The 62,101-nt window shown below is 39.4% G+C and overlaps 4 protein-coding genes across 4 annotated transcripts; 2 read left to right on the top strand and 2 right to left on the bottom strand.

Annotated features, from left to right (window-relative positions):
• The first annotated feature begins 5,820 nt into the window (after positions 1 to 5,820).
• LOC143259569 (uncharacterized) lies at positions 5,821 to 6,504 on the top strand. Its single transcript, XM_076522492.1, has 3 exons — positions 5,821 to 6,060; positions 6,142 to 6,219; positions 6,312 to 6,504. Exons 1-3 carry the CDS (start codon positions 5,821 to 5,823, stop codon positions 6,483 to 6,485), a joined length of 492 nt encoding a protein of 163 aa, XP_076378607.1. The 3' UTR covers positions 6,486 to 6,504.
• Positions 6,505 to 33,607: 27,103 nt separating this feature from the next.
• LOC143259568 (uncharacterized) lies at positions 33,608 to 40,566 on the bottom strand. The gene is made up of 4 exons (XM_076522491.1): positions 40,057 to 40,566; positions 39,460 to 39,703; positions 39,301 to 39,378; positions 33,608 to 39,208 (listed from the first exon to the last, which is right to left on the bottom strand). Exons 2-4 carry the CDS (start codon positions 39,697 to 39,699, stop codon positions 38,990 to 38,992), a joined length of 537 nt encoding a protein of 178 aa, XP_076378606.1. The 5' UTR covers positions 39,700 to 39,703; positions 40,057 to 40,566; the 3' UTR covers positions 33,608 to 38,989.
• Positions 40,567 to 40,731: 165 nt separating this feature from the next.
• Positions 40,732 to 45,055, top strand: LOC143259551 (uncharacterized). Its single transcript, XM_076522445.1, has 4 exons — positions 40,732 to 40,868; positions 41,973 to 42,792; positions 44,813 to 44,894; positions 44,976 to 45,055. The coding sequence occupies exons 1-4, from the start codon at positions 40,732 to 40,734 to the stop codon at positions 45,053 to 45,055; spliced, it is 1,119 nt and encodes a 372-aa protein (XP_076378560.1).
• An 8,342-nt stretch (positions 45,056 to 53,397) lies between these two features.
• LOC143259570 (RNA polymerase-associated protein CTR9 homolog) lies at positions 53,398 to 54,059 on the bottom strand. The gene is made up of 2 exons (XM_076522493.1): positions 53,880 to 54,059; positions 53,398 to 53,802 (listed from the first exon to the last, which is right to left on the bottom strand). Exons 1-2 carry the CDS (start codon positions 54,057 to 54,059, stop codon positions 53,671 to 53,673), a joined length of 312 nt encoding a protein of 103 aa, XP_076378608.1. The 3' UTR covers positions 53,398 to 53,670.
• Between the last annotated feature and the right edge of the window lie 8,042 nt (positions 54,060 to 62,101).

Raw genomic sequence — 62,101 nt, forward strand, 5'->3', positions numbered from 1 at the left:
CTTTTTAATCTAAGCATACATTATAATAATAATGACATTCATAAACGTATTTTTTTAAAGTGGATTTATTACTGAATGTTAGGTCTCCAAGGTCATTCAAGATTCGTGATCGTTCAAATTCTTCCTTTGTAGATATTGGTAATTTATATGCATGCTGAAAATTTCATCGAAATCGGTTAATGCAAAGTCAAATTACAAGCGTCAAAAGATTTCAAAAACTGCAGATTTCTCACACTTATTGGTTGAAAATGTTAAAATATATATGTATGTCCGTTACTGTATACAGTTGGTAACGAAAATATTGGGACACCTTTTAAAACGATGGACACGTAGAAAGATACAAAATTATTCAACTGGTAAGTGAAAATTACAATTGATAATTTATGGCATTAGCAATAATTCTCAATCTCTGTTTATATCATAATTGCAGTAACTTGATACAAACGTAACCGATGCTGAAAAGTAGTGGCTGCTGGATGTTGCCCATCGACCAATGCAGGACATAAACATAAGCTAACCATTGACCTTTATCGAATTCAGAATAATATCATATAGCACCTTTTTGCTTTCTGAAGAAAAAAATATGGCCTTCCATTTACGGAAATTAGATTGACATTTAGATCTCGTGTACTACTACACAGAAACATTTTACTTTACTGTAATGTAGAAACATTTTTTTAATAACTATAATTCCTACGGAGATATCCTGCTGTATTCACTTAAACAAGACACCATGTAGAAATACAAGAGACTCGTTTCGATTCGAACTTTTCGACCGTTCATTTCTGTATCGTACGTTTAAATATTGACGAATACGTATCGACTTACGCTCTGTTCGTAATGGAAGGGTAACCGGTGTCACATCCTGTGAACGGAAGCGTTTCAGGGGTTATGTGCTGGTTTCAGTTAGGTTGATAGGTGACGGTAGGCGAGAGATTTCAGCGAACCGTTGCGTTGGAGATCGATTAGGCAGTGTCAGATAACAAAATATCGCCATGAGCTACAAGGACACATTATTTTAATTACTCATGCAGAAGATAAGCTCTTTGATGTAATCAACAAAGGCTGGTCTTCCCTGTCAGTAACAATGATTCTTTATTCTAAAAATTTGTAAATTTTCAAGTAAATAAAAAATGTGGATAGAGTGTGTTGCGTGAAAATAGTAAAATATTTCAGTCTACATTATGGTATTTCAAGCGAAAGAGATCTTTTTGCTGGTGAACTATAAATTGTATTTTCTTCATTATACTCTACAATGTTAATATTTTTTTAGCGAATTGTTTTAAGCACAGTAAAATAATACAAGTTCCATTTTCCTTAAAAACCTTGAATCCAAAAATCTAAATAGAGATGTTACAAATTATTTATTTTATTAAAACCCTCGTAAGATAAAATCTGATTAGAAAATATTTCATACAAAAGTTTATTCTTCATTTGCGTAGAATAAAAATCCGTTAATAAGAATATAGGTTTCCAATTATGCATTACGCTTAACGAACGTGAAGATAAAATGTACCAGCTGCTTTGAATTTCATTCGAATATTTTACGCGATTTTCAAGAATGAATTGCGTAAAGATAGGAGGCAATTTAAAAAGTGCAACCTAAGGTTAAATAAGATATTCATCCTAAAATCCTTCCATTCTCAACGAGAGAATCTAAAATTTCGAAAAATGTACGAAATAAAGTTTTTATACTGTATCAATTTTGCAGGAATAAATCTATAAAATTGGAGAATTTAAAGTAAGGTGGTAGAAAGTATACAAGGTGGAGGATTTGACTGATCTGTGGAAAACCACGCGACAGTCCTCGGCCACTTACCCGGCAATATATATATATTTTGTCTGCGATCCAGGAAACCAAATACTATTGGGGCCTCGAGTGCCTGGTCGTGTGTACATCGTCAGTCGAAGGCGCGACCCAATCGCCGCTCGCACTCAACATAATTTACGACAAACGCACAACTGTTTCTTTCTCTTAGTACGACATTGACAGTATGCATCGTTAGTCCGTCGACCGGATTTATGGCCATAAAAAACGAATTACGGTTTTCCCAAATTCATGCGACTGTCCACCGTGGGTCCTATCGGCAGACCAGACCACCCGCGGGCCACGTGAAAATATTGGAAATGCGGTCTAATTATCATAATACAAAATATTTAATTTTATTGATTAAAACTACTGAAAATTTAAATATTCTAATTTTAAATTAGTATTAAAATAAATTTATCCAGTTAAGTTAAATTATATTACAACAAAGTAATAAAATTGTTATGAAATACAAATCATTTAATTTTACTGATTAATATTAATAAAAATTTAAATCTTCAATTATCATAAATCTAAACTTAATTCTTTACACGACTTTAATACTTTATACGACAATGAACCATTATTTATTTCAATTATTATTGAATACCCTAAACTAACCAATTCAATTTGATGTAGGATAAATGAATAAATATATTTAAAAGTATGAAATAATAATGTCCGTAAAAAAGAAAAGAAAAAAAAAAGATTCCAATAAAAAATGTAACAACTAACGATGCCAAAGTTAGGATTTTCTTCCAACATAAACTCATCAATTCATTATTAATAACTATTATGATACATAACAGAAATATTAAATTAACTCTTTTACTTTCGAGATAATTAAAAACACTAACTTTATTTTAATTAACCCTGATACAAAAAGTACGAAAAAATCACTTTTACTTATACTAATATTACTTTCTTCTTCTACAACACACGCACACACATTTTAAAATCATGTAATTCCCTTTTTCAAATGTATTAAATTAAGAAATCAATAATATTTATAATTTGTGCAAATAATATAATTTTCCTCATTCAGAATCCTTTCAATGTAAATGAAACACTTATTGTTAAACTAAAATTTTAATGAAAACATTGTCCCATACTTTTACAACGTTACGACTTATTCCATTTATAATGAAAGTGACGGGCAATTTGTACGGTTCACATAAATTTATTCAACCCAGATAATTATTAAAATTTACCATCGAGATAACTGCAGCCCCTAAAAATTCTTAAAATTGACGAACAACAGCAGTTCAACCGTTGGTGCTGGCGCACTGAATTTACCATTATTTAATTTAAATTTCTTATTCAAACTTTCATGTAATATTAAATATTAATCTCTACTTTTCACTCGTATAAAAACTATTTAAATTTTTAGATGAATTCATAAATTGTATGCATGAAAAATATTTTGCAGCCAATTTTTTAGCCGCAATTAAAATAACATATATATTCTCACTCCAACAAAGCAAATTAATTCGTAATTAACAGTTCAATATAATTCAATCAAATAAACCTAAATAAAATAAATTATATTATTACAATCATAGTACTAATTAACTATATAACCCAATTATTTATTTCTAAGAAAATCACCCCGTAACTGTATATTAGAAATCAAATTCAATTATTCAATTAGATAATTTCATATCTCTCGAACCGAAATCAAAATAAAAATTATATTCAACTCTATTATAAATTAATCCCACATTAGTAATCAACATAAAATTCATCTGAAATAAGTCTAAGCTCTAATATATAATATTATGTTTTTTAAATAATAGATACGTACAATAAATTTTGATTGAGCTTAGATTTGTGCTACATCATTACTGAACTCCAATGGCGCATTAATATTATTTTACTTCGTGATAGTCAGAGATAACCACAGCTTGCAACCGGGTTGAAATTTTGCGCAGCTAGGTTTTTGATGACCGGTGGACCGTATTGCTATGCAACAAATCGTTGCTACTTGTATTGTCATCGTTATCATTTGCAAGTGTTCAATTAAAATGGAAAGATTGAACGGCTTACTCCAGGTTATGATTCGAAATGGTTGCAACGGCACAGTGACTGGCTCACATTATTTAATTAATAATATCAATCTATTTAGATCGAACGGTATAGTACTCATTTGAAAAACCTGTAAGAACAATTTTGGCCATCTTGAATCGGCTACGCTCTTTGCAGAAGATTGAAGAGACAACGTTTGTTGCAAACAAATGCAGAATACGTATTGAAATAATATCTGCAGTGGGCCCTCACCGTGGGAGGGAATGAATTGTAGGACGCGGAAATTGTAACCTTCCCATCTGCGTGCCGTACGCGGCCGGGTCTCAAGGACCGCTCGTAAAAGCAACGAGTTCCAGATCCTCGGCCTCCTAATTTCTTTCTTTAGGGACACACGAAGGCAATCAGCTTTCTTTACGAAAATAATCCTAAAATTTCCTTTCGACCCCATCTGTTCGTCAAACAATACGAACAACCGTCCATACAACCGGGAAAGCATTTGTACGTGACGAAGATCCCAAAAAAAGGAAGGGATATCTCGATGTCAGTGTTTACGATGCTACAGAAATTTACGTGAAATATAAATGACGTATAAATGACACTAAAATCAGCTGCTTCGACCCGTTGATTTTGTTTTGCAACTTCATTCTAATGATTGAGTATGGACTACAGCATATGTCAATATCAAAAAAATCCGAGAAATGGAAGTACAAAAGCGAGAAAGCGAAAAAATGTATTTCCAGCAGTAATGAGAACTTTTGCTCTTACCATATCGAAACATATTACCGAAATCGTAGTAAAGAAACAAAATGCTCACTTACCTCTCCTTCATAATTTTTCTTTTGCTGTATCTTGGTGTGGTCAAGGTCAGTTTTTTCGATGCACCCCCCTTCATACGTCTAAGCAATTGGGAAGAAACCACATCCTCCCAATTCATTGAATTCACAACCTTTGGCATCGTTTCGCTACACTTTTGAAATTGTTAAATTTATCTGTTTCTATTGTTTACAATGAAATGCAGTAGAATAATGACGAATAGAGTAGAATATAAAAGTAGAGTCAAAAAGAGTAGAATTGAATAAAATAAAATAGAATGAAGTAGAATGAAATAGAATGAAATAGAAAAAATCTAAAACTATAAGAAATAAAAATCGCGCGCTTTTCACTCCTAGACCGTATCACTTGGAGAACAAATCACGACTGAACGCGACGTTAAAACGCAGAGAACAGCTGAATGGGAGTCACGTTACGATACTACTAATACATGTAGCTTTATCGTCTACGAAAGTGTAAACAAATCATTTTCGAACTGCAAACAGCGGTAGCGGGAAATTCGAAATAGGGAAAGCAACCGTTGTGTGGGATCATGATTTGGACCGGGGTATGCTTGCGATGCTACCATTGGACATTGCCATTGGCAGACAACCAATGATACTATTTGAACCATTGGCAGACAACCAATGATACTATTTGAACTATTGGCGCATCATGTAGTCCCATTTTGAAAATCCCCCCACCACAAACACGGCTCCGAGACCGACACTGGGCCTAACTTCGAACTGCGAAGGGTCGCAGTTTCATTCAACGTTGAACTCTTGGAGGAGTAAGGAACCAAGAAATAAGTACATACATAGTAAGTACATACTAATATATAAACTATGTATGTGGCATTAGAATTTCAAAGTTTTCAAACGTTTGCGTACCACGAGCCACTTTCGCGCTCTTCAGATTTTGGGTTGAGAAAAGCCAGGGCATATACATGTAGTATATTTTTCGTTGAATATAAGTTAAAATATTAGTTATGTAATCGAAGGAGCGCGATCGCGCTCTTTGGCGTTTTTCGATCCTGTTTTTTTAGAACCATCTGGTATGCAAACGATTCAATTGATTTTATTTCGAATTTATAACGCGATAAAATTTAGTATTGTGGAAATTTGTTCTAGTAATCGTGTAGCAATTTATTTTAATAATATTATTTTTTTTGCAGAAATATGGAACGAGAAGTCGAACAAAAAATGCAGGAAATGCAGTTAGAAGAAGCAAACGCATCCGCCGGATCAGCAGCGGCGAACACCGCCGCAGCATCAACGGCGACCTCAGCAGCGGCGAACACCGCCGCAGCATCAACGGCGACCTCAGCAGCGACGGACACCTCCGCCGCGAACGAGTCGCTGGACTCAATATTAGCGCGGCAGCGAGAAATCGCTGCCGCGTACGAGTCCGGGAGGGCTGTAAGTATATGCAATATATGTGTAAGAAACAGAATGTATATTTATAATATATATACTTCTAATTCTGCTGTTATGTTACAGTCACAATGGAGGAATATCCTTGGGCAGCTGGCCAGAGGGCTGGCGAGGCCTAACCTGCCAAATCTGGTGGCAGCAAATGTAAGTAAATGAAACATACTTTTACATATAATATAATATAATATTATGTATAATGACAAATAATAATAATAATATATACTTATATGTTGCAGAGAGAGCTGAAGAAGCTACTGAAGAAGACTATGTATGGCCCCCAGAAGAGGGGGGAAAAAAGGAAAGGGAGAGGAGGACGAGGAGGACGAGGAGGACGAGGAGGACGAGGAGGACGAGGAGGACGAGGAGGACGAGGAGGGGGGAGCTCTAAATATATAATAAATTTTTATTAAAAGGATCGTTTTCACCATATCTGCTGTTTATCTTATTTACGAATTACTCCATCGCCATCACTTTTTTCCTGATTTCCTATAACACTGTCCGACAAAATCAAATTTTTTTTCTGGGTTCCTATGGTCACTATGAAATTCTTGTAGAGCTTCACTCCCTGTAGAAGAATCCGAAAACCGAATTGTTCCATCACCCTCAGTTTTTTAAAGAAATGAACTTTTGTAAAAACCCAAAATTTTCGATACAAATGAGGTATTGCATGAAAAGTACACACGTGGGATATTTCGTACATATACCTTCTTTCATATAAAAGTAATAATAAAACTTTTAAGGAAAAGATTTAATATCATATTCATTTAAGAAATAATCCAAGTCATAATTCTAATAGATGTTATAAAATATAAAATATATAAAATTCTGATTCGTCTGGTACTGCTACTGAGAGACACATTCGTTCTTCAGGCCACCTGTGCCGCTGTAGGAAGCGTACGCTTTTGATGTTTCTGTTCCTGTGTGAAGCAAGGTGACATTCCGACGTCTCCGACGCCTAATCTAATCGCACCGGATATGCTCTTATAAACACTTACATGTATAAAAACGCGCGGACCTCCGAATAAAGCAGTCATTGACCAGTTCGATTCTAACTAAGCCACACCTTGTTCATGTCATTAAAAATCTTCATTATTCGCTCCGTGTTCTAAGCGTTACTTTGGTATTTTCTACGGAAATACTTAATTACTTTCGTTCAGACAAGATCTTTTGTGAACTGTTGATGTAATAATTCTAAATTTCGCGATTATTTGAATTTATAACCTTCTTCATACTATAAAGAGTAGTATGAAGAGTATAAAGAAGCATACGTCATTTCTTCAAGACCTGATACGATCCCGTGACACCTGCATGAACAGTTGGAATCTTTGCCGAGTGCCGAGTGATACAACTTAAAATCTCTGGCTTTATTTTGTTTCAATAATGAAAAGACAAATGAGAGAGTTAGTTCTTAGTGAGTCATATGGCAGTGAAAAAAAGACCTGTTACGATATTCACACAAATTCGGATAGCAGCGATGAGGAAGAGATCGGATTGCCCAGAAGGAGAAACATAAATAAAATTGCATCGTCAGATCGTTTACGAGAATTGGTCTTGGAAGAAGAAAGAAATGTTGATGATACTGAGGAAGCTACAATTCAACATAGTGAATGGAATGAACATATTGGAAAAGGTAAATTGTATGATATGGTATGATTAGCGATGTTGAATTGGTAAATAAAATAATACGAAATAATAATTTATGCAAAGGAAAACAACTTTACCCTCGGACAAAAATTAATCTATAGTTTACTTAGGATTGAGATTCCAAAATGCTCACTTACCTCTCCTTCATAATTTTTCTTTTGCTGTATCTTGGTGTGGTCAAGGTCAGTTTTTTCGATGCACCCCCCTTCATACATCTAAGCAATTGGGAAGAAACCACATCCTCCCAATTCATTGAATTCACAACCTTTGGCATCGTTTCGCTACGCTTTTGAAATTGTTAAATTTATCTGTTTCTATTGTTTACAATGAAATGCAGTAGAATAATGCCGAATAGAGTAGAATATAAAAGTAGAATCAAAAAGAATAGAATTGAATAAAATAAAATAGAATGAAGTAGAATGAAATAGAATGAAATAGAAAAAATCTAAAACTATAAGAAATAATAATCGCGCGCTTTGCACTCCTAGACCGTATCACTTGGAGAACAAATCACGACTGAACGCGACGTAAAAACGCAGATAACAGCTGAATGCGAGTCACGTTACGATACTACTAATACATGTAGCCTCATCGTCTAAGAAAGTATAAACAAATCATTTTCGAACTGCAAACAGTGGTAGCGGGAAATTCGAAATAGGGAAAGGAACCGTTGTGTGGGATCATGATTTGGACCAGGGTATGCTTGCGATGCTACCATTGGACATTGCCATTGGCAAACAACCAATGATATTATTTGAACCATTGGCAGACAACCAATGACATTATTTGAACCATTGGCCTATCATGTAGTCCCATTTTGAAAATCCCCCCACCACAAACACGGCTCCGAGACCGACACTGGGCCTAACTTCGAGCTGCGAAGGGTCGCAGCTTCATTCAACGCTGAACTCTTGGAGGAGTAAGAAACCACGAAGAAATTGCAAGTAAGTACATACTAATATATAAACTATGTATGTGGCATTAGAATTTCAAAGTTTTGAAACGTTTGCGTACCACGAGCCACTTTCGCGCTCTTCAGATTTTGGGTTGAGAAAAGCCAGGGCATATACATATAGTATATTTTTCGTTAAATATAAGTTAAAATATTAGTTATGTAATCGAAGGAGCGCGATCGCGCTCTTTGGCGTTTTTCGATCCTGTTTTTTTAGAACCATCTGGTATGCAAACGATTCAATTAATTTTATTTCGGATTTATAACGCGATAAAATTTAGTATTGTGGAAATTTGTTCTAGTAATTGTGTAGCAATTTATTTTAATAATATTATTTTTTTTGCAGAGATATGGAACGAGAAGTTCAAGAAAATATGAAGGTCATGCAGTTAGAAGAAGGCGACGCATCCGCCGCAGCATCAAGGGTGCCTGCAGCAGCGGCGAACACCGCCGCAGCATCGACAGCGGCTGCAGCAGCGGCGGACACCTCCGCCGAATCGACAGCGCCTGCAGCAGCGGCGGACACCTCCGCCGCAAACGAGTCGCTGGACTCTATACTAACGCGGCAGAGGGAGATCGCTGCCGCATACGAGTCCGGGAGGGCTGTAAGTATATGCAATACAACAGAATGTATATTTATAATATATATACTTCTAATTCTGCTGTTATGTTACAGTCCCAATGGAGGAACATACTAGGTCAATTGGCCAGACGGGTAGCCAGCCCTAACCTGGCAAATCTGGTGGCGGCCAATGTAAGTAAATGAAAAATACTTTTATATATAATATAATATAGTAATATGTATAGTAACAAATTGTAATAATAATATATACTTATACGTTACAGAGAGAGCTGAAGAAGCTCCTGAAGAAAACCATGTATGGCCCCCAGAAGAGGGGGGAAAAAAGAAAAGGGAGAGGAGGAAGAGGAGGAAGAGGAGGAAGAGGTGGAAGAGGAGGAAGAGGAGGGAGTGGAGGCAGAGGAGGGAGAGGAGGCAGAGGAGGGAGAGGAGGGAGAGGAGGGGGGGAGGGGGGAAATGTAAATACATAGTAAATTTTTATTAAAATCGTTTTTATCATTTGTGTTCATTTTATTTACCAATTGCTCCATCGCCATCACTTTTTTCCTGATTTCCTATAATTATTCATCCTTACGTTTTTATTATTCTTAGTTTATTATAATACAATGAATCATTCCATAAAAATTATAAGTACATGTCATTAAATTATTATTATTATAAAAAAATCCATTATTATTTTAATATATATTATTATATATATTAAAATTTTTTCCTACTTCACCTACCCGATTACTCGACGAGCGTTCTTGCTGCAACTGCCGCGCCGCTCACGACTGCCCCGCACGCCACCTTCCCCTGGTCTAGTAACCTAGCGCGCGGCAGAACGGGCTCATGAAGCAGGAATCAGTTTCATGAAACTCAGTTTGTGAAACGGTTTTGACGTCATGGCAACATTGCGGCGAGGAATGAAATGTGGCAACCATGTTTAGTCGTCTTTTGATTCAAAATATTTTGGATGGAAGTGTAAAACTATGTAATTTGTCGATCTGTATTATCGACTGTAAGTAACTATAGTTACCGGCAAGCTCGCTGTGGTGCATCTTTTGGTTGGAAGAGAACTGTGACGCTAGTAGTGAAGAATGTCGGAAGCTCGAGATGGTGTTTCCGATACACTATTCACATCAAGTAACCGTGTGTCTTAATTAACTAAGTAATCTACTGAAAATACACTCCACTGCCTTTGTACATGCCTTATCTCGGGGTCTTCGGATGCGAATTTTCGATTCGAGCTCTATATCTCTCGATATTTACGAAAAACTGTTAGCGGCGGCCATCTTGTGTCGTCTTTTTCGTGAATTGTCACCACTCTGGCCGAATATTGCAAATATCTCCGCAATAACTGCAAAACGGATATTTCTACATCCGAAGCACCCCAGTTTAGTCTTTTGGGAATCTAAATTTTCCACTTACGAACTGCACATTTCGATATTAAAGCGTCAGATTTACTTGATAGAAACCTCTAAAACTAATATACGTATATGGCTTTTCTTCTATGTATGTGTGGGTCGTCATAGTGTGCAGTAACCCACAACCTTAAGCTGATTCTCTGAGAACAGGGATCGATGGCGCTTCGGTAATAAGGAGACAGTTGGTTTCGCCTAACTTGTAGCGTACTTTATTTCACCTTATGAGTACGTCTATACGCGTGGGAGGCTGATCTTAGACTGAGGGAGAGACTAGTGGTTTACGTAGCAACGTCTAGTAATTAAATTGTAGGTGGCGCTGTGGGCCGCTTGTACGGGCGTACGCCACACTATCCTAGCGGGCGCTTGCCTTAGACGTTGGGATATCGGTAGGAACGTTGTATATACATATACAAATTGAGGCGGATCGGTCACTTGCAGGGAGAGGAGCCATCTGTTGGCGGGTCTGGAGGTAGCCGCCACAATGTCAATAATCTTTTTTACAGGTGAAGGCGTAGAGGACATAGAATTTGTTTTTCATTGTAGTTCATATGTCGTGAACTTAAATGACCTTCATTTGTAGGTCATTGTACTCGCCTTGAAAGGCTTTATCAGAATGTAAATAAAAAATTGGGTCATCCCATTTAAAAAACAAGTTTGACCTTCGTATGTTCTCTATGCCTTCATCTATAAAAAAAATTGTTGACATCCTATAATGTGTCCCTCAAAATCAAACAACTTTTTTTTACACCTTTTTTCTATTGTCAAAAACAAGCGAATTATTCAGGTATCTCGTTTCAAGTGCTCCACCCTGTAGAATAGGAAAGTAATGGAAATTGTCTGGAAACGAATGATACTGCAAAAAATTTTCCAACACATTTTGGAAAAAAGCAGGATACAACGGGAACGCGTAATAAGAAGGAAGGTGTTTAAAAAATTCATTTCAGCCAAACAATTAAAATCTGAGTTGTGTTTCTAAACAGGAGACACAAACACGCTTGGTGAAAACGGAATATACCAACTAAACGTTTCCACCTAAACGTCTCCGTCAATAGTGATGTTACAAAAACTGGTCTTATTTATCAATTTTTCTTAAAATTCGCAAGGACATAGATGTTAATTTGGATATAATGCATATATATTTTCCATTGCATCGGGTAGCTCACGTTAAAATGTCTATTGTTTTGACCTTGAAATAACCTTTGACTTCAAACATTAAAATGAAACGTAAAAATATCGAATCTAATTATAAAATCATTAATTAAATCGAGGTATCTATTAACAGGCTATTTACCCAATTAACTACCGTTATTTATTCTAATAATCCTTTTAAATTCGAAGATTAACGGTTGAAATTTTTTTTTTAAATTATGTAAAAGCGACAATAATTTCGTCCATCATCCAAGAATTGATTTGATTTTATATAACAATTTCCTTCGAGGTTATTATTTGAATTAAAAACTATCGAAATTCTTTTAGGTAGAACTCAGTTATTAAATAACCTTTATTAATTGCCAGCAATTGATAAATATTAACAGGGATCTGATAAATAAAGAACAACATACTAACTCATACTAATTCGATACCAAACGAGTTTTTAATGCATTTTTTCAGACCCTGTTTTAGGAGCCTTGCGTATACAGAGTGTCCTATTTAAATTGACACACAGCACAGCATGTATAGTTACATGTTTTCGGAGTGCAAATTATCTACAGTAAGTAATTTTCTTTTGCCTAAGGGACATATAAAAGTCAACTTTGTTTTTTCTTTAAATGGAATTGTATATATTTTAGTAAACCATTCGATGGAGCTTGATTTTCTTCATAAAAATATTAAATTATTACTTAATCCAAAGAATCATTAACTATTTCAGGATGAATATTGAATACGACATCAGTTAAAACATATTGTTTGATTGTGTACGTGCCAAAATGTCAGGATGTATTGTTCATTTTTCTCATTATTTCAATTTTTAATACATAACCAAATCCTTTGGAGACAATGTTCTTAGTATTTTAAGGAATCCTACTTCCTTAAGGGCGAATTTTCATCTAAGAAACCATTTGTTAAGAAACCATCAGTTTCTGAACAGCGATGGTTTCATGTATCAATGTTGATAATTTCCTATCAGTGATAGTTTCCTAGCAAGATTCAAATTAAAATACAGTAGAGCCTCCCTCATCTGAACGCTTACTTTTATAATATCTTGATACCAAAACATTTTATTATCTAAAAATTTAATTCCAGTTGTCTACTAGGTGATAATGTATCCAAATAATACAATGATTAGATTAGTAGATAATAGAACGTTTGGATACCAGAATATTGTTAAAATAAATGTTCAGATAAGCAGGTCTCTATTGTAAATTCTTCCTAATTGACACTCAAAGTGTGCACAAAAATGGACAATTTAGGAAGATGATATACGATGATTCGAGCCTTTTTATAGTTGTTAACAATTGTTGTTAAAAAAGTTGTTAAAAAGGAGCCGCAAGGCTCGAGTAATCGTATCATCTCTTCCCAAATTGTTCAGTTTTGGGTACAATTTGAATATCAATTAGGGAGAATTTACTGTATTGATCTTCTGTCGTAAAGGCTTACGGAACGCGGACGCGTTAACGAGGACGCGGAACCTCGTCAGCAGACAACTGGTGGTGCCGAGCTGAATACCGCAGCTCATCCGTCGAGGCCCCCAACAACTTAAGGGTAAGAGAGAACAAGGAAGGAAGGATCGGGTAAGGATAGGAAGGGAAGGAGCCTCTGGCCAGCTTTAGCCATTAACCACTGCCCCCTCGATGGACCTACCCACTACCGGTCCGAGGTATCCCGGGCCAGATGGCCGGGACCTCGTGGGCAAGCCAGTACCCGAGGTACCAGTATTTAGAAGGCCGACTGGTAGGACCTGTTCGTAGCAACGCTACTACCATGTTTGGAGACACCGCATCTCCAGCACTGGTCGGCTAGCGCTTCGGGGTCGTGTAGTCGCTACTCTACAACGCCTAGCACTAAGGAATCAGCAGAATAGGACCCGGCAAGCCGTATCCTACCCGCCTTTCTACCTGTGTTCAGCGCCCTGCGCCTATATCGGATTACATTAAGTCTTGAGTGATTTAACGTGCGGCACCTGCCCAAAGGCTTATCCACACGGCCCCCATGGGCGCGGAATTGAGATACGCTCAATAAGCGCGCTCCCACATGCCAAGCCATGCAGGAGCTACCAGTTACTACGAGGACGCGGACTCTCGTCAGCAGACAACTGGTGGTGCCGAGCCCTTTCTATGCTCTACCGGCTCAGCAGGTCGGTTCCCGAGCTGAATACCGCAGCTCACCCGTCGAGGCCCCTAACAATTTATGGGGGGGGGGGCAGACCGAGGAAGGAGTGAAGAGGTAAGGAGAGGAAGGGAAGGAGCCTCTGGCCAACTTTAGCCGTTTACCACTGCCCCCTCGATGGACCTACTCACTGCCGGCCCGAGGTATCCCGGGCCAGATGGCCGGGACCTCGTGGGCACGCCGACACCCGAGGTACCAGTATTTAGAAGGCCGACTGGTAGGACCTGTCGTAGCAAAGCTACTACCATGTTTGGAGACACCGCATCTCCAGCACTGGTCGGCTAGCGCTTCGGGATCGTGTAGTCGCTACTCTACAACGCCTAGCACTTAGGAATCAGCAGAATAGGACCCGGCAAGCCGTATCCTACCCGCCTTTCTGCCTGTGTTCAGCGCCCTGCGCCATATATCGGATTACAGTAAATTATCTCCAATTGTCCCACAGCTAGTAATTTGGAAAGAGAAAGTATGATTATCCGTCCCTCGCGGCTCGTTTTTATAGTCACCGATTGTCAACAATTGTAAAAACGAGCCACGAGGCTCGAATAATCGTATCTTCACTTCCCAAATTGTCGATTTTTGTTTGCAAGCTAAGGGACAATTGGAGAGAATTTACTGTACATACGGACTGTTATAAATGTTTTGATATACATTGATAGATCATAATTTATGTTGATTCACGTTCAGTAGACACTGCAGATGATACCAATCATGATACCAAGCCTAGATTTAGCTGCAGTAGTTTGCAGTTACTTCTGTGGAACAATGTTTTGTTACAAATATTTTTCCTCCCACTTCTGTTAAAATTGCCTTCGAGCAGAATATAATTTTTCACTGATCGACTAAATCATTCTCTTTTGCATATAAAAATACATGTAAAAAATTTAATAAACACATCAAGATACATACAGTTAAACAGTTAATCAATAACTATTAAATAACACAAATAAATATTTACACGAACAAATATTTATCAAAATAAATTATGCGATTTGAAATTATGAATTATATTGCATTGTAAAAATGACAATACCGAATTTATTTAAATTATGCGCGATATTTATAGAAATAGATGTATGAAGAAAGAAATTCGTTAAATCAATTATAATGAGTTCATTTTTGTGATTTTATTAACATAAAAATATCTAAAACCGGTCGTTTAATTATAAATATACTTGCTGATCTTTGTGGAAAATAAAAATTATCTAAGTTGGTTGCAAGATACATAAGTCAAATTCTTTTAATGTTTTCACAGGTTTAGATTCGATTTATTAATTTTTGTCATAAATCAATGGAATCCGGAATCTAGTACAAAGTATATTTACTTTATTATATATTTTTATATATAATACTATGCAGGGTGATCCGCCTAAATATCTTCTCTAATATTAATGTTACAAAGAATGTTTTGTATTGAATTTTGCCGTTATTAAGAAATAAATATGATGCAGAAAGATTTCATTTTTTCAAGGTCATTTCCTCGGAATTTTTGAGGTCATCAATATTAATTCGCATACAAGTGCATATTTCTTTATTGCATCGTGTAGCTGATGTCAAAATACATTCAGACATGTATAATGTCTTGACCTTGAAATGACCTTTGACTACGAACATGAAAATGAAACGTTAAATTATTGTCTGTCTGTATCCCAAGATTTAGAGGCCAATGCAATAGCATTTAATACCACGTGATGCAATAAAGGATATGCACTTGTATGCAAATCAACATCGACGACCTTGAAAATTCCGACACAAATGTTCTTGGAAAGAAACTACTCTTGATACTAGTCAAATTGCATACAAAACATTTTTTGTGACATTTTTGGGGGAGATATATAGGTGAACCATCCTGTATAATAAGTTACAAAGTATATATTTTGATAAATTCTGGACCAGAAGGTAGAACAATTGATATGGTTTTATATTATTGGTTTATATTATAGTTTATATTATGGTTTTATATTATTTGTATGGTTTTTATTTTATTATAGCACTGAGATATCCGAAATATTGAAAGTATTTCGAGTATGAATATCCAAAATCGCGATGGAATTCAGAGGAAATGAACGATTCGAGTGAATAGAAATAATTTTCTCACGAATTTTGACATTATTAACCGTGAATTCTTATCCATTAATATGTACAGAGATACTATAATTGCAATGGCCAAAACAATAAAAAATGGAAAAGTATAATTATTAAACTTTTGCTTGATACGACTTCGGTTACTAATTAATGATTACAAATTACTAGGATTTGTTTGGTTACTAATTAACCATTTTAAACGACGAAAACTTTTTTTTATTGATTACGAACAACCATTATCGACAATCAGAATTTTACTTCATCGTTTTCGTCAATTACAATTGTTATTTGTTGTATCTCGTCATCGATATTTGTTGTTTATAACAAGAAAAAATTTTCGTCATTTATAACGGTAATTGGTAACCAAACAAATTAGAGTCATTTATAATCACTAATTAATAACCTCAACACGTAAAAGTTCATGTTTTCAAATTGTTGCATTCTTTTATATTTTTCCATAAAATTTAACGACGGGTACTCTTTATGCGAATAAAAATCAACTTCCTATCTATGTTTACATTTTCTCCATAAAATTTCTAGCAATAGAATGAATCTGAATGTAGTTGAATTAGTGTTCAAAATCTCCAAGAGGTTTAAAGATGTCAGATGGTGTATTATCCACTATCATAAGCAGCTTCGTTTGCATGCTGTCTTGCAAGCGATATATTAAACGCGGGTTAACGAGTTGTTGGCTCTGTTGCGTCTAGCCTCTGTTGTCTTTGGAGAGCGGCAGCGTATCAATCTTTATTGTCAGATAATAAATATCGCGGAGACGGTGTTTCGGAAAGATTGATCGCAGGAATGAATTGGCCGGAATGCGACTCCCATATTCCGTTCAGTTTATTCGCGTGAACGAGCATCTAATAATCCTTTCAGCATGTAAAGTTGCTTAACTAACACCCCTCTTTCATTTCCACAGCTCAGTCTGTCCTTTGATATCAAGAGGGCACAATAGGAAAAAATTAACAAGGTCGGACAATAAATAATTAACACTGTAAATTCTTGTCTTGAAGCCTAAGCTGAGATGAGACAAGTTTTAATGGCGATTCTCAGACTGGGTTTGCGTATGTATTTGTGGCATGTGCAAAATTTTCAGTTGAAAGAAACTACAGGGTGTTTCAAAAGTTACTCAAAATCGGGAGAAATGAGGGGTTCTTTGTATTCTGCATATTGATGTATAAGATGTACATTATTGTTTTTATTTCTTATCTTTCATTTTCATTCCTGTTTGATTATATTTTGTATAAAAACAAGAATTATTTCAATGTAAAATGCAGTAAAAAATTTAAACAAATTTATTTAGGATGGTGCTGCGTAGAAATGCTGAATCGATTTCTGGACTGCTGTTTACCAAAGTTCATTGTTGTTTTCCGGAACGTGCGTTAAATGTTGCGGTGACTTACTGCTCTTCCCAAAAAGAAACTACCATTGCCCTCTTTTTTGTGAACATTATTACGTCTGTGGAGAGATTAATGGCCGTCAAAATCCTGAGGAAGTAAAAGGGATCGTATTTGTACACTCCGCCCCAAAACCATTGACAAACGTAGCATATCGACAACATCGATATCGCGAAAAATTATTTGGCTACACCTAATATCAAAAATATGCAAAATCTAAATATTTATATCGTTATTTTTATGATCGCAGTTACGATTTTTCACTTTTCAAACGCGTTGATCTTGCGCAGTTTTTATTTACGTACATATTTTTATATTACGTACAATTTTTATTACAGTATGTGCTTGACCGAAGAAAATTTAATTATCAACATTGAAAGCTGCTTAATCCATTGAAAATGTAAAGAGTTGCCGATAACGTTTGAAATTAATAATATCGATATTTATAATTGAAGAATTCAAAATCTGAAACATTTTTCAGTACCATCAGCTGTTTACAAGATATGTGACTGGATCGATTTAAATGGTTCATCCTGTGTAGGAATCGGAGACGGATCAAGTAATAGCGAGAAAGTTATCCATCTGCTTGCGAGCGTCTGAGGTAGCCGCCACACCGCTGCGTTGCAAGCGTCATCTATCGGAAGTTAATAGCAATTCCTAGTCAACTTTTGGCAGCGTCGATTAACGTTAAACGCTTGTACGAATTTTGTATTTCACGTCAAAAAGATTTGAGTCTCTTAGCTACAACTCAAATTGCAAAGAATTTCTTGTTTTTTATTTAAACATATGAAATTTAATATCAGTAAAACTAATTCAATCTTAAAAACAATATTACCCGAACACTTTTGATTCTCTGTTATTTCGAATATATTAATCCTATTAGAACCCAGGACTAATAAATAGGTACTGATAGGACCTGGTAGGTCCCAATAGATTTTAGTAGGTTCTAGCAAGTCCTAATAGGTGCCAGTGGCATAGTGGCGTAGTGGCCAGTGCCAGTGATCCAGGGAGGCCCAGTGTATTCTAGTAGGTCCTAGTGGACCCCAACAGGTTATAGTTGGTCCTAGCAGGTCTGAACTTATCTGGAGTTTTCAGTACGTCCTGGTAGGTCCAAGTAAATCTCAGTGTATTCCAAGTATACCCTAGCAGTTTCTCGCAGGTCCTGGTAAATCTTAGTAGGTCTTAGTAGATCTTAATGGATTCCAGAAGGTCCTAGCGGGGGTACAGATTGATCCCGGTAGGTCCTCAATAGGTCTCAATAGGTTTCAATAGGTCTCAGCACGTTCCAGTAGGTCCCAATGGGTCCCGGTAGTAAGGTAAGTAAGGTCCCAGTAAAAAAGGTAGATATTTTCTTAAACAAATCATATCAGAAATAATAACTATATTTATCTCGATCCCTGGTTTTGGAAGCAGAATGAATCGTACCCGTGTCTCATCCTTATGCACGCTTCTCGAATCTGTTCGTCACGCTCAGAAAATATGGATACCCTTTCATTTTGGTAAACTACAGTCATAAACTAAGAAACATTTGTACATTAGCTACTCAGGGGGACGGATTATGCTTGGAGGGAAATATATGAGGGTCAGTGTCCCACAGGTGATCTTCAGCTTCCGAATGATGCCACTAAACAACATCTGTGGGGTGCGCCGAACGGAAGTAAATCTGATATTACGAGGCTGAACCGGCATAATGCGATACCCGATACTGATAACGTTCACATATTTTTCACCTGACAGACCGCTTCTCTCTTTCTCCGCGAACTGACTTCTCATGCTGGCTACCCAACCAGCAACTTTAATGCTCCGTTGAAAAGAAATAAGTTCAGTATACTCGATCAATTTGTTCGGGATCAATTTTACAGTGCGGCGTACAGTCAGCCACGAAACTCTCATCATTAGTACAGTTTCCGAAATTTGTGAAAATTGTAAAATTGTAAAAACCCAATTGTAAAAATTTCGAAAGCGAATATCATAGAATTTCGAGGCCAAATTTTTAATTAATACTCGATGAATTCTGAAAAAAGTTATGTTTTGCAGGGAAATAATCCTTGGAATTTTGTAACGTTTTCTCAATATATATTTATGATCCTCCCGTTTAAAATTCGAATATCGTGCACACGACTTCTGCGATCGTTTTTCAATAAAAAAAGAATGCGGATGTCCTCTTGAAAATATGCATCGCTGGTGCGTATGTAATATTTGTCCCATATAAGGGCGGAATGGTATACGGAATTTTGGTCTGTTACGTAGCATGTTCGAAAAGTATTTCCTTTGAAATAGTTTCCTTCCACGGGAATCTTGTGTAGTACACGCAGTGGGTCCTTGTAGTACGTAATAGATCGCCTCTCAGCTCAGCTCTAATCAAATTTTAGAAACAAATATACAATAATTTAATAACGAGCAAAAATTGTTTTGAAATAGAGTTTGTTTCGTTTGCATTTTTAATAAAGATAAATTTTAATATTTGCATTCTTTTATATTTCAATATATATAAATTGTCTGAATATAATTTATATATATTGAAATCTAAAAGAATGCAAATATTAAAATTTATCTTTAAAATTGAAATGTGCAAACTTATATAACACTGCTACAAACGTTTACAAAATAATCTCTAAAAATAGAGATTAATAATGAATCTCATTAGGTATATCACAAGTATATAATAATAATATTATAACAGTATACATTATAGTAATAATGATAATACAATAATATATATTATTGTAATAATCATATTATAATAATACTATTATTATAATGTAATTATTATGATATAATTAGTGCTCCATAAGATAAATTCAATTATATTAAACCTAACTAATAATTATTTTATAAAAACAAATGAGTTTTCTTTTAAAAATTGCTAGAATTTTATTGCTACACTAAATACAAAACTAGGGTACACACAGTTACACACATGTCCGCATTTTCAACAAAAATGACACAAAATCTCACGGAAGCATTTTCAGTGTCTACATATACTTGTAGCATAAAAATAGACCATTCTGATTTATGCAACAGTTCTTATTCCGATCGAATTATTGTCGACAATTCAACATTAAACAGAATTTATTTCATATACGAAAATTAACGAAAATATATTTAATATCGATCAAATAAAACATAAATAAAATTTGTTAAAATGCGAAATTGTTAAATAAACATTGTCGAAAATATTTTTAACATCGATCTGATAAAGCGTAACAACAGGACGCAAAATTTGTTAAACTTTCATGTTGCTAAATAAGTCTTAATTAAGGTTTTCAAAGCTTAGTAGAAAACAAAAGAAAAAGGTATAATAAGAACAATGAATTGTTAAGGGATGAGTGAACACGGAAGACATTGGAAGCCAGTATCCCGTAAATTCATTGGCGATTGATATAACAGAGAGACAATGTAAAGTTAAACAGTTTAGCGACAAAAGTTTAAGTTCGTACTTTCCGGTGAATTAAGTTTTCTGCCTTTTAAGAAGTGCTCGTGGTCGTAATTAAAAATACTGCTGTGACGCGACGTCCTCCGCCTATAACGCTAAACACTGGCTGTCACTTATAGCAATTTGTAATTCGATTTAAAGTTACCGCGCTGGCCATCGTGACAAGTTCAGTAACATCAGACATTTTATTGTAAGCTGAGCGTTCTGTAAGTTAATGAATTTATCTTTAATTGCAACAAACGTTTATTAAATAATATAAAATTCTGTGGCGGCTACCTCCAGATCTGCCTGCAGAGGGCTCCTCTTCCCGCTAGTAGCCGATCCGCCTCGATCTATATACAGGGTGTTCCACAATTATTTTAACATCCGAAAATGAGGGGTAGCTGAGGTCATTTGAAGTAACTTTTTCCTTTGCGAAAATGCAATCTGGGGCTTTGTTTACGAGTTATTAACGAAAAACACTGGCCAATGAGAGGTGACGGTGCGAGGGAGAGGGTCCGCGAGAGAGTCCGCAGCACGAGGCTTTGACAGAAGGTCGGGACGGACTCGAGCCGCGTTCGAAGTATTGAACAAGTCACGAAGCGAGAACTCTCCGGATTTTTTTTACTACATAACAGTGATATTTTTAAGAAAAACGCTGATCACCTTTACTTTAGAACGTCTGAAGAATATTTACTAACTTTTCGGACCCGAAATAATATGAAGTTTAACCGTGACAGCCGTTTTAATTTTCTGGTGTGCATGGCACCTCGTGTGTACCATATGAAATTTTTATGCAAGGTGTACAGTGAAGATTAACGAATGATTTGCAAAGCTGATTTAATAATAAATAAGGGACGTAAAGGATTTGTTTATTAGAGAGATATGAAAAATATGATCAGTAAGAAACTCACCCATTTAGTTGAAGATGCATTTGCTGGCTGAAGTTCACGATGTCGAAGGGCACTGACCTTGTACAACGTACAGCTGATCTTTCACTGCACTGTTACCAAACACTGATCACTTAATTAATCACTGATAATCCGAAACATTTGTGGATATTACGAAAGGTGACTGAGACGCGTTTGCAGATAATTGTTTATACGACACGTTCGCGGATAATCGTTTATTCGACGCGTTCGTTCGGCAGTCGACGTTTCACTGCCAAAAAATAGAGACCTCGACCGTGGGCCCTTGTCGTTCGTCTTTCGGCCGTCCGAGGAAATAACACCCGATACCATTTTCTTCGAAGCGCAAGGTACCGTCAAATGAAATAAACAAGATATGCCGAGACGTAAACTGTGTCCGACCCGCTGTCACCGACGGTACCCTGCGCTCTTAGAACGTAATTAATGGCCGTGCGAAGAAAATGGTATCGAGTGTCATTTCCTCGGACGGCCGAACGACGATCAACAAGGGCCCACAGTCAAGACCTGAATTTTTCGGCAGTGAAACGTCGACTTCCAAACGAACGTGTCGAATAAACGATTATCCGCGAACGAGTCTCAGTGATCTTTCTTAAATATCCACAAGTGATTCGGATTATCAGAGATTAAATAACTGATCAGTGTTTGGTGACAGTGCAGTGTAAGTGAATTTCGCAAATAACCATACCAGAGGTTCCACCGACAGTATCCCTCGAATGTTGCGGTCATCGACCTGGGATCAGCTGTCCGTTGTACGAGGTCAGTACGTACGAGTCAGCAAATGCATCCTCAACTAAATGGATGAGTTTCTTATCGATAATATTTTTCATATTTCTCTAAAAAACAAATCCTTTACGTACTTTAACGCGATTATTTATTATTAAATCAGCTTTGCGAATCATTCGTTGAATTCTGTTCGTACACGGAATTATTTAAATTAAAATATCATTTACGAACTTTGTTAATCTTTACTGTACACCTTGCATAAAAATTTCATATGGTACACATAAGGAGTCATGCACACTAGAAAATTAAAACGGCTGTCACGGTTAAACTACATATTATTTCGAGTCTGAAAAATTAGTGAATATTCTTCAGACGTTCTAAAGTAAAGGTGATCAGCGTTTTTCTTAAAAATATCACTGTTATGTAGTAAAAAAAATCCGGAAAGTTCTCGCTTCGTGACTTGTTCAATACTTCGCGGCTCGAGTCCGTCCCGACCTTCTGTCAAAGCCTCGTGCTGCGGACTCTCTCGCGGACCCTCTCTCTCGCACCGTCACCTCTCATTGGCCAGTGTTTTTCGTTAATAACTCGTAAACAATGCCGAGGATTACATTCTCGCTAAGGAAAAAGTTACGTCAAATGACCTGAGGAACCCCTCATTTTACGGAAGTAACATAACTTTGGGACACCTTGTATAAGGCGTACCGAAAATCGTTATACAACACGATAGGGAATGATTCTAATAGGTCAAGTAATAAATAACTTTCAATCTATTGTTTTTGCTTTCACTAAATTGATAACGGCTCGATATAAATAAAATTAAAAGCACATAAAATAAATAAAGAAAATGATAAAAAAACGAAAGTTAATTATGACTCGATCTAATACAAGTAAAAATAAGTCGAAGAATAGAGTAACATTTTTTTCACTTAAGAGTCCGTTTTCGAAAAATATTAGGTTGAGAAAGATAATAGGCGCGAATCAAGTGGCACGTCTGGCCATAACATACCTATTCTACTTCCCCTCATACTTCAAGCCACGCGAACTAGACGCATCTTCCCATTCGGTTTTCTTGAAAACAAAGCCTTAAATGAAAAATGTGTTATTCTTTTTTCAACCTTCTTTCAAATGTTGTAAGTGTTTAGTTATAATTCTGTATTTGTACATTTATTTAAATAAACATAGGAGACATACACTAAATAAGCATACTAATAAAAGTAATTATTGGAACACACAACATTAGAGAATCATGTATTGCAACTATGTTTCTGTGAATATTATGAAAATGAAAAAAAACATTTTCAATAGAGAAATACATTTTATAAATGTAATATAATAAACAATTTTTCACCCACTCTGTGTAGATCTGTATTATTATCTAATATTCAATCACGCATTAATTAATTTGAGGAAATTCAACAGCATTGAATCAATATTTATATTTAAAAAAATAATTATATATTCTCCAAGGTTGTATTGCACGACAATGTTGCAAAATAAGACGTGCAACAATAATTATTTTAAGTCTGTTACTATATCAGGTTTCTAAAATTAAAAACACTGTAAATGTATCTAAACTGTAATTTTACTATAACTTTAAATGAAATACATTCATTTTACAAACATTACTGTATACATATTCTTCATAGAGAAGATCAAGTTTTGAACTTTTTCTAGACGAGTAATGTAAATAAATTACCATATTTCTTCTTCTAATTGATACTGTTTATTATAGTATTTATTCAATATAAATTATAAGAAATTGTTACAATCAAACCACTTTGATTGTAATCTATTTCAAATGCAAACAAATAAATACATTATTTCTCATAATTACCATCTACACAACATTGTAGAATATAAATTGCATAAATGATATTTTTATGGTTAATTCGTCTTGATTGTAAACTATAGGACGATGTGATCGATTTATCTTTTTTACTTTGATTTATCTGTAGACAGATAATTTATCTTACAGAAATGATAAAATAGTTTCATTAACTAATTTCATTTGCAGTTTCTAAAACATATCAGCACATGAATAGAAAAAGAAAAATTCTATTAAAAAATTTCAATAATACTGTTCACCTCGAAAAAAATGATCCAAACCTCGAAATCAGTTATACAATTAATCTCGCAATACAGTAAGCGATCTCTCGATCTAAAATTATGCAGGAACCATGCAGATTTCATGGACACCCCGTGCATAGGAAGTGGTATACATCGTGCAGGCGTCGCATGATCCAATTCCAGTAATTTAAATAATTCGGCACGCCACCGATTGCTTCACGAATATCCGCGGGCCGATGCGATGGACGTGCTAAATTACTTAATTGTACGCTCCGTGTTCTTTTTCTTAGAATCATCCTAGAAAAGTTGGTCGATATCGCGAGGAAGTGACGGGCCGCTTCCTCGCCGAAATTCGTGGACTAATTTCGCTGGAAACGAGGTGTGGCGAACCGACTTCCTGGAACGGTTTCCAAGGTCGCCCGCCGCACGATTTCTTCGTCCGATCGGATCGAACAAGCCATGAAGCCCGATAACGCTTGGCAATTTGAAATTTTATGCGCCGCCGTTTCGTGTCGCGCTCTCTGCACTTACGAAGAGAGATGTCCCCAGGTGTGACACTCACTTTTTGACGAGATCTTGTACAGTGGTAGAGCTCGTAAAAATGAATCCAATGATACCCGGTTTTAAGCGCAGGCTGCTTATAGTTTTTGAGATATTTAATGTTAAAGTTGTCTGCCACAAAGCCAGAAAGACAAGCCATTGCGCCGCATCGCGTTCAGGCATGTCAGAGAAGAGCTCGCAAGTGGTGGGGGAATCGTAGAGAAGGAAACATTAGGAATGGGAGTAGGTTCTTCTCCTTCACTCCATCACTCGTGAGCACTTCTCTGACATCCTCGCCACCCCACTCCGCCGCACGGCGTACAGTGGGTCGAACCGAAGATTCTAGTGATTTGTTGTTGTATGTAACTAAAACACATACTAGTGTACTTAGTACTTACATACTAGTACGAACTATATTACAGATTGTTACGGTTTAAAGATATCGGCGTTACGTTACTTTGAGGTTAGAGCTATCGAAGATGATCTCTTAGTGTTCGAATCGGTATTACAAAACGCTTCTTTATCTATAAATCAATAGATATTGAAAATTTTAGATTATTCCTGATAACCATGAAATATATAAGTAAACGAAACGAACTAGTAACCTAAAAAATAATATTCAGGACTTTTCTTCTTCAAATTGAATAACAGGTATTGTGTGCGACCGCACGCATCATACATAATTCTTAAAACAATAATAAACTCGTTGAAGGAGCTGTTTAGGACAGGATATGTTTATACTATGATACCGATCCAGTCTTAGGTTATCCGCTTTCGGTTCCGCATTCAGTGGAAACATTGCAATCAGAGAGTTCAGAGACTGCATAGCACGACATTTCAAGGCAATTTTGATGTACTATCTAAAACTTTAAATTTTATATTATCTTCTGTTCCATTCATTTTAAGTCTTATTATATATTTATTATATTGAGTGTGTATTATATGTATAGGATGATTCGCTAAAGCTGTTATAAAGTAGTATGTATCTTCGTTATCTCGTTAACGATACTCAGTAATGCTAAAGAAATAGATTGTATGGTTCGAAGGAACACAAGTTGCAGTGAAAATAATTCCTTTTTGAAGGTCATATTTTTCGGGATTAGGTGATATACCTGGTACAAATGAAGATATTTTTCATAGATTATTATTAACATTCGATCCACGTACATCAAGCCTTAGAATAAAATCATGTTCTAAAAAAACTATGTCACTGGATTCTGATTCTGCAAATACGATACGTAAATAGATCACCTAATGTTATCATTGTAAGTTATCAAGTCTATATCAACCTATACTTACTTAACAGTAGAAGGGTAATGAAAACCTATTCATGAAAATGTTAAGATTACTTCCAGTTTTCAGAATAATAAAATTGTAAATGTCATCAAAAATTCTACATATAATATTATTTGACACACTCATTTTTTTGCATGCCTAATTTGAAAAATTACATGTTTTTTCAACTTGCGATCTAAATTATCTGGAAAATCATAAACTAAGGTATGAAACAAAAATTTTTTCAAACAATTAAGTTTAAAACATAAAAAAGAAATAATTAAGTATATTTAAATCGTGTGTTTTTTTTTTAATTATATGGTTCCAACCGCATCTCGATATCTTTTACATTTCAGAAGTTATACGAAGAAGTCGTTAAAATTTTCGATCCGGTTCACTGTGCGGCGCTGCGAAATCCAGTTTATCTTTCTGACTTTGTTATTAACAACCTTCGACATTAAGGGAGGATTCTAATGTGAATCGTACCTCCTGTTCCCATATTGTTCACTTTTGTGTACAAGTTGTGGGTCAATTAAGGAGAATTTACTGCGTTACTTAGGTGGTAGTTAAATTGTTAACTGAACAAGAAAGCGAAAAATGCGTAAAATACGAGGCTTTACTTCTCGTAATCGTAATAACGATGTTTTGTAGACTTTGTTTATCACATTCTTTTACCTATGCATTCTATGGATAATTGATGTCCGAGTCTCAAGAAACGGTAGCGTGTCTCGAGAAAATTAACCGCATGAATGAACAATGCGATACTTTTTACGAAATTGTTGGCCCGGTCTACACTAAAATTGCAACCAGCTTCGTCGAGCCCGCGCATTCGTTTTGTTACATCAATAATTGAGTTTCCAACGGAGTTCGCATGTGTGGCACTGCGCTTTCAAAAGCACGCTTCGAGCTGCTGCAATGCTCCGAAATCGTTCATAATTTCCATTATACCGGATATATTATGTGCAGCAGAACTCCAGAGCTCTATTATCCGAATTTTCCAATATTGGACCGTCTTGTCATCCATGCATAACGACGCGTGCTTTTTCAGCTTTCTGATGAGAGCTACAATTACATTCAGACGGAGCAGACAGTGAAATCGCTGGTGGATGAAGCTTTTTCTGGTATTAATTCTGCAGAAAGGAGATACATCACGCACTTTATCATCCATTTAACGCTTGCTGCTATCATGTGCTGCTATCATGTGCTGCTATCACACTGAGCATTATCAAATAAAAGACAAATATGGAGATATTCGGAGAATTTAATCAAAATATTCCAGGAATTTATTTGAAATATGTGTCGAATAAAATTTTATTCGAAGAATTTATTCGAAATGTTTTTTGAATGAAATTTTATTTGATAAATTTATTCGAAATAGTTCTTGAATAAAATTTTATTCGAAGAATTTATTCGAAATGTTTTTCGAATTAAAATTTATTTGATAAATTTATTCGAAATATTTCTTGAATAAAATTTGATTCGATGAATTAATTCGAAATATTTCTTGAATAAAATTTTATTCGGAGAATTTATTCGAAATATTTCTCGAATAAAATTTTATTCGAAGAATTTACTCAAAAAGTATTTCGAATAACTCGAATAAATTCTTCGCACAATGCTCGACTCTGGTTGAAAGTAACATATTGACATTATCGACAGTTTTTAATCTACCAGCTCTTTGCCATTACAAGTATTCATGTTCGTCATAAATGCATAAAATCCGTAGTCTCGTGATAAGTTAGCGTTTCCAATATCCACGGAAAAAGTAATTTTCCGATCCACTTGTTGATCGCTCTTTTGAAAATCGTGCCACCAATTATCTTCGTGTGCGCTCAACCAACAACAGTTCGTTTCCCAGCGTGAACAGATTAATTAGTTCTCGTTGCTCGCGGAAAGATCGAAGCGAATGAAAGCGTTCGAGCGATATGGTTCTTGTTGTTATGACGCGAACTCCGACAATGCGTCTGTTATTTGTGAACCGGTGAAAAAACCGAGCCGCCGGAAAGCGTTATCGATCAACGCGTTCCGTTCCTGTGATTGCCGCGCAGCAAAGCGCGATAGGCTTCAGAGATTCCAATATCGTCTGAAAAGAATTCGCTTTGAGCTGGCGCACGATATTGAGGAGTCGCACGGATGTGCTGAGTACTTTGTAGGAGCGTGTTCATGCCACTATCGCGTTGATCTCTTCAGTTGTTCCGTATTTATCTCCGAATCATTACGATTTTCTGCTAATGACCCTTTTCATTTGTTCACCTGTCAAATCACGATTTATTTCGCTGCTTCCTGGTCTACAATAATTTCCTCAATAGGGTAATGCCCAGTTAAATTTATATGAAATCCGTACGCTTAAATTTACACGACTCAGGCCAAAGTTGCGCTAATTCAATTTTATTGTAACTCAGTTTCGCAATATAATTACATTGCATTTCAATTATATAGTATTTCACACAGCTACGTTGTAATTCAATTACATAATTCAAACCTTTTAGTTAAATCAATTACACTTTATTTTAATTATGAGCGTAATTGAAATACACACACACAATGTAATTGAATTCCAATTTAATTGAAATACAGTGTAATTGATATACAATGTAAACGAAATACAATGTAATTTAAATGCAATATTATTGATATATAATGCAACTGAAATGCAGTGTAATTGATGTACAATGAAATTGAAATACAATTCTTCAAATTACACTCCAGAATTTTGAAGAACTGTGATACATTTGTATGTTCTTCTATCGTATACCCAATTTTTGTCTCTTCTGTGTATTTTATTCTCTTATTATTTTTTATTCATTTACTATTTTATAATTCGTAATTTTAATTTAGTTTCATCGTAATTCTTAATCTTAATTCAATTCCATCGTAATTCGTAATTAATGTAACTGAATTACTTAGTAGTTTGTAATTGTATTCCTATTGAATTGCGAATCACATTTAATTGCACGGAGATCTGAATTACAAATTACAGTGGGTTTGAATTATAATGTAATTGAATCACTTTGTAATTAAAATTCTGTGAGTAATTCAATTGTAAAATCTTCACAACTCTGACGCACGTTTCTATAGACAAGGGTAAAGATTCTATAGACAAGGGTTTCTATAGTTTCTATAGACAAGGGTCACGTGTGAGATCCTTCTCAGCTATCTTGAATTAATTCTTAGGCAATCTACGGGGTGAGTCGAAAGATACACAACTCGTACACCTTAAATAACTTTTAAACTATGTATTTTTTGAAAAATTGTTAAATATATGGATTTCAAGTTTTCAAGACCAACTAATTTTCGTGATCCACTCTGCATAATAAGCTCTTTATTAAACATAGTCCGATTTACATCGTGTTTGGACTCATTTTAATCGGTAAAATTTCAACTATCGATTGACGCTACTATTAAAGAAGTAGGACGAAAGTGAGTGGAAATGCAATTGTCTTATTTGTGTGTTTACATTTTGTTTAGTCGTGCATACGATATACAACGGCCCACAAAAGTGTTCTTACACCTTTTAAAACGCAATAACTTGTTTAAAACTAAACTAAATGACTTGAATTTGTTTAGATGATGGAGGGACTAGACGATGATTAAAATGTTTTCTTAAATTTTATTACTTGGAATGACAAATAAAATAAAAAACTCTCGTGTATTACATACTTGTCTTCTTGTTCTTTTTTCGCTCACAAAAACGCTTTTTACTTTGATTCACATAACCTCAGCAGTAGGTCATGCTTTTAACTTAATTAAATGTTTGCATATTTAATATGACTTTATTAAATTCTTGATTGAAAAGGTATCATAAACGCCGCCAAATACGACGATTATATCTTTTATAAGATTATAAACATATAAGCATGTTTAACAAAATTTTAGACGAATTTTAGCTCCATCAAACTCTCAACTACGAGAACTTCTTTAATTTTTAACAGTGTACATGTAATTTAAGCTAAATGTACAGTAATCTATTGATTTTAGTAATTTTGTTAATCCTCATTGTTAAGCTCAATCGATTTAACGCTCCATTCACAACCGAGTTTTACAACTGTCGAATAACTATACCGCATAAAATAAAAATATCTTTCCGGAAACGTAGACCGCGATGAAGCGATTGATATCGTCTTATGCGCAACTATAAACATGCAGATACACAACTGCCATTCATCCAATAAATCATGTTTCGTCACAAGACAGTAATTTCTTCGCTTTCTGCTTCGACAGAAACAATTATACGGTTCCAACTTGCATAGTAGTGTTCTGCGAACTCTCCCGAACAAAGTGGTATTGTTCGATGTTACATTGCAACTACGGAGACATGCTTGAATCATAATTAAAGCGAAAAGGGCACTAAAAATGCGTCAATTTTTTACAATGCTCTTCAATTTATTTCCAGAAATAAATACAATATACAGTGGTGTGAAGAATTATAGACTCAAAATAACTTCTACATTTTTTTGCGATATTTACGCTATTTATTCGATTTTCAATATTTTTCTTATTTTAGGTTACATTTTCAGAGTTCACACATATTTTTCCATATTTCAAAGTGTTTTATTTTAATAAATAACGAGAAAGATATTTTACTAATTATATAAATGAAATGAAAAATCAATTACAGCAACAACAAATGGCCATTTTCAAGAAATCTGTGGATTGATAATAGAACCACTGTATAACTTTTAATGTGAACAGTGTGTGGTACTATACTGGGGTCACGTGTGACCTTAACATTGTATATTTATTTAATTAATGAATGTTTTTTCTGTAATACAGTAATTTCTCTCTAATTCGCGCTCAGATTGCGCACAAAAATGGACAATTTGGGAAGAGGAGGTACGATTATTCGAGACTTGCGGCTCATTTTTATAGTTGTTGACAATCGGTAACTATAAAAAGGAGCCGCAAGGCTCGACTAATCGTCGAATAATCCCAAATTGTTCATTTTTGTGCGCAGCCTGAGCGCGAATTAGGGAGAAATTACTGTACTTCTACTGTAAATTGAAATATATCTACAAATTTGCTGCATTTTAAATATTCTCTTCAGTTTAACGGTCATTAAAGAATATGATTAAACCACATAATCTCGTTCAGGAGAATCCTCGGAATACAGCTATGCAAATTGGAACTCTGATGTGTCCTACTTTCTTCCGGAAACCATAATTCTTACCGCATAAGTACACTGTATTTTGTCCCATAAGATTTGAATGGACGTAAATCCCAGCTCTGCAGATTAATAGCCATAGTAAAGAGTTTATGTTGACTGAGTTTCGCACGGAGTTTACGATGATAGGGAATTTATGTTTATAGTAAGGTGCATACCGTGTTTAAAAATATTTGATTTCCAAAGTCATATCGATCATAAAATTTGTGTTGTTATAACAGCAATGAGTAATCTGTCGATTTTTGTGCAAAATAAGAATTGCTTGTGTCAATTGAAAAAAATAGAAGCTAAATAGAACGTTCTTTCTTTAACATTAGATTTACGGAGCACAAAAAACAGCTGTTTTATATTAGTTTATAAAGGTAACAATAAGATATTTACTCTGATTTTTAACAAGTGCTATTGTAACATTTGCCGTAGTGTTAATAATTTTAATGGATTAAAAATGCTTCTCGCTGACATTTCAAAATTCTTTTAATATTTTTACTACTTCAAATTTCAACTACTCAATTTTGCCATAAATGCATAAAATCCATAGTCTAGTAATGAGCATCCCGTCGATTAAATTAGGTTAGATAACAACAATTAATAATAATGGGACGATGAAATATAAAACAGTAACAATTATTTAACCATCCGTGGCTCGGCGTAACATTGGTGTCACATATCAATTTATTATGTTTTTAAGTTAATTTAATTTTTAATCCGAATGTTTAGATAATATTTTGTTCCGTTGTTTCTTCTTTGTAATCGTTAATTTGTTTCCGATTTATTCATAAATATCGATGTTTTCTGATTTCGAGTTACTTATAATTATATTATAGATTAAGTCCGAGAGAGTTCGCCCAGCGGAAGAGGCCAGTCAGTGAAACAAAAACGCCATATGGCGTTGTGCTAAAAGTCGGAAAACACTTTAATAAATTGATTGTTGATCACGTATTGCAATTGTCGCAAAACTGTATCCTTGCAAATTGCGTTTAATGCTTTAGGCGGATCTGAAAGTTTTATCACTAATATATATTCTTAGTAGTAATTGACACATAAGTAAATTTATTTACACCATTTTAATTTTTCTCAAGGGATATACTACTATGTAACTACTGTGTAACCTCAATAGTACGCATGTATTCATTTCTACTTTATATTAAAAATGCGGACGATCTCTCCCGTAATCTTGGCATAGGCCGACCAAACTAATCCGGGAGAGTTCGAACACATTAATTGTTTCGTCCTTCAATGGAATTTTTATTCTTCTATCTGGTTTTCTTCAAAATGCGAATTTGTTTTCTTTTTAAGTTGGAAATAGCTTAATTTTCAAAGAATTCCGTTTGGCTTAGCAAGACAATGCCCGTATTTCCACAAACAATTGCGACTGGTCATGGTCAAAGAACACGGTAAGCAACTTGCAAACATTATAAATAGTTCAGAGAACATTAAGACAAAGAAGAACAAGGGAACTATAAAGAAACATAGGAATGTTTCAATTAAAAGGGGAGAAGAATGTAAAGAAACGTAGAAAACAATTGGAACAATCATTCGACTCGAGCAGAGATAATCCAGTTTTACAAGAAAGTGACATGTCATTAAAAGAATAGAACCAAAATGAACGCGTAAGGACTGTTAAGGACTTTATATGCAGAAAGGACTATTTCGAAATCACAAAAAGTGACGAGGCTTAAATGTGTGAGGTGTAGTAGTCATTGGTATCGCGTAAGATGCTCCAAATATAAGAAGTTTTGTGATTTATGTGGATATATAGATAATAAGAATTACTTCCTTTATTTATAATACTTTTTATAAGCTACAGTCTTTATTATTTTTCGAGGTTGCTTTCACCCGGTGATGTGGGTGAGATTTTCCGCTTATAGTATTTTTGTTTTTTGCTTGGAGATGGTAGTGTATATTTTAATTCGACGCAAAATATTGTTTAAATATATGTTAAATTATAAATATAAATTAAATAAGTAAAACGGTTATGCAATTGATTAGTATATTAAACTTCATGGGAAAAATAAAAATAGATACTTATAACAGTTTTTAATTTAACTGTTTATTTTTATTAAATATCTTGTTAGCATATTCTTATCAAATATTCTTAATAGCATATTCTTATCAAATATTCTTATAGATTATTCTTAACAGTATATTTTTATCAAATATTTTTAATAGTATAATCTTATTATTGTAAAATCTTCTTAGCACATATTCTTTGAAAATGTTCTTCTAAAACATCCTTAACAGCACATATTTTTTATTAAATAATCTTAGAAGTATATTCTTACTAAATAAATATTCTTTCCACTATCACAACTGAACGAGAGTATTAGATTGAATCTAGACAATTTTTGATCTCACTTTTATAATCTGTGTCAATACAAAATATTTAATAATTAACATTCACCGAATTCGTATTCTCAATTATTATTAGACTTAACAGTTGCTTTTACGTTCAACAGTTCCCAACGTCATTTTCAGTGGAAATTTAGATGGAAATTTAGAAAACTATTCACCTACAACATAATTGCATAAAATTCGCGGTTTATAAATATTTTGTGATACACATTAGGAGACGGTTAAGACTTTGATGAAACTACAGAAACTTGTAAAGCAACCGAAAATAATAGATCAGTATTTTTGTGAACCGCAACTCGAGCATAACTGATAGAACCACCCAAAAAAGTTCCAGACTCAAAGCGCTACCTCGCAAGCGGTTTAGAGACAAACCAAAATATTTACATGCGTATATGTCGCTAGAAAAATACGTAGCTATTATTTTTGGCTGTTCTACGAGCTGGGAATGTTTTATTCGAATTGCACTCTGACAGTTCGTGTACATTCTTGTTGGTGAAAAAGCGATTCAGTTCCAATCATTTCTACACATTTGGCAATTTTACTTTAAAACCACATGTTAGTACCGCAAATTTCACGCAGTCGGCTCAACAAAATGCCTGCCTTTTTGCTACTTGAATCCACTTCTTTTACGTCAAATTAACATAACTAAATTTATTAAAAAAGCCAGGTAGGCATTTTGTTGATCCGATTGCGTGAAATTTGTGGGACTAGCATGGGGTTTTAAAGTAAAATTGCCAAATGTGTAGAAATGACTGAAACTGAATCGCTTTTTCATTTCTTTTTTTAAAGCTGTATGTTTATGCGTACAACTTTTGTTGGAAGTTTGCAACAATTCTGTATAATATGTGATTGAAAGTGTAACATTCTTGTTTTCATTGTTTTAGCATTTTAATTATGTACATCGAATTGTTAGAGTTGATCGCACGCAATGTATCGAAGACAAGAGGAGTGGTGCAAAGTGATAAGAAAATGAAGAAATTCATAAATTCGTGTATTGTGACAGAAAAATCGCAGCAAAATGTAGTTGATTCCAAAGACATGTCGACGATCTATCTGTCCGCGATCCAATATGAATTTAATTTATGTAAGTTATGATTTAAGCGATAGCAGCTGCGAGATAAGAATAAAACTGTATGTTGCAAATCACTGTATCTAATGGAAATAAGACAATAATATAGAAATCGTCATTTATTATATGAAAACACAGTATAAGATATTGTATTAATCTTTTGCTACTTTTCTTTCTAATTATGCTACATTTATTAAGTGCTTTTGCATAGTTTTATTCAATTTTTTCAATTCGATTTTTTAAATGACTCTGATCTTGATTCATTTCTTCTTTTACAATTACTATACTTGCGAACATCTTTCTTTTATGAGAAATTTTTTAAATGAAGTGAATTTTGCTTTCCCGCTAAACATGTGATGTTCTTTTTATTCAGTAAAATCATACGAACAATATTAGTATGTTAATATAATGTATGTTATACAGTATGTTAATATATTAATATAATGTCTCAGACTTCTCAGTTATTAAGGATAGTCTTTATTTGAACTTCTTGCGTTTTATGTACTTTCTTCCTTTGAAAATTGTCTGAATAATTCGACTTCTCGTCTACTATATAGGATGTCCCAAAAATGTCTCGTAATCCGGAAATAGGGGGTTCCTCAGGTCATTTGAGGTAACATTTTCCTTAGCGAAAATGAAATCCGCGGCATTATTTGCGGGTTATTAACGAAAAACAGCGACCAATGAGAGTCGGGCTCGGCTGGCACCTGGCGGTCCGACCAACGAGCGACCGAAGCCCAGTTCCGCTCATTGGCTCGCCCGTCTCGCGCTAGCTGATCCTGCCTCTCATTGGTCACTGTTTCTCGTTAATGACTCGTAAACAAAGCCGCGGATTGCTGAGGATTCGCTAAGAAAAATTTACTTCAAGTGACCTTAGGAACCCCCACTTTTTTAATTGCGAGACATTTTTAAGACACCCTGTATACAGTACATTCTCTTCAATTGTCCTTCAGCATATAAACAAAAATGGACAATTTGGGAAGAGCAGGCTTAAATAATTATATCTGCTCTTCCCAAATTGTTCATTTCTGTTTACAATCTGAGGGACAATTGGAGAGAATTTACTGTAAGAACGTTAGGAGAAACCTAGAACGTCCATCGATGAAAACGAGTATTGTTTAAAGAGGCTCTGTGGCCGAAACCGTATGGAGCGTCAAGAGGTTATTGTCGTTGTTTCTGTTAATTTATAATTTTTATATTTTAATAACGGTATTTTTGTTGTTACCCATGTTGTCCCATGTGCTTGGGACCCGTGAAACCGGCTAGGGTATGGGCCTGTCACCCGCTCCATGTTGAAGGGAGTTTTCCGGTCGCCCCAAGGCACATGGTCCACACTCTTGGCCATCGGCAGTATTGCCCGCCATAAACACTGGACCCCAGGCCCATAGCGCGCCGCGGATCGCGGAAGACGGTACGTCTTGGGACAACGGGCAATTTGGGGAATGGTTTGCAGATGTCGGGAAGTTCCCGGGCCCATGCGCGGCCTCGAACTCCCGTGCAAGGATGCGATAATGCCCCTTCTTAGGGGGCCGGGATTTCGCACACTATGACGACCCACACATAGAAGAAAAGCCATATACGTATATTAGTTTTAGAGGTTTCTATCAAGTAAATCTGACGCTTTAATATCGAAATGTGCAGTTCGTAAGTGGAAAATTTAGATTCCCAAAAGACTAAACTGGGGTTCTTCGGATGTAGAAATATCCGTTTTGCAGTTATTGCGGAGATATTTGCAATATTCGGCCAGAGTGGTGACAATTCACGAAAAAGACGACACAAGATGGCCGCCGCTAACAGTTTTTCGTAAATATCGAGAGATATAGAGCTCGAATCGAAAATTCGCATCCGAAGACCCCGAGATAAGGCATGTACAAAGGCAGTGGAGTGTATTTTCAGTAGATTACTTAGTTAATTAAGACACACGATTACTTGATGTGAATTGTGTATCGGAAACACCACCTCGAGCTTCCGACATTCTTCACTACTAGCGTCACAGTTCTCTTCCAAGCAAAAGATGCACCACAGCGAGCTTGCCGGTAACTATAGTTACTTACAGTCGATAATACAGATCGACAAATTACATAGTTTTACACTTCCACCCAAAATATTTTGAATCAAAAGACGACTAAACATGGTTGCCACATTTCATTCCTCGCCGCAATGTTGCCATGTCGTTAAAACCGTTTCACAAACTGAGTTTCATGAAACTGATTCCTGCTTCATGAGCCCGTTCTGCCGCGCGCCACGTTACTAGACCAGGGGAAAGTGGCGTGCGGGGAAGTCGTGAGCGGCGCGGCAGTTGCAGCAAGAACGCTCGTCGAATACTGTAAATATCTCAACAATAATAAAGAAATGTACATTTCTACAACCGAAGCCCCCCAGCTTAGACTTTTCTGAATCGAAATATCCCACTCCCGAACTGCTCACTCGAATATTGGCACGTCCATCTTACTTGATACGAACAGTTGTCACGAAGATATTCTGCCGCGCGCTGGGCGATAGTACTGGGATCACTAATGGTCAGAGCACGATGTGTTCTAACGACACCGGCGATGGTATATGGCGGTATCTTTGATATACAGGTTACGTCACCGTCGGTGCGAGCTGACGGAACCGGCGGAAACGTAATCTGATATTTTGGAATCTCAATCCTAAGTAAACTATAGATTAATTTTTGTCCGAGGGTAAAGTTGTTTTCCTTTGCATAAATTATTATTTCGTATTATTTTATTTACCAATTCAACATCGCTAATCATACCATATCATACAATTTACCTTTTCCAATATGTTCATTCCATTCACTATGTTGAATTGTAGCTTCCTCAGTATCATCAACATTTCTTTCTTCTTCCAAGACCAATTCTCGTAAACGATCTGACGATGCAATTTTATTTATGTTTCTCCTTCTGGGCAATCCGATCTCTTCCTCATCGCTGCTATCCGAATTTGTGTGAATATCGTAACAGGTCTTTTTTTCACTGCCATATGACTCACTAAGAACTAACTCTCTCATTTGTCTTTTCATTATTGAAACAAAATAAAGCCAGAGATTTTAAGTTGTATCACTCGGCACTCGGCAAAGATTCCAACTGTTCATGCAGGTGTCACGGGATCGTATCAGGTCTTGAAGAAATGACGTATGCTTCTTTATACTCTTCATACTACTCTTTATAGTATGAAGAAGGTTATAAATTCAAATAATCGCGAAATTTAGAATTATTACATCAACAGTTCACAAAAGATCTTGTCTGAACGAAAGTAATTAAGTATTTCCGTAGAAAATACCAAAGTAACGCTTAGAACACGGAGCGAATAATGAAGATTTTTAATGACATGAACAAGGTGTGGCTTAGTTAGAATCGAACTGGTCAATGACTGCTTTATTCGGAGGTCCGCGCGTTTTTATACATGTAAGTGTTTATAAGAGCATATCCGGTGCGATTAGATTAGGCGTCGGAGACGTCGGAATGTCACCTTGCTTCACACAGGAACAGAAACATCAAAAGCGTACGCTTCCTACAGCGGCACAGGTGGCCTGAAGAACGAATGTGTCTCTCAGTAGCAGTACCAGACGAATCAGAATTTTATATATTTTATATTTTATAACATCTATTAGAATTATGACTTGGATTATTTCTTAAATGAATATGATATTAAATCTTTTCCTTAAAAGTTTTATTATTACTTTTATATGAAAGAAGGTATATGTACGAAATATCCCACGTGTGTACTTTTCATGCAATACCTCATTTGTATCGAAAATTTTGGGTTTTTACAAAAGTTCATTTCTTTAAAAAACTGAGGGTGATGGAACAATTCGGTTTTCGGATTCTTCTACAGGGAGTGAAGCTCTACAAGAATTTCATAGTGACCATAGGAACCCAGAAAAAAAATTTGATTTTGTCGGACAGTGTTATAGGAAATCAGGAAAAAAGTGATGGCGATGGAGTAATTCGTAAATAAGATAAACAGCAGATATGGTGAAAACGATCCTTTTAATAAAAATTTATTATATATTTAGAGCTCTCCCCTCCTCGTCCTCCTCGTCCTCCTCGTCCTCCTCGTCCTCCTCGTCCTCCTCGTCCTCCTCGTCCTCCTCGTCCTCTTCGTCCTCCTCTTCCTCCTCTTCCTCCTTTTCCTCCTCTCCCTTTCCTTTTTTCCCCCCTCTTCTGGGGGCCATACATAGTCTTCTTCAGTAGCTTCTTCAGCTCTCTCTGCAACATATAAGTATATATTATTATTATTATTTGTCATTATACATAATATTATATTATATTATATGTAAAAGTATGTTTCATTTACTTACATTTGCTGCCACCAGATTTGGCAGGTTAGGCCTCGCCAGCCCTCTGGCCAGCTGCCCAAGGATATTCCTCCATTGTGACTGTAACATAACAGCAGAATTAGAAGTATATATATTATAAATATACATTCTGTTTCTTACACATATATTGCATATACTTACAGCCCTCCCGGACTCGTACGCGGCAGCGATTTCTCGCTGCCGCGCTAATATTGAGTCCAGCGACTCGTTCGCGGCGGAGGTGTCCGTCGCTGCTGAGGTCGCCGTTGATGCTGCGGCGGTGTTCGCCGCTGCTGAGGTCGCCGTTGATGCTGCGGCGGTATTCGCCGCTGCTGATCCGGCAGATGCGTTTGCTTCTTCTAACTGCATTTCCTGCATTTTTTGTTCGACTTCTCGTTCCATATTTCTGCAAAAAAATAATATTATTAAAATAAATTGCTACACGATTACTAGAACAAATTTCCACAATACTAAATTTTATCGCGTTATAAATTCGAAATAAAATCAATTGAATCGTTTGCATACCAGATGGTTCTAAAAAAACAGGATCGAAAAACGCCAAAGAGCGCGATCGCGCTCCTTCGATTACATAACTAATATTTTAACTTATATTCAACGAAAAATATACTACATGTATATGCCCTGGCTTTTCTCAACCCAAAATCTGAAGAGCGCGAAAGTGGCTCGTGGTACGCAAACGTTTCAAAACTTTGAAATTCTAATGCCACATACATAGTTTATATATTAGTATGTACTTACTATGTATGTACTTATTTCTTGGTTCCTTACTCCTCCAAGAGTTCAACGTTGAATGAAACTGCGACCCTTCGCAGTTCGAAGTTAGGCCCAGTGTCGGTCTCGGAGCCGTTTTTGTGGTTGGGGGATTTTCAAAATGGGACTACATGATGCGCCAATGGTTCAAATAGTATCATTGGTTGTCTGCCAATGGTTCAAATAGTATCATTGGTTGTCTGCCAATGGCAATGTCCAATGGTAGCATCGCAAGCATACCCCGGTCCAAATCATGATCCCACACAACGGTTGCTTTCCCTATTTCGAATTTCCCGCTACCGCTGTTTGCAGTTCGAAAATGATTTGTTTACACTTTCGTAGACGATAAAGCTACATGTATTAGTAGTATCGTAACGTGACTCCCATTCAGCTGTTCTCTGCGTTTTAACGTCGCGTTCAGTCGTGATTTGTTCTCCAAGTGATACGGTCTAGGAGTGCAAAGCGCGCGATTTTTATTTCTTATAGTTTTAGATTTTTTCTATTTCATTCTATTTCATTCTACTTCATTCTATTTTATTTTATTCAATTCTACTCTTTTTGACTCTACTTTTATATTCTACTCTATTCGTCATTATTCTACTGCATTTCATTGTAAACAATAGAAACAGATAAATTTAACAATTTCAAAAGTGTAGCGAAACGATGCCAAAGGTTGTGAATTCAATGAATTGGGAGGATGTGGTTTCTTCCCAATTGCTTAGACGTATGAAGGGGGGTGCATCGAAAAAACTGACCTTGACCACACCAAGATACAGCAAAAGAAAAATTATGAAGGAGAGGTAAGTGAGCATTTTGTTTCGTTACTACGATTTCGGTAATATGTTTCGATATGGTAAGAGCAAAAGTTCTCATTACTGCTGGAAATACATTTTTTCGCTTTCTCGCTTTTGTACTTCCATTTCTCGGATTTTTTTGATATTGACATATGCTGTAGTCCATATTCAATCATTAGAATGAAGTTGCAAAACAAAATCAACGGGTCGAAGCAGCTGATTTTAGTGTCATTTATACGTCATTTATATTTCACGTAAATTTCTGTATCATCGAAAGCACTGACATCGAGATATCCATTCCTTTATGGTCACGTCCGTGTCGTAAACCCGGTCGCAAAGACTCCACGTAAACCTTGATAGCATTCGACTAACACGATTAACTATGTAATGTCTATCTTTTCCTTTTTCCTGTTTTTTGGCTCATCGTAAACAAGCCGTAAACCTTGACAGCCATAAGGTCCCATAAACCCGGAATTTCCGAAGGGTCAGCCGACGCCCGCATGAACCAGGGTCGCATAGACTCCACGACCCAGCGACTAGCGTTCCTACCCCCTGTAATATTAAAAATTAATCTCTACTTTTCACTCATATAAAAACTATTTAAATTTTTAGATGAATTCATAAATTGTATGTACGACAAATATTTTGTAGCCAATTTTTTAGCCGCAATTAAAATAATATATATATATTCTCACTCCAACAAAGCAAATTAATTCATAATTAACAGTTCAATATAATTCAATCAAATAAACCTAAATAAAATAAATTATATTATTACAATCGTAGTACTAATTAACTATAACCCAATTATTTACTTCTAAGAAAATTACCCCGTAACTGTATATTAGAAATCAAATTCAATTATTCAATTAGATAATTTCATATCTCTCGAACCGAAATCAAAATAAAAATTATATTCAACTCTATTATAAATTAATCCCACATTATAGAATTGTAATGAAAACATTGTCCAGGTTATGATTCGAAATGGTTGCAACGGCACAGTGACTGGCTCACATTATTTAATTAATAATATCAATCTATTTAGATCGAACGGTATAGTACTCATTTGAAAACCTTTATTTTTGTTTGTATATTTTGCATTTATAGAACTCAACAAGCTGCAGCGGCAAGGAAGATGCGCACCGAGAAGATCGAAGCAGCGGAGGTAAGTCAAGAAATGCCCCATTTCATCATCGAGCCAGGAACGCAAGAGCAATCATGTGCACAGCCAATCATCGATGAAGGATTAACCATAACGGACTTCCGGTTCGTGGTGGAGCAGGTACTACTGATAGGGTACCACTCGGCAACGTTCGAATGCACCACGCAACATTTGCAAGTGATCGGGATGAAGCGCTCGGGATTCATAGCAACGATAACTCTGAAGTGCAAGATGTGCCAATATGAAGCGGAAGTGCACAGTCAAACGGCAGACAACAAAACAATGGACTTGCATTATACTGCGGCCCTCGCTACAATCACTTCTGGAGGTGGTTACGCAAAGATGGAAGAAATGTTTGCAACAATGAACATTCCATACATATCAAGGATGGAATATCGAAGACGTCATGACGACATTGTTGCAGATTTGTTAAGTCTTGCTGAAGCAGAAATGCTAGCAGCGGCAGAAGAGGAGAAACAATTAGCCGTCCGAAGAGGCGACGTTTCAGTTTCCGGTATCCCTTTCATCCCCGTCGTGGCTGACGGCAGCTGGATGAAGAGATCGTACCATACTGGAAGGTATGACTCCTTGTCCGGTATTGGTGCAATAGCGGGATACCACACAAAAAAAGTGTTATTTGCAGGTGTGAAAAATAAAGTGTGTTTGATTTGCCGCAACGCTTCGAAGAGGAAGGAAAGCCCCAGAGAACATAGGTGCTTCAAGAACTGGGGACGAAATGAGACGTCCAAGAGAATGGAGAGTGCTGCAATTGCTGAGGGTTTCCAGACCAGCATACAAAAAAGAGGTCTGATATATAATATCTTGATCGTCGATGGCGACAGCAGCGTGTATAAAAGGATTTTGGATTGTGATCCATACAAGGCAGAGATGGTTCGTGTTAAAAAGATTGAGTGCACGAACCATTTATTGCGCAATTTTTGCAACAAAATTAAAGATGTTGTAAAGAAGACTCCACCTGGAATTTATCGAAAAGCCGTAGAAAATAATATTCGTAGACTGCGCACAGATGTCGTGAAGGCTGCAGATTACAGATCGAAGGAAAATCTTCCGACCCAACAAAAAATAAAAAATTTGCAAACGGACATACTAAATATTCCTAGCCACGTTTTCGGAGAGCACAAGGAGTGTCGAAGACTAGGATATTTCTGCGACCGCCCAGCAAATACAGGAGAAGACAACTTGGTACCGCATCTCAAGCAAATCGGCATATATGACCGGATGCATGTTCCGTCCATTGATGGCTCATGCTGAAAGTTTATTACATAATACTACAAACAATCCAGTTGAGAGCCTCAATGCAATCATTGCAAAATATACCGGTGGGAAAAGGATAAATTGGGGCCAGAGAGGGTCATATTCTGCGAGATGTGCAGCTGCTGTTGTACAGCACAACACGCAAAAACTGATATCGAAGCTAATAGAGGGCAAGGGTGCGAGGCCGCCGAAATTGATAGAAGAATTAGAAGAAAGAAGGAAAGGTAGTAATGAAAAAGCAAAGGAAAGGAACAGAAATTCTCCGAAGAAGGTGAGAAACCCGTTTTGTTCAACAACGGACCCGGATTATGGAGTTAGCGCAGAGAAACCGGATATGGAGCAACATCTATTGAACTTTGAAAAAGAAAGGCACATGGAGATGCTGCAGGATTGGCAGACGAATCGAAAGAAAATAGAGAGGGATACCTTGGAACAAAATACAAGCCACGAGTGGCATACATACCGATCCAAATTACTTACAGCGTCGAACTTTGGCAAAGTGTGTCGGCGAAGGAAAACAACCAACTGTGGAAATTTGGTAAAATCACTGCTGTATCCAAACATATTGAAGCTGCCTGCCATTGAATATGGTCGGCAGTGTGAGAATATTGCCCGCGAACAACTTGCGAAGGAGGAAGATGTGGAAATCCGCAAATGCGGTCTCTTCATTGATGCAGAGATACCATTTTTGGGGGCAACTCCGGACGGCATAATTGACGACGACGGTATCGTGGTTATTAAATGCCCGAAGACGGCAGAAAAGTTCTCGCCAGAAGAAGCGATAAAAAATATTCAACCAGTACGAAGAATATTTGAAGATGATGCAGGTACTGCATTACGCAGAACCCATCACTATTTTTACCAAGTGCAGGGACAACTGCACATAACAGGTCGACAATATTGTCTGTTTTGTTTGTGGACACTAAAGGGTATGAAAACCATAAAAGTAAGCAAAGACGACACATTTTGGCATAATGAAATGAAATCGAAATTGTCGCGATTCTACGTCCATTGTATGTTGCCCGAAATATTGGACAGCCGCTACATTAGGAACATGAGCATCCGAGAGGCCACAGAAACGGAGTACGAAAAACCAATTGTGATTAGCACAAAACTAATTAAAAAACCTCAAGCGAACCCACGCAATGTCGGGTCGCACACTTAGCGTGCGCCTTCGCTGATTATTTCAGCGAAGGAATTTTCAAAAAGATCTTAGCTCGCGAGTCATTAGATTCGCTCGAGCGTACCCACGCAATGTCGGGTTGCACACTTAGTGTGCGAATTTTTCCTTGCATGTTGCAGATGATGTTCACGCGGATCGGCAGTGAGGTGTGCTTGCGATGCTACCATTGACAGCGCCAATGCGGTTGAGGGAACAACCGACAATGTTCTGGCCAGAAGGAAAGAAATCGCTCTGGCATTGGGAAAACTGTAGGTATATGCAATATATATGTACGATGAAATGCTTATTCATAATGTATGTACTTCTAATTCTACGTCTATGTTACAGGCGAGTATGAAGACAGTTCTGGCTAAATTGGCTCGGGGGATGACAAAACCCTCGAGGGTGGATTTAGTTGCTGCCAACATAAGTAAATGTAAAATAATAAATGAAAAATACTTTCGGCGTATAATAATGAATTATAATAGTAATAGATACTTTCACGTTACAGAGAGAACTGAAAAAAAAGAGGAGAAAAATATGGCCCCCGAAAAAGGGGAAACCGAAATGAGCATGAGGGAGAAGGACTAAGAGGACGAGGAGGACGAGGAGGACGACGGGGACGAGGAAGACGAGGAGGACGATGAGGAGGAGGAGGACGACGAGGACGAGGAGAACGAGGAGGACGATGAGGACGATATATTCCAACAGGTCACCATTGGCAGATATGCTGACCAAGCCACTTCCAAGACAGAAGTTCATCCAAATGAGAGTTGAAATGGCCGTACAATAATATAATTTTTTTTTTTTTGTACAATTATTATAAGAAGTAAATGGTCTGGTCAGGTTTTTCTGGGTTTCCCTTGACCCTCAGCAACAAATGTTGGACCATATTGTATTTCCCCAGAAGAGAGAAGGTATATCATATCTAGTTAATAAATATAAGAATATTAGACATACATATTTTTTGTTACATATAAATCAAGTATTTCTTTCTTGTTTAATTTTTGAGGGGGCGTGTTGAAATTTTAGCCTCGAACAAAAATTAATCTATAGTTTACTTAGTAAGATATCTTCAGTTGATATCGGTTTACATTTCGCCGGCTCCGTCAGCGGGCAGCGACGGTGACGTAATCTGTATATATTAGATGCCGCGATACATCATCGCCGGTACCTTTTGATGTACATCGTGCCCTGACCGTCACGTATACACCACAGACTTACGAAAACTGCAGTGCGGGAAATTTGAAACCTAATGGACAAAAACTAACAGATAGTGAACAATCATTAACAAAATTGTTTAAACAATTTTTAACAACAATTGACAATTTTTCGGACTTTTTAATAATAAATAAATTTTTTTTTTTTTTTTTGGGGGGGGAAAAAAAAAGAAATCAAAGATATACGAAAGTTCCGCGACCAAGTGGTGCGCCGCGTGACCTCGTCACGCGGGTGCAAAAATGGACCTCGAAATGGACACCGACTGGAAGGCCGTCCAATCCCGAGAAGCAAGGAAGCTGGGCAGCAAGCTCAAGCGGAAGGCCTCTGAGGATGATGAGAGGGACAGACCAAGGGAAAACAAGCGACTCAACAATGCGGACCCCGACACCACAGCACCATCCCCCCTGCTGCTCCTCCTAACATTCAGCCAGGAGCTCGCCGAGAGCCTTCCTGAAGAAGATGCCAAGCACTTCAAAGGGCTAATCAAAAAGGCCTACACCTATACAGAGAACCTGATCGCAGAGAACAACTCCCTGAGGACCAAAGCCCGCGAACGCGACACGATCGAGGGAAGACTCGACAGCCTCGCAAAAATCGTGGGGAACGTGGTAAACACTCTGGGGAGAACTGCCAATCAAGCACAAACAGCTCCACCACCCACCACCTACGTCAGCGCCACTAAGTCAACGCCAAAAAACCACAGGGCAACAATAATACCAAACAGATTTGTGGCCACTATCTACCCTACGGAAAATACCCCGACCTCCAGCAGCGATAACACTAAGGCAGCCATTGTCAACTCAATTGCCCCGGCAAAGGAGAACATAAAAATACGCAACCTCCGCAAAATCAACAATAACGGAATATTAATCGAAACGGAAACAAAGGAAGACCTCGATAAGATCCTGCAGAACAAAGCATTGCCCAAAGTTGGCCTGAAGGCGGACCTCCCGCAGAAGAAGAGACCGCGCATAATAGTGTATGGAGGGCCCAATACCGTCGAAGAAAGTGCTATACTCAGTGCCCTCAAAAATCAGAATCTCGAACACTTGACAGAAGAGGACTTCCAGAAGAAAATAAAAATCCTCTACAAAACAGGCGACAGGTCCAAGGACACCACCAACTGGGTCCTGGAAACATCACCCGATATCAGAGAAATTCTTTTCGCCGTCGGACGCATGTTCATTGGATGGCACTCCTGCGCGATTCGTGACTACAACATAGTCAGCAGGTGTTACAAATGCCAGGCCTTTGGCCACATATCCAAGCATTGCAGGGCTACAATCGAGACGTGCGGACACTGCGCTAGCGATGGACACTCCTTCGACAAATGCCCCAACAAAAGCAGCCACCCCACTTGCATCAATTGCAAAAGGGTGAACAGAACCTGCGACCACTCATCCAGAAGCAAGGACTGCCCTGCATACCGGTACGCCATGGAGGTTAACTCAAGTAGGATCGATTATGGTAAGTAAGCCATCAACGAATTCCAACACAGGAACCGTAGGGAGCAACACTCTGCAACCTAGGAAAAGCCGTGTCTCCAATATTAGAATAGGCCAAATCAATGCTAATAATAACAGGACGGTTATGGACGAGCTGAGGTCGATAGCCTCAAACAAAAGGTTGGACATCTTAGCTCTCCAGGAGCCGTACATGCAACAGAATTCCAGATCCCTAAACACGATGGGCATCACTGCACAAGTGGTGACCGACACGAAAAAATTTTCAGACGTACAATCCAAAAATCTCATAAAAACCGCGATAGTAGTAAACAACCCGGAGTTCACCACGCTGAAGATCGAGCACCTCTGTAACACGCACTTTGCTTGTGCGGAAATAACAGCTGGTGACCTCGGGTTCTATGTGGTGAGCTCCTATTTCCAGTGCTCAGATTCCATCTCACAATACATTGACCACCTTGATAGAATATTGTCCAGCCTCCGAGGGAAAAGTGTCCTAGTCCTCGCAGACATAAACGCGAAATCCACCCTCTGGCACAACCTTGACACCGACAATAGAGGCGAAGCTGTCGAAGATCTCATCTCACAGCACAACCTCTTCATAGCCAATCAATTATCTAGCGCATGGTCCTTTGATAACACCAGAGGAAAGTCCAACATAGACATAACCCTGGTGGCCGGCCCGCTGGCAAACAGGGTCCACAATTGGGACATACACGACAAGGTGACCATGAGCGACCATAATCTAATTACGTTTCAAATTGAACACTCAGACGAGAGAGATCTCGGGCTTCCCACCAACCGGTTTAATCTAAAGCGGGCAAACTGGAAGAAGTTCGAGAACACCCTCACCTCTGAGCTCACACAAAATTCAAATATCAGTAACACGCAAGCGAAGGAGCTCGAGGACAGGATCACCCTAGCCAGTATTGTATCGATCCCTCGGAAAGCATGCTTCGTTAAATCCGTCCCATGGTGGAATAAAGAGCTGGACACCCTAAAAAAAGAAGTCCGGAAACTTAGGAGGCAGACTCAGCAAACACACAACCCCGCACTCAAAGAGAAACTTAACCTACAATACAGAGCCACCAGAAATAGATATTATGCTCTCATTAAAAGATCTAAACTCAGTAGCTGGCAAAACTTCGTAACCACTGAGGGGAACAAAGACGCATGGGGTGTTATCTATAAACTACAAACAAAGAAAATACCCACCATGAAAGTCTGCAATAACCTCAGCAACCTAAATGACCACACGCTAACCTGGTGTGACACAGCTGAGCTACTCCTAAACAGCCTTGTCCCGGACGACGAGGTGGAATCTGAGACACAATGCCACAAAAGAGTTAGAACTAGTACCCGGTCCCCTCCGGACAGCAGCAACACCCCTGCGTTCAGTTCAGCTGAAATAAGCGACGCAATAAAAAAGATAAAAGGAAAGAAGGCCCCGGGCATTGACGCAATGGAACCTGAAATTCTGAAAAAATCTTGGCCCATATTACACACGCAAATCATAAAATTATTTAACACTTGCCTAGAAACAGCTATATTTCCAGATAGGTGGAAGCGGGGCGAAATCAGAGTCCTACTGAAGAACTCTGAAAAAACCCCGCCGACCCTAAGTCGTATAGACCGATCTGCCTGTTACCAGTCCTTAGCAAAACACTTGAAAGGCTGATCGCAGGCAGACTAAAACACATACTAGACACCCACACATTAGTCGCAGACCAACAATATGGCTTCCGCCATGCCAGATCCTCGGAGGATGCCATTGTTAGAGTCAGGCAAATAACAGCGCAATGCCAAAAACGATACGTCATAGGACTTCTCTTCGACATAGCTGGCGCATTCGACAATGTCTGGTGGCCTTCTATTCTCAATAGCCTAAAGAAACGAAACTGCCCTGCAAATCTCTACGGTCTCATCCAGAGCTATCTCTCGGGGAGATCCGTGCAGATAACCAGCAGGAGCGGCAGGAAAGTCGGCAAAAGCAGCACTAAAGGGTGCCCGCAAGGGTCCGTCCTGGGACCGAGGTTCTGGAACCTGATATTTGACGACCTCTTGAACCTCATAGCCACTAAAAACATCGCTAGCGTCGCATACGCCGACGACCTCATTGTTCTAATTTCTGGGGACTCCAGAAAGGAACTTGAGGTCGAAGGCAACAAGGCGACCAAAACAATCGCAGAATGGTGCCGAGCACACAAGCTCCACCTGTCAGAGCCTAAGACCGAAATGATCCTCCTGAAGGGACTCCTGGACATCAGGCGCCCCCCTACTATCAAAATCGGGAACACATCTATTAAAATGAGGAACGTCGTCAGATATCTAGGGGTAAACTTCGGCCCCAGGTTCAACGTCACCCCACACGTGCACGAGATCGCGCGGAAGGCTAAGGCCATATTCCAGGGCTTCGCGAGAGTCTGCAAGTCTCACTGGGGGCTTGACTTCGGTACCACCCTAAAGCTATATAAAGGAGTATTTGTAGCAATAATCTGCTACGCAGCGGCGGGGTGGGCCGACAAGGTCAACACCCACCATATTAGGAGACTGCAGAGTGCGCAAAGGAATGCGCTACTCAGAGTTACGCGTGCATATAGAACAATCTCCAATGATGCCCTGAGAGTACTGGCCGCGGCTGCCCCGATCGACCTGCTGCTGCAGGAGAGGACCGCGCTATACAACCTCAGGAAAGGCAAGGAAATCATAATTGGAGACACGACCATCCCACCAGTCACACACAACACACATACAGACACAGACACCACAACAGCACAAATAACACAACGCATCAAGAAACACACAGTAGATGTCTGGCAGATGCGATGGGACTCTTCCACCAAAGGTAGGATCACCCATCAATTCTTCCCAGACATCCCAACCAGATTACGGGCGAAACTAAAGGACATGGCAAGTTCAACTCCAAATTAAAGGAGCTGAACTTGGTAGAGTCCGACAAATGCAGCTGTGGAAGGCCAGACACGGTTGCACACGTAATCTTCGACTGCCCACTTCACACAGAACACCGGAAAAAACTAGAAGCACAATTCACAAGACAACACCTCCCATGGCCCTGTGAATTCAAGATGCTTACTGAACCAAAAGCAATCCTACACCTCCAGGCATTCGCAAAGTCAGCCATGAAAGCACGCGAATAGTACCCGGACAACAATAACAGTCCGCAATCGGCCGATTCCTGGCCTCGCAGGCATCCTGCGCAAGCAAGATGAGCCGAATCGGCCGCAATCAATTACTCATGCATTGCACCTTCGCATGAGCCTGCAAGGGACTGAGCATATGCCATGCATATGCTGACAACCCCGCCTCCACGTGGCCCCAGCTGGTAACACTGCCCCACTCACCTCCAAGCGAGGCTTGCACAGTGGAGCAGTGGCTAAGTGGGTTGTCTCCTGAAAAGGACAGTCCACCTTCCTGATGATCCCCACCATAGGTGATGGAAGGGTTTTTCACAGCACGTCCCCCTCGTACTGGTTTCGCTACACACAACACCGCTAGTATAAGCTGCACCGCAGCTTCGGAATAGCAGAGCCGGCGAAAGCCCCTAAAGCTCAAATTGTAGGCATTCAACTGTCACGTATACAATGTAAAACGAGTAACCTAGCGCGCGGCAGAATATCTTCGTGACAACTGTTCGTATCAAGTAAGATGGACGTGCCAATATTCGAGTGAGCAGTTCGGGAGTTGGATATTTCGATTCAGAAAAGTCTAAGCTGGGGGGCTTCGGTTGTAGAAATGTCCATTTCTTTATTATTGTTGAGATATTTACAGTATTCGACGAGCGTTCTTGCTGCAACTGCCGCGCCGCTCACGACTTCCCCGCACGCCAATTTCTCCTGGTCTAGTAACCTAGCGCGCGGCAGAACGGGCTCATGAAGCAGGAATCAGTTTCATGAAACTCAGTTTGTGAAACGGTTTTGACGACATGGCAACATTGCGGCGAGGAATGAAATGTGGCAACCATGTTTAGTCGCTATCCTTCTCTTTTAGCTTGCTTTCTCTCTTCCGTTACATTTTTACCGATACCCGTGATCACAGAAACATATGCGTGTGCCACCTGCCGGTCGAAAATATTTCTAATTTGGTTTGTCTAATGTCCGTTCGCACAACTGCAGCGCGACGATCCGCGTGATTTACTTGAATATACGTATATGGCTTTTCTTCTATGTGTGGGTCGTCATAGTGTGCGAAATCCCGGCCCCTTAGGTCCCAAGCGCTGTCTTTCGGGCACGTGGCGATTGGGCGGCTTTCCTCAACACCCACCCCTAATTTACTAGGGTAGGGAGGACCGAGGTGTCGTTATGGGCGAACCTCGGTCTACAGATCAGATACCTTTTGGATACCATTTAGACACCATTTCGATACCTTTTGGATACCATTTAGAAACCATTTCGATACCCTCTAGATACCTTCTAGACACTTTTAGATACCTCTCGTTTCCTTTAGATACGTTTCGAAACTCGCAACTCAACATTCTGGTATCTCCGCCGGAGAGTGTAAATAAATTGTTTTGCCTCACTCACGGTGTAAAGCTCGTTCCTCCTGATAGGGGAGGTGGTCCTTCGAACCTTCACTAGTCGACACAGTACGTGTAAATTTCACAAGGCTCGACCGATTCCTAAAAATCGACCGCGAACAATAACACCGATATTGTACGGTCCCGAAAGGACACATGTTGCTGTCCCCATGAACGACCAGCGGCCAAGGGTCCGCATCCCTTGCGCCGCACGTGCGACCACTCGAGATGCTCTCGACCTCGGGTTTCGAGAAAGCGGTCGCCCCCTTGAGCCATCGGGACCGTCGCCAGGCCAAGGGCCATAAATCCACATCGGGCCGTTCGGGCCCACGTCGTCATGCTGTTTCGGGGTAACGTCTCGCTCCGGAATTCTCAGCCGTTTTCGGCACGTTTTGGGGGTTTCCCAACATTGACTTGAGGGTGGGCTCGCGTCCTCCGCCGAAGAGGGGATCTAACGAGAAAATTCTCCTCCCTCAAGTCAATCGGCGAATGGGGATGACGTTTCCCCCAAACGGGGCCTTATCGAGACATTCCGCGAGGCGATAAAGGGACGATACTCCGACGCAGCAGGCGAGACGGTAGAGACAACGAGACGGTAGAGACAACTGAGACGCAGAGACAGATACGATAGAGACACGAGAGGGACACTAATTAAGACGCGATTTCATAACCATTCGATTTGTTAAACCGACCAACTCCCAACCACGGATCCTTTGAAACAGTCGCCCAAAGTTAAATCGGCCGGCGACAAGTGCAGGATAAAACATTATTCAATAAAATTGTTATTGTTGAATCTAAGAAGTTTTTAATATCCCCGGCACGACACATAACAGATATTATACACAAAAAACTGCCACAAGAACAAATTATGAAAGACATTGGAAACTGCTTCAACTGCCTCCGTTCGGGACACCCCGGGCGGGAGGCAGCGACGAACATCTCCGCATCGTCCACGGTCCATAACTGCGTCGCACACTGGAGCGGGAGCAGAGCCGTACTGCTCACGATCGCTCTAGTATGGGTGAGGGCCTTGTTGGACCAGGGGTCGGAGGCGACCTTCGTTTCCGAACCCCTCGTCCAGGCCCTCCACATTCCTAAGCGGCCCGCGGCTATCACCGTGACGGGTGCGAGGGACGCGCCGTCGTCTTACGGTTGACCGGGCGCGGGAACGCTCCTATGCCGCTTTCCGCGTTCGACGAGGAATGCGGCGAGGAATGAAATGTGGCAATCATGTTTAGTCGCTATCCTTCTCTTTCAGCTTTGTTTCTCTCTTCCGCTACATTTTTACCGACACATCGTGTTCGATACCTGTGGTCACAGAAACATATGCGTGTGCCACCTGGCGGTCGAAAATATTTCTAATTTGGTTTGTCTAATGTCCGTTCGCACAACTGCAGCGCGACGATCAATTCCGTCAAGGTCAAATAGGCGCGCGCTCCGTTAACCCTAGAAAGATAACCATATGACAACGTACGTAAAAGATAACCATACGCTTCAGAGGCGCATGCTTTTCTAAGGCGTCAATTTTATACTAACAATGGATATTTATTTAAGTTAATCTAGTCATTTTAAAGGTTTGGCATTATTGTAAAAATAAAATGCATTTATATTATATTTTTTTATATTTTAAGTAATTTTAAACTTAAATCACTAGACCTCTATGAAAAATTAACAAAAATCAACAGTCTTCGCAGGCGCCTCTGCGACGTAGGTTATCTTTCTCGGGTTAAGGAGATCGAGCTTGCGCCAAGTGGATCACGCACGTATGGCCTTGCGTGGCCTGGCGTAAGGACTTTAGAATCCCGGCGTCGCCCTTGCCCGCGTCTAGGAACTCGCGGAGATCGGAACGACGTCGCACTATATGTATACAAATTGTGTCAGATCGGTTACTTGCGGGAAGAGAAGTCATTTGTTGGCTGGTCTGGAGGTAGCCGCCACAGTTGAGCGATTTCTCGATCTTGTTCGAATCTTCCAAGAATTCAAATCAGTCAATCCATGTTGTGAAAATAATTTGATATAACGAAGTTTGTTATACTCTGATTTTTGTGAACTAGTTTATGAAACTTGAGATCTTGAGATCTACACGCCGCCCAAATATTTTTAGGATCATTTCGTAAAACCTAAAAGTTCCATATAGAAACTGTGACAAGGGCAAACACCTGATTGCAAATTACAAAAATATGAGTAACACTAGTACCTGTTTATACATAGCCAATGCTCTATCTTGGTAGCGTTTCTCCCGATCCTTGTCCTTCCCACTTTGATGTAGAGTTTGTAACCAAATATTGCCCAAGGCGATCAGTGAATAAGCATCTGTACTGGTTGTAGGATTTTTCAGGATTCTTTCGAATTTCTTTTGACCAGGACCCCATTCCATCTTAGCCAAATGCAAATTTCCTAAAAGTGACCAAGCATCCGGATGTTCATTGTTGATTCTCAAAGCGTCTTTGAACCAATCGGATGCTTCATAAATCTGCCCGTTTCCCTCCTCCTCAATTCCATAATCTTGCGTAATCGCGTGACACGTGTTGGTTGTTTCACAGAAACTAACGTCAGCGGTGGCAGAGGCCAGCAGTGGAGGGCCGCTACGATTGGGAGGGCCGGAGCGGCGGCGACGACGCCGCAGGTATAGGGAGAGCGCGTAAGGTCTGCCGTGCAACCGTGCAGAAGGGGAGTCGCTCACGGGAGAACCCTTCAGACAGGGAACGCGCCGCGGACGGACCGCGGAACGGAATAGCGAAATTAAAATACCGCCTGTGTGCAGCTTATGTTTAGTTCGTACTCCTTCTATTTCCGTATATATGAAACAAAACCGTATATACAAAACGGAAGTAGAAGGAATACAAACTAAACATAAAATATATAAACTCTATATATATTTATAAAATTAAAGAGAAACATATATAACAGCACTTGGTCGGCAAAGAAAACGAATCAAAATATCTACATAGCAACCGGCTAGATTTAATGCTTGGATACTATCCGCGGTTAACTACGCGTGCTCACGCTACGCGGTCTAAACTTCGAGTCCCTACTCATCGAGAGAGTTCTCTTCTCTTTTTCCAAGGAGGAAAACGAAAACGGTCGCTAACTACACACAGTGTAGAGCGTAACTCGCGCAGAACGCTAAAGCTGCGAGTGAAGGCTTGTGAAACTACGTATCTGGCATAGAACTACGTATCCCCCTTAGAAAAAAAGAAAGGAAATCTATAACTAAACTTAGGAATATGTATACAATAACTTAAAACTACTTTGAACGTAATATGAACTTAATTACTATAATTTGTCGCAAAACGCACAGTCTTGAGTGAGAAAGTATTAAAGTCTTTTTTGGTATAAGTCTTTAAGATGCTCTTTGGCATGGTTGTCGAAGAACTGGGAGCACAGTCATTTTGCATGGCGTTGGAATTCCGCGTCGGCGCAGCTCCTTCTTCAACGGCGAGGAATCCCGGCTTCAAACGTTCGATTGCAACATTTACGGTCTTTCTGTTGATGTCTACCATGAAAACACGGTCCGAAATGCGTTTTATCAGTGAATGCGGACCTGAGTATAGCTACTCCAGGGGATGCTTCGCAGCATCCCGTCAAACGAACACATGGATGCAGGTGTAAAGGTGGTGTGCGGTAGTCATCGGTCGCAGCTTTCGCATGAGGCGGCGAAATTCGTCCAGGAATATGTGCGGATCGCTGTCAGGCTCCTAGTGGATGACAGACTCAGCAGGAACTCTGAGGATGGTACCATACACTATCTCAGCCGCAGAACACTTCAAGTCCTCCTTGAAGTATGATGTCAGACCCAACAGCGCGATAGACAATACGCTTGTTTAGTCGGTCGAATCGTGGCACATGACAGCAGTCGTCAGTGAGCGGTAACATTGCTTGATTAAACCATTTGCCTCGGGATGGTAGGTCATCGTCCGATAACGATGTCCTCCGACCAGTTTGATAAGTGCTGCGAAGAGTGCAGCCTCGAACAGGTTGGTCCGTCGTGATCGCCTTCGGAACGCCAAAAAGGGCGATCCAGTGCGTGAAGAACGCTTTCACCACAGCGTTCGCAGTGATTTCGACCAGAGGACATAACATGAAGGTAATGTACTCACGATGTCCAAGTAGATATGCTGAAATTGACCATCCGAAACGGTAATTCTATCTGGAAGCAGTCGCTTATGTTTGTGGATTTTTGAGCGCTGACATGCAAAACATGAACGGACGAAGACAGCTATGTCTTTATTCATGTATGGCCAAACAAATCTCTCGAAGACCTGCTGCCTAGCAATCCTAGCACTAAAATGCAACAACTGCGCAGGCCAGCCACTCGGTGTAGTCACGAATAGCCTGGACTTTGGCTGTATGTGGAGCCAGTCCTGAAGCGTTGATACGATGACCAAGAAAATCGATCTCGGTACTGCCAAAAACGCAGTTGTCGGAGTTTTTTAATTTAACCGTACAGATCCAATCTCTTGAAAATAATCTCCAGGTGGCTACGGTGTTCCGTTTCTAACGACGAGGCGATGATGAGGTCGTCCAAGTAGACGTGGCAAAAGCCAAATCCGACGACGACCAAGTGTATGAATCTTTGAAAGGCCTGTGCAGTGTTTCGTAATCCGAAGAGCAATTGAGGACTCGTGTGCCAAAAAATCATCAGTTCTTTTATGGCTCATGTTACAGGTCGTTACAGACTCCGTTGCTCGCTTCTAGGGCCATAGTTCCACCCATTTTGTGAAAGTACCTGAAGTATCAGGAGGCGGCCCGACTAGATTGGCCGAGACCATTTTCCACGGCTGTTGAATCAGGGTTGCGTGCATCTTCCCAGCCGGTGCCTGTTGTACCTCCTTGTATTTTTGGCAGTTTTCGCAGCTTCGAACATGACGTGTGCCGTCTTGCAGCATCCCTGGCTAGTAGTACATTCTGGCTAACCGGGCCAGCGTTTTGGCGAATTCCAAATGGCCTGCTGCCGGGTCTGTTTCATTGAAATCATGTGTATGCAGTACGTGGTAGTACAGACGGCTGCCTTGTAACTTATAATCGGGGAAATCTCCGGGCTTCTCGCGTATGCCTGCAATCATACGTTGGAACCAGCTTGTCCGTGTGGTACGTCGCATGGCCACCGTCAGTAGGGGCTGCCTCGAGATCGCGTCGGCAACAGTATTACTTGTCCCACGGCGGTACTTAATTTTGAAATCCCATTAGCTAAGCTCCATGTCGAGCGAGTCTCCCCGAGGGGTTGTCAATAATGTCCAGTCATTTTAAGGACTGGTAGTCGATGAGGATGATGAAATGGTAACCCTCGAAGTAGTGTCGCATCTTTCAGATACCCAAGCTGACGGCCAAGCACTCAAGCTCCGCAGTTGTGTACTCCTTTTTTGCATCCGCCAGGGTGCGGCTTGCGTAGACGACCATGTGGTCCCCATCCTTGTTATACTGGATCAAAACTGCGCCCTCGAACGACCCTTACTGCTCTTCGCCCCAGACCCATGGGGCTTTCTTTTTCAGGAGTTGTGTTAGTGGGGTCGCGTTCTGTGAAACGTCCCGCAGGAATCGTCGATACCAAGACAGTAGGCCAAGGAAACGCCGCATTTGCTTGACATTGATCGATGGTTCTAAATTCTCGACCACTGCTACTTTCTCCAAGTCAGTGTGAAGCTCTGTATGATCGAGTGAAGCTGGTGAAGCTTAGATGTCCCAGATATTTGAGCTGGAGTTGTGCGAAATGGCACTTCTCTTCGTTCGGACGGAGGCTCGCTTCGCGTAGGCAACGGAAGACCTCGAGGAGAATTTGACAATGATCTATAAACGACGATGAAGCGACCACGATGTCGTCCAGGTACGCAAACGCATGCGGCGCAAGGTCCGGAGAGATGACACTGTCCAATAGCCGCTGGAACGTGGACGGGGCCGAGTGCAGGCCGAAGGGCATCGTCGTAAACTCAAAGAGTCCCTTTCCCGACACGATGAATGTGATGAGCGGTCGACTGGCCGCGGTCAGTGGCAGCTGTCAATAGCCGTCTTATAGGTCGATTGTCGATAGAGTGTTGTGTTTATCTGGGATAATGGATAGACATCCTCCTTCGTAACGGTGTTTAGTCGGCGGAAGTCGACGCGGGAACGGCAGCTCTTGTCTTCTTTTCTTGCGAGGACGATCGGTGAACTCCAGGGGTTTCGAGAAGGTTGCACCACGCAGTCAGCCAGCATTTTGGCTATCACCTTGTCAATGGTGGCCTGCATTGCTAGGTTGCCTGGGCAAATAACCTTTGTTTCAGCGGGGTTGTGTCCTCCACGCGGATCTCGTGCGTGATCAACATCGTGGTACTCTTCACCTTTCCGAAATCCCTCTTTATGTCGTCCAACAATTGTTTCAGGATGTTCTGGTCTTGGGGCATAAGATTTACGAGGCCCGTCGGCATGCGCGGCATGGTCCCTTAGGTACATTGTTAATCCATGACGTGTCGTCAGATCCATCCCGATTAGAAAGTCGGGTTCGAGGCTGCCCAACACGTGGAAGTGATGACCTAGCTACGCACTCTCAAAAGTCAGCACTCCACGGAGCAGACCTGACAGATAGGTCTCGCTCCCATCCGCAAATGCGTGCGCTCCCGAGGATGCTTCGACCGCCTCCTTATTTATGAAGAATTCCACGGCCCTGGTGTTGACTATGGCGTTGAATATATAATTTCTGACCCGTGCCTTGGCATATACCCGCTTGTCCTCTTGGATCGTTGCGGTGGCCGGTCGTGTCTTTAATTCGTGCCGGCCGTTGACCCGTTTCCCGATCGTCCAGTGTCTCGCCAGCAGACGCATCACTGTCCTGGAGTGTTCTTTCTTCCGCACTGCGGACAATAAGGTTTCGTTTCTTCGCGAGGGGCCTGCCGGTTTTGACATTGTTGTTGCCGATAGCTCCGCTCTCTGCACACCCAACAACGTGACCTCATCTCGCGGCTCCCGTCCACGGCGGTCAGTCGATCTCCGCGTCCATCCGGTGTTATCGGAGGTGGTGCTCGTGACGAAGTGTGCACCATCTGTAGCAATTGATCAGCTTGTTCGGCCTCCTTGATCAGTTGCGCTGGTCAGGTGATGTCGCAGCGTTTGACAGCGAGACGAAGATCAGGCCGCATGATGCGTTGTAAGGTGTCGAGTTGTCTCTCGACGTCATATCCTCCCTGCCATCGCGTAAGGGTAGTCAGGGCCGCTACGAACACCCTTATTGGCTTCCGTGACGCCTGTACCCGGCTAGCTATTCGAGTAACCAGGTACCACATTTCGTCTAACGGAAGGAAATACTCCTTGGGAGCGACCACCAGTTCTCTCCTCGTCCGAAATTCATCCGTATTATTCCGACATTGGCTTCCGACATTCGGTATCCTCTCTGGAGTACCTTCATCCGTTCGAGAAATCGGTACATTTCGCGGCTATCAAAATGGCAATTCCACTTGCGCATCTGGTCGAGGATATGGTGCGCGTTGAGTGTACCCGTGGCCTCCTATCGGCCGAACGGCACTAGTTTCAAAGTGTGCTACCCGGATTGACGGGCGGTCTGGTTGTGAAACCTCTCGAGATCGCGAGTACGACCGGCTTCCTCGTTGTAGTCTAGACAATCGGCCGGCTTATCCAGGTAAAACGCCGCATGGCCCCGCACGTATGCGATTAACCGTCGACGTAGCTCGATGATATCCTCCTGTAGTCTCTCTAATTCCGTCACTACCACATGCTCCTTGTAGAATTGTACACCCATGAGTCCCCTCGCATGATGACGCTGTGTACCTAAAAATACAACAAAGTCTGCCTACGCAAGCAGTACAAAATTCCCCCGATAACAGACAATACAGCGTGCCGCGTCTGGCTCACGGTAGTTAAACTAAATTTATAATTTCAAAATTCACAAAAATTAAAATTAACTCGCGATTTTACTTCCCGCGGTGCGACAAATCTTTCGTGCTCGCAACTAAATCCGCGGAACGCATTCCGTGCAACCGCAACAGAAATTCGCGATCTATTTCGCATATTCTACAACACTTACGCAAATGCGGTTGTTTTGCGCAAATTTAAACTCGCAAAACGCATTTCGCGTAATTGCAACCGAAATTCGTGCAAACCTGACAATTCCGCGAGACGCTCACTACTTACGTACTCGCAACAGGATCCGTGACGCAATTCGCGCGATCGCAACAGAGATTCACTGGATGTCTCGGGCAATCTCAAACTCCGCAATAGGTTTATCACGTATTCGTAATCGGGACCGCTATGCAAGACGTGCAATAACAATCAAGAATCCCGAAGCATCCTCGCGTAATCTCAAACCGAAATCCGCGGAGTTCTACTACTCCGCATATTCGCAACAGGACTCACGGCCTAAATCCGCATTTCTGCAACACGCTATACGGCCTGCTCGTCCGTACTCGAAGTTTAATGGGCTATACCCTCAACCTCGAAACTCCGTGAGACGCGATGACATCGCTCACTCGCTACAGAAATATTTACGTAAACCGTTACAGTTTTAGAACGGCTCACGCGTCGCGTAACCGAAATACGTATGTTTGTAACCGACCCTATTGCTTCTGCCAAGCCAGCTCAAAGGCTAGGCGATTTTACCTGTACGTGGAATTCCCTAATCACGACGTGACACTCGCCATGTAACGCCGAGGTTCGTGCTCGGTGGGGGAATAGACGAATTAAATGAATTTTGATACACGCTATTTCCGAAATTAATAGACTTATACAATATTTATTCGCTAACGCTTACATTCTAATGATTCAAAACTATAATACTGCGAATTAGCAAAGGCGCGTTCTCGGTTGAAAGACCATCCAGGTAACGGCAGCCTCACTCTGCACGGTACGGTGCTGGTACGTTTAACGTTCGCGAGACTTCGCCATCCATTGGCCGGCGCGTCCGTCGCGGAGACAGCTTTTTACAATTATAACCAACGTGTATCACACGTAACGTCGGAGAATTGAGAAGGTAGAAAGATGGGGTTATGTATTTGTTAGCTCGCTCATGGCGGTGGCGGTCTGCTGGCTGCCCAAGATGGAGAAGAGACCCCCAGACTAGTCCTCGCGTAAGAGTGTTATCCGAGTCGAGAGTGCATCGACTATGAGGCATATACAGGGTGTTCCACAATTATTTTAACAGCCGAAAATGAGGGGTAGCTGAGGTCATTTGAAGTAACTTTTTCCTTTGCGAAAATGCAATCTGGGGCTTTGTTTACGAGTTATTAACGAAAAACACTGGCCAATGAGAGGTGACGGTGCGAGGGAGAGGGTCCACGAGAGAGTCCGCAGCACGAGGCTTTGACAGAAGGTCGGGACGGACTCGAGCCGCGTTCGAAGTATTGAACAAGTCACAAGGCGAGAACTTTCCGGATATTTTTTACTACATAACAGTGATATTTTTAAGAAAAACGCTGTTCACCTTTACTTTAGAACATCTGAAGAATATTCACTAATTTTTCGGACTCGAAATAATATGTAGTTTAACCGTGACAGCCGTTTTAATTTTCTGGTGTGCATGACACCTCGTGTGTATCATATGAAATTTTTATGCAAGGTGTACAGTGAAGATTAACAAAGTTCGTAAATGATATTTTAATTTAAATAATTCCGTGTACGAACAGAATTCAACGAATGATTCGCAAAGCTGATTTAATAATAAATAATCGCGTTAAGGTACGTAAAGGATTTGTTTTTTAGAAAAATATGAAACATATTATCGATAAGAAACTCACCCATTTAGTTGATGATGCATTTGCTGACTCGTACGTACTGACCTCGTCCAACGAACAGCTGATCCCAGGTCAATGACCGCAACATTCGAGGGATACTGTCGGTGGAACCTCTGGTATGGTTATTTGCGAAATTCACTTACACTGCACTGTCAGCAAACACTGATCAGTTATTTAATCTCTGATAATCCGAATCACTTGTGGATATTTAAGAAAGATCACTGAGACTCGTTCGCGGATAATCGTTTATTCGACGCGTTCGTTCTGAAGTCGACGTTTCACTGCCGAAAAATTCAGGCCTTGACTGTGGGTCCTTGTTGTTCGTCGTTCGGCCGTCCGAGGAAATGACACTCGATACCATTTTCTTCGCACGGCCATTAATTACGTTCTAAGAGCGCTGGGTACCGTCGGTGACAGCGGGTCGGACACAGTTTACGTCTCGGCATATCTTGTTTATTTCATTTGGCGGTACCCTGCGCTTCGAAGAAAATGGTATCGGGGGTTATTTCTTCGGACGGTCGAAAGACGAACGACAAGGGCCCACGGTCTAGGCCTCGATTTTTGGCAGTGAAATGTCGACTGCCGAACGAACACGTCGAATAAACGATTATCCGCGAACGTGTCGTATAAACGATTATCTGCAAACGCGTCTCAGTCATCTTTCGTAATATCCACAAATGTTTCGGATTATCAGTGATTAATT

Source organism: Megalopta genalis, chromosome 5 (genome assembly GCF_051020955.1).
Source record: "Megalopta genalis isolate 19385.01 chromosome 5, iyMegGena1_principal, whole genome shotgun sequence".
Taxonomy (NCBI): domain Eukaryota; kingdom Metazoa; phylum Arthropoda; class Insecta; order Hymenoptera; family Halictidae; genus Megalopta; species Megalopta genalis.

What these genes read in the sequence shown, in the direction of transcription:
- LOC143259569 (XM_076522492.1), top strand. Translation starts at nt 5,821, where the DNA reads ATGGAACGAGAAGTCGAACAAAAAATGCAGGAAATGCAGTTAGAAGAA. An exon ending in CGTACGAGTCCGGGAGGGCT is followed by an intron (nt 6,061 to 6,141) that starts GTAAGTATATGC and finishes GTTATGTTACAG; the next exon opens with TCACAATGGAGGAATATCCT. An exon ending in CAAATCTGGTGGCAGCAAAT is followed by an intron (nt 6,220 to 6,311) that starts GTAAGTAAATGA and finishes TATATGTTGCAG; the next exon opens with AGAGAGCTGAAGAAGCTACT.
- LOC143259570 (XM_076522493.1), bottom strand. Translation starts at nt 54,059, where the DNA reads ATGGAATGGGGTCCTGGTCAAAAGAAATTCGAAAGAATCCTGAAAAAT. An exon ending in CATTGGCTATGTATAAACAG is followed by an intron (nt 53,803 to 53,879) that starts GTACTAGTGTTA and finishes TGGAACTTTTAG; the next exon opens with GTTTTACGAAATGATCCTAA.
- LOC143259568 (XM_076522491.1), bottom strand. Translation starts at nt 39,699, where the DNA reads ATGGAACGAGAAGTCGAACAAAAAATGCAGGAAATGCAGTTAGAAGAA. An exon ending in CGTACGAGTCCGGGAGGGCT is followed by an intron (nt 39,379 to 39,459) that starts GTAAGTATATGC and finishes GTTATGTTACAG; the next exon opens with TCACAATGGAGGAATATCCT. An exon ending in CAAATCTGGTGGCAGCAAAT is followed by an intron (nt 39,209 to 39,300) that starts GTAAGTAAATGA and finishes TATATGTTGCAG; the next exon opens with AGAGAGCTGAAGAAGCTACT.
- LOC143259551 (XM_076522445.1), top strand. Translation starts at nt 40,732, where the DNA reads ATGCCAAAGGTTGTGAATTCAATGAATTGGGAGGATGTGGTTTCTTCC. An exon ending in AGAAAAATTATGAAGGAGAG is followed by an intron (nt 40,869 to 41,972) that starts GTAAGTGAGCAT and finishes TTGCATTTATAG; the next exon opens with AACTCAACAAGCTGCAGCGG. An exon ending in TTTAGTTGCTGCCAACATAA is followed by an intron (nt 44,895 to 44,975) that starts GTAAATGTAAAA and finishes TTCACGTTACAG; the next exon opens with AGAGAACTGAAAAAAAAGAG.